This window comes from Ranitomeya variabilis, chromosome 1 (genome assembly GCF_051348905.1).
Source record: "Ranitomeya variabilis isolate aRanVar5 chromosome 1, aRanVar5.hap1, whole genome shotgun sequence".
Classification (NCBI taxonomy): Eukaryota; Metazoa; Chordata; class Amphibia; order Anura; family Dendrobatidae; genus Ranitomeya; species Ranitomeya variabilis.
The window spans coordinates 610,913,600-610,985,688 of NC_135232.1; the positions used below are offsets into that span (position 1 = coordinate 610,913,600).

Sequence of the window (72,089 nt, forward strand, 5' to 3'; positions counted from 1 at the left end):
ACTGCTCAGAAAAATAAATATATATACAATATATAAAATACACAGTTATGATGGAAAGTGTAAGTGCCCAAGAGACTATTGCAGAAAATTATTGCACTTACACATGTTTATTTCCTTTGTATGTGTCGGAACAACACAAATTAACAGAGATAAAAAGGCAAATTGGATGTAATTTCACACATAACCCCCAAAATGGGCTCGACAAATTGTTGGCACCCTCACCTTAATATTTGATTGCACACCTTTTGGAGTAAATAACGGCAATTAATCGCTTCCTATAACCATCAACAAGCTTCTTACATCTCTCAGCTGAAATTTTGGACCACTCTTCTTTTACTAACTGCTCCAGGTCTCTCATATGTAAAGGCGCTTTCTCCCAACAGCAATTTCAAGATCTCTCCACAGGTGTTCAATGGGATTTAGATCCGGACTCATTGCTGCCCACTTCTGAACTCTCCAGCGCTTTGTTTCCATTCATTTCTGAATGCTTCTTGAAATATGTTTTAGACCATTGTCCTGCTGGAAGACCCATGACCTATGGCGTAAACCCAACTTTTTGATACTGGGCACTACATTGTCACCCAAAATCCTTTGGTAATATTCAGATTGACTTCGTGCAAAACATCATAAAAAGCATTCAGTGCCATAGGCAGCAAAACGACTACAAAACATCTTTGAACCTCCACCATATTTGACTGTAGGTACTGTGTACTTTTCTTTGTAGGCCTCATTCTGTTTTCAGTAAACAGTAGAATGATGTGCTTGGTCAAAAAGCTCTATCTTGGTCTAATTTGTCCACAAGACACTTTCCCATTAGGATTTTAGTAGTGATGAGCGAATATACTCGTTACTCGAGATTTCCCGAGCATGCTCGGGTGTCCTCTGAGTATTTTTTAGTGCTCGGAAATTTAGTTTTTATTGCCACAGCTGAATGATTTACATCTGTTAGGCAGCATAAGTACATGTGGGGATTCCCTAGCAAGCAGGCAACCTCCACATGTACTTATGCTGGCTAACAGATGTAAATCATTCAGCTGTGGCAATAACAACTAAATTTCCGAACACTAAAAAGTACGCAGAGGACACCCGAGCGTGCTCGGGAAATCTCAAGTAACGAGTATATTCGCTCATCACTAGATTTTAGCTTACTCACAGACATTTTGGCAAGCTGCAGTCTAGCTTTTTTACGCCTCTGTGTCTGCAGTGGGGTCCTCCTGAGTGTGCTGCCATAGGGTTTTATTTAAATGTTGACAAATCTATATCGCGCTGACACTGATGCACCATGAGGCTGCAGGATAGCTTGAATTTATTTTGAATTTGATTGGTGCTGCCTTTCCACACTATTTGTATTCTTGAAATTGTTGATAATGTCAACAATTTTGGTTCTCAAGTCCTCAGACAGTTCTCTTCTTCTCTTCCAGTTCTCCATGCTTAGTGTGCCTCAAACACACACACACAATACAAGGATTGAGTCAACTTCTCCCCTCTTTATCTGGTTTTAGATGTGATTTTCATATTGCCCACACCTGTTACTTGCCACAGGCGAATTTGCACAAGCATCACATGCTTTAAACAAAGTTGTTTACCCCCAATTTTGGAAAGATGCCAACAATTTTGTATTGCTTATTTTTAGTGTTTTGTGTGAAACTGTGTCCAATTTGTCATTTTTTCCTCTGTTTCTTTTGGGTTGTTCCAGTATACAAATATGTATTTTCTTTGTATATAACAAAACACGTGTAATTGCAATAATTCCTGGGAGAAATGCCTCATTTTCTGGACCAACTTCAATGGTGCCATCACTTTTGGCCATGACTGTATGTCAAGGGTATTCATTAGTTTCTGTTTATATGATCTCATTCGATTTTATAGACTGATTTTATTTTGGGCTAGTGATATGCCATCACTTTACAAGATGTAAATGCATTTTTATTGAGCGGTGGTTGTGATTATGTCATAATTTAACATTTTGTTTCTGGTCATTTACATACAGGGATTATATAAAACCAAGTAGGTTGTGTTGGAAGATTTTAGAAAATATTTGTCCATGGTTGAGTTATCGGGCATCACCACTAGAGGGAGTCAGAGGTCAGTACATCCTTTATTTCTATGCTGTAAAAGATGGAAATAAAACATTATTAGCGCTTTTTTATGTAGCTGAGAAATAGGGGCAATCAAGGTAGAGATGAGCCACTTCTGTGGCCCGCCTCCTTGGCACCTCTGGGGCTTACATGTGAAACTTCATGTCATCACAGGTCTTTGTAAGTGTCAAAGGTGCCAAGGAAGAACAGATTGCTCATCTCTACAGATATATACATTATTTTCTGACTCCAAGAAATTTATGTTGGTGCAAAAATAGCACTGAGTGTCCTGTAAGAACCCTGAGACGCCAATCGAGGCAGTTCTATACCACAGATACAACGCGTTTCAGGACCAGTTTCTTGTAATTTTTATATGAAGGGTGTAAAACATATCAGATGTGATAGCACGGCGTCATATCTCCCCTCTAGATAAGTTTCATTGTGAATTTGTTGTCTTCGGGCGATGAAGGTCCTCGGGAAGTCCTGGGAATATAGTCTATGTTGGCCGTGTGTTTGATATTCCCGCGTCCTCGGCTCCATAGAAAGATGAAGATGAAACAGAGCGTTACTGAGCTAATGAAGGGCAGGATGCCCCCAGCGGTAATGACAGCCAGCAGATGGGTATGGACCATGGAAAGTGGGGGGAGGAGGGTGCTGTCATTCAAAGATGTCACTTCCAGGTGAATCCAGGCAGAGTCATTACCTGCGACATTACTGGCGAGACAGAGGTAGGCGCCATTGTCCTGTGCTAGTACTGGGAAAAACTGCAGGGAGCCCCCTGGTAGGACAGATATCCTGCTCTCTGCTTTCTCCACAGGCTCCTTCATCAGTGGCATGTGTATTGCCCTCCATACTGACTTAGTCACCTCTTCTGCCGGGGATGTGTGAAGAGGTATCTCTGTGGTTACAGCCGCTTCTGCAGATGCCGTATCAGCCATTTGTGGCAGTACCCAGTGCATGGACGGCTCTGGCACTCCATGGCTCTGGCAGGTGACAGTCAGTCGGTCGCCTTCTTTGACCTTTAACTTTCGTAGGCCTTGTACCACTATTTTAGGAGGCTGGCAGGTAAAAAGTTCTGGGCATAGCATCTCAGAATGGTCCGGGATAATAGTGCCTTGTAATAAAGCAGGAGCAGCACAGACAGGTGGGTTCCCCCCTAAATTAATTTTCTGAAGCAAGAGCCAGCAAAGACGACAGTCGCAGGAAAGGTTCGTACTAGAGAGGAGTAAAGTTTCTAGATTTCCAGGAGGGGGGAGAGCATCTTTGGCTACCCATTGAAGTGGGTTATGAGAAAGGTCTAGAAGACGTAGACGGTCAAGACCATGGAAAGTACCTGAAGGTACTGAGTACAGTCTTCCCCCGGAAAGCCGAAGCTCCTCCAGACTTGTAAGAGAACTGAAGCATCGTTCTTGAAGGATGGCAATTGGGTTGTTAGAGAGATCCAGTCTTCGAAGGTGGATTTGAGAAACCAGTGCTTCTGTCGGTACTGAGGTTAGGACACCCTGGGTCAGCGAGAGGGAAGAAAGGTTGAGTCCAGACAGACTCAGCGGGCCAAGTATTTTTAGGGATGGCCAGTGATCCATATCCAGTACTCTCAGGAGTGGCATCCCTGTAAATGAGAGATCGTGTAGCACCGTACAGGTGATGCCTCCTAATCTGAGTTCTGAGAGTCGTGGGAGAGTAGTGAGAGCATGCGTCGGCACCATGCTTAGTTTGATTTTCTCAAGCCCCAGTCTCTGCAGCATTGGCATTCCCCAGAAAGCTCCCGGAGATATGAAGAGAAGGGGGTTGTCGCTGACCTCCAGATGTCGGAGTTCCCTCAGTCCACGGAACGTCTGATCCAGCAGAATGACCAGTTGGTTGGCTCTCACATCCAGCCAGGTCAGATCTGGCATGCCGGTAAAGACCCCGGGAGGCAGAAGCTTCAGCTGGTTATGATGGACTAGTAAGATGCGGATGTTTGGCAAGCCACTGAAGGCTCCTGGCTCCATTCGTGATAGCTGGTTGTAGCTCAGGTCTAGCTCCTGTAGGTACTGCAGATGGGAAAAGGCTCCGTGTTGTACTGACCGGATCCGGTTATAACTAAGATCCAGGAAATGGGAAGTTAGAGGGATTTCTACCGGGACTAGGCTCAGAAGACTGTGTTTGCACAAGGTGGCATTGTCATGGGTAGGACAGACACAAGGGGCAGGACAACATGTGCACAAAACCCGAAGTAGGATCACAAGTGACAGGAGGAGGATGGGTGGATGCAGACCCTGCGCGCCCCTCCCGATATCCATTTTCACTGGCAGGACAGAAAAGTAGTATTTCCTACGATGGTCATCCTGCTGACTGATCTTGTATGCTCTTCTCCTGACCTGTGGGTTTAATCAAAGCATAGAGTTAGTTTCACATCTGTTACATCACCTAAAGCTAAATAAAGTCTACAAAAGTCATGTTAGGAGCATGTAAATGTACTATAATCTGAGAGCAGCATAATACAGGGCAAGAGAGCCTGATTCCAATTATATGTCACTTACTGGGCTGCTTTTTTGATACAATCCCTGTTTTGTTTTCTCTGCTGTAGTTGTAGCAGTAGAACACTGAGCTGTGTTTCACCCCGCCTATACCACTGTGCCATGTAAGCTTCCAATAAAAAGTGGGGTAGGGCTAAAAAGATTAGCTGGACTGTCTGGCATATGACACCTAGTCATGTAGTGATAATCTGCTGCTGATAAAACACTAATTGTTTTGAAACTTCAGCACACAGCCTAATAAACGACACATCTTTGAAATCAGGATATTTTGCTCTATATTGTGCTATATCAAATACCTATATCAAAAACCTAATGCAAGATTCCATTTAAGGAGATCGTGTATGTAACACCCCAGGTAACCGGTTGTTACAGTGATGGTGCCTTCCTTTCGGGGAGGGCGATATCATGCTTGGAGGCAAGGAGGATTCCCTTTACCAGGTAACGCACCTACATACAACACATTTTGAATCCAGGCCAGAAGGGGGAGCTCTGAACCCGGATTCAGGGGAGTTTCCCCAGCTTTAAGTGTTCTTGTCTGGAGGAGGAGTTAGTTAGTTGGTCCAGGGAGACCAAGGAAGACAGTAGTTTAGTCTGGAGCAGACAGTGAAGGGAGAGGAGTGAAGAGCAGACTGCAGAGCCGTGCAGCTGGGACTGAGCTGCAGCTCCAGGAAAGGAAGTGAACCCGAGGGGTTGAATGTAGTGAAGCAAAGCCAACCCAGAGGATAGAGGACCATTAAGATCAGGAACTATTGTCATCTTTAAATTGGACAGAGGATGGGGATTTATTGAAGAACATGGTGGAACAACTGAACTATTTGTTAACCGTAGAGATGTTGAGTCACATCTCTTAAGAGGACACCCTGACCATGACCTGTACTGTTGATTTATGTTTTGTTGATGTTTTCTTACAGTTTAAAGGACAGTAGGGTATGGACAGTGCTTACCTGAGAATGTTCACTTGTAAATAGTTGGCACCTCTTTAGGTGCCCCTTATTGGTTTTACCACGCGCCGGCAGCGTGTGTAGGACCTTGTTTATCTTGTTTGCTTTAACAGACCTGAAGCAAAACTGTATGGCGTGGTGGAGACCAGAACTGTTTAACACGCCTTGTAGCCTGCCCAAGGACAACGTTGGGGGTTGAGGACTGATTCTGGCAAATCATTGCTGTTATTGGTGCACAAGGACTTCCTAATATTACAATGTTTGCACTTGATTTGTAAAATGTTTGCACTTTTTACCTGTGTGCACTTATGTAAATATGTTATGTAACGTTCAAGAAACCGTACCTCCCACAAAAACATGTTAACCTGTTGACCTGCATGTCTAAAAATGTTGCATCTTTAACCTGTACTATTGGTTTTCTTTTCCAAGTCCGGGAGTACTGGAGTAAACAGGGGGGAGTGTAACACCTCAGGTAACCGGTTGTTACAGTGATGCTGCCTTCCTTTCGGGGAGGGCAATATCATGCTTGGAGGCAAGGAGGCTTCCCTTTACCAGGTAATGCACCTACATACAAAACATTTCGAATCAAGGCCAGAAGAGGGAGCTCTGAACCTGGATTCACAGGAGCTCCCCCAGCTTTAAGTGTTTTTGTCTGGAGGAGGAGTAAGATAGTTGGTCCAGGGAGACCAAGGAAGACAGTAGTTTAGTCTGGAGCAGACAGTGAAGGGAGAGGAGTGGAGAGCAGACAGCGGAGCCGTGCAGCCAGGACTGAGCTGCAGCTCCCGGAAAGGAAGTGAACCCGAGGGGTTGAATGTAGTAAAGCATCAGAGGAAAGAGGTCGAGACGAAGGAAAGGGGCTCAGAGAGGAACTGTGACCGGGCACCCTCAGAGCCGAAGCGCAAGAACCGGGCACTGGAAGGCCGAGGCTGTGTAGTACTCCAGGTCACACGGCAGAACCAGAGGGTATAGGACTTTATGTAACTTTCCCGAACCCACACTTGAAGGTGCAGCAATACACTAAGAGCCCGGGTCGTGATAGAGACCCTATAAAAAGGCTCACACTGCCCACCATACGGGTAACTGTCCCAGGACAAGAGAGAGAGGACTTTGTACGGAAGCCACAGACAGCAAGGACCTCGCATAGGAGCGCGAGTAGGAAGGCTTACGGACCTCACCTGGGAGAGGGATCTACCTTTGCCTCCAGGCTGGCCGGACCACATCACCACCTGTTCTTGGTACAATGGACTGTGGACTGCTACCATCAGTAAAACAGGTAAAGACGTTACAACTCTGTGTCCTCCATTTATTTGCCGGCATTCACCATCTCTGCCCAGCACACGGGAGCCCTGGGGACCCCGCTTTACCTGTGGGAAGCGTCACCATCTATGCTGCAGCAACATTACCCCAGAGGACCCCTTTAAGCAGCATCGTGTTCCCTACTGACCGAGAACCACAGGTGGTATCACGAACACAAACTTTAATACAAATCCCCTTAAAATACCTTTCCCCTTTTAATTGGGCGCCCAGGGCCATGGACCAGGTCGCAGCCACCGTGACATGCCCTTTACGTGCGACTGAACCCGGTACCGAGTATCCCCATTGCCCTGGTGGGCGATTCATGTAAGGAGTTTTTACCTTTCTAAAGTGCCCGTCATTGTTTCTGATTTTGGTGTTCAGCTTTCTAAAGGTGTCTTTATATCTTTCAAACCAGATGGAGCATGTACAGTACTTCTATTCTTACTGGTTATGTTCCTTCTAATCTCATATATGTTGCAGTCTCTATGATTTGCACCGTTAACTTGGCAAACAAAGGTTAATAGGTTGTCTCAGTTCTTCCTGGCAAACGATCCCTTTTGTGTCACAGAATTAGCAGAGAAAGTCCCAGCGTTCCTCTTGTTAACGGAGTTTCTGATGGCATCCATATGAAATCTTAGCGCCCGTGCTGCTTAATATTTAATCTGCTAATTTTGTGTTATCCTGGCTGGTGGCTTGAGACGACCTGCGACATGAGAGGATTGAACCCAGGAATATATGAAAAGAGAAGATGCGGTTTCCTCCGGCATGCTTGTATGAAAGGTGAGCAAAGATCAGCCGACCATATGTCTTGAGCATCAGACCTCCCACAATCAAGTATACCAAAGCCGCATCCTTTTGGGGAGAAGACATAGGTCATCTAAAGACAATTAATAACTGTGAAGCAAAGTATGTAACTCAGAGAACAAGCTGAAGAAAAACATCCCGACAAAAGAGTAAACTGCACATGGTCAACATGAAACACTCAAAAACAAATATTAGTAAAGTCTGGAATAATGACTTACATGGTTCCAATTACCGTAATAAATGTCTCTTATTTGGTAAGATTTTTTAGAAAGAGGTCACAGGCAACTATGGGGTACTGCTGAACACTATAGCACGGCTAGGACTGTGTCTGTAGTTAGTGAGAGTTTAATTCGGAGTCCAGTTTGCAGGCCACTGCTTGCCTAGAAAGCAGATTTTTGCCGGGATAGGAGACATAGTCAGGCAGAGGTCTGTCGTATCATTTCAACTTTCAGCACAAGGAGATTCCAGAGTGTTGTGTGTTTCATTCAACACCACAGGAACACGGTTTTGTTGTATGAACAGCTGTGATCACCGAGAAGTCTCTGTAGAATGACTTAGTGATGTGTTTTATGACACACTGTGCCCTTGTGTCAGAGTCGTGTTCATGCATCTGAGTCGAGTATGTGTACATGTGCCTGAGTCATGTATGTGTATGCGTCTGAGTCGTATGTATGTGTTCATGTGTCCTAGTCGTGTTTGTCAGTGTGGCTGAGTCGTGCACTACACAAAATCCAGCAGATGGACACACAACCAGGAGTATTCACATTTCCAAAAAGTATTGACAGACACCACAAAAGTGGCATCAATTTCACCACAGTATAGATAGTATAATAGGGATCAACAGGTCTTCCACTACCCCCAATCCAGCAGATGGACACCCAACCAGGAGTGTTCACATTTCCAAAATTACTGGCAGACACCACCAAAGCGGCATCAATTTCATCACAGTAGAAATAGTATAATAGGGACTGACAGGTCTTCCACTACGCACAATCCAGCAGATGGACACCCAACCAGGAGTGTTCACATTTTAAAAAATAAGGGCCTTACACATTAGGGCATTACACCAGAATAGTGGCACAAAAGTGGCATCAGTTTCACCACAGTAGAAATAGTATAGTAGGGACCGACAGGTCTTCCACTACGCCCAATCCAACAGCTGGACACAGAACCATGAGTGTTCACATTTCCAAAAATTATTGGCAAACAATACCAAAGTGGCATTAATTTTACCACAGTATAGATAGTATAATTGGAACCGACATGTCTTCCACTACAGCTAACCCAGCAGATGCAGGCCAACCATGACTGTTCACATTTCCACAAATTTGTGTTAACTTCATCATCAGCAGCAGCAGCTACAGCAGGCACAGAAGCCACACTAAAGATATCACATAGTGCAGTTATGTGACATTAATGGATCACATTAAAAAATGCAATATCACCTAGTCTGTACAGTCTGCGATTGGGGTGCAAAAGTCCTTGGAGATCCATGACTTGTTCATCTTGATGAAAGTTAGGTGGTCAACACTTTCAGGGAACAGCCAGCTGTGCTTTTCTGTCAGGACACCACCAGCAGCGCTGAAGACACTTTCTGAGAGAACGCTGGCTGCCGCGCACGATAAAACCTACAAGGCGTGTGAGGCCAGCTCAGGTCACTCATCCATTTTGGAAGACCAAAATGTGAAAGGGTCGAAACCCTCCCTGATGGTATTGATATTCAGCTCTAGATACTCCTGCACCATCCTCTCCAATCGTTCACCATGTGTAAGATTTGGACTCTGTTGTGCTGGTGCACAAGCTGGTCTAAAAAAAAGTGTCAAAGGACTCACAGAAATTGCTTCTTCCACTTACACCACTGCTGTTGCTAATGTTTTGGCATTGATAAGTTGACGTGCCGGAGGTTGGAAGTAAAGAGTTGCGATGCAAACTGTGTGCTTCACTTCTGTCTTGGGGAAAAGCTCTCTTAAGGTTGTGTAAAAGTGTGTTTCGATGCTGCAGCATTCGCAGGTCCCTTTTCAGGGCAGGTGTCAGGAATCAAACCTAGCAGCTCCTGTGCACCAGTCGGCAGCTCTTCCTTCTGAGCTATTCAGCTCGCTGGACAGTTCTGTGCTTATCCAAATACTTCAACCTATGTTGGTGCTGATGTCTCCTCCCTGAGTTCCCTGTTGGTTACCACCCTGAGTTCCTGATTGCTCATTCTGATTGCACACCCTATTTAAACCTGACCTTGCTCTCAGTTCCTTACGTGATTATTGAGCTACCTGCCTTTAGTCAAGCTTCCTTCCACCTGCTATTCCTTCAAACGACATTGCTGCTCCTGGTAAACGACCTCTGGCTTTCTTGACTACGATTCTTGCTTATTCCTTTAAATGATACTGCTGCTTCTGGTAAACGACCCCTGGCTTCCTTGACTACGACTCCTGCTTATTCCTTCAAATGACACTGCTGCTTCTGGTAAACGACCCCTGGCTTCCTTGACTATGATTCCTGCTTATTCCTTCAAAATACATTTCTGTTCCTGTGTATCGACTCCTTGGCTACTCCAGACTATGCTACCTGCCCAATGCTGCCCCTAGTGGTTGCAATATGACTACTCCAACCAGGTCAGTCTGAAACAGCGGGAGGCATCTGACAAAATTTGGTTTTATAACGTGGATCTAACAGAGTGGCAAAGTCAGCAGTACTCCTAATCATACCTATACGGGGATCATGTCGCAGTGGAGCAAGAAGCCACTCATATGTCGGGCTCTACCATGAGGTCTAAGCCCATGCTGTGTTGGTGTCTGGGTATGACCGCCTCCCTCCCGCCAATCACAAACAACAGAGAGGGGAGGATTATCCTTTTAATCTGACAGTTGCTCGCCCATCACCTCTTCCTCCTCCATTTGTTCCTCGGATCTTGCACCTTCGATAATAGTTTGTCTGTTATCACCAGCCCCCCTCGATTGCAGTAATCCACGCTACCTTGGCACCCACCTGTGTGACACCAGTCTGGAACTTGGAGACAATGTTATCCCTTCCGCATCCTCCTCTGCTTCCTGCTCCTCTTCTTCTGGGACCACCATCTCCTCCCACAGGCTATTAAATGTCTGCTCCAGCAAAGAGATGACCGGAATAGTGATGCTGATGATGTTGTCATCAGCGCTAATCATCTTAGTAGCCATTTCGAAACAGTGCAGAAGGATGCAGAGGTCCTTAATCTGTACCCACTCTGTAAACGTGTTATGCGCCACATCTGTACTGCGTTGGCCCAGGCTATATGACATGACATACTGCGTCAGGGCTCATTGCTGCTGCCAAAGTCGCTGCAACATGTGTAGAGTGGAATTCCACCGTGTCAGCATATCGCATGTCAACCTGTTAACCGGCATGAAAAAAGACCTCTGTATTGATGCAAGTCGATGACCTGAGGGATGTGAACGGCGGAAATGAGCACTCAGCTTATGTGCTTTTTGGAGCAGCTTGCCCAGGCCAGGATAGTGGCGGAAAAAATGCTGTGAGCCATGCAAGGCACGTGTGTGTGAGCTTGCCTCACTGTAGGGCCGCCACCAGGTTCGCATTGTTATCGGACACAGCCTTCCCTGGATGCAGGTTCAGCGGAGACAGCCATTGATCAAACTCAGCCTGGAGAGCTGTCCATAAATCATCTGCGATCTCCAAGGCATATCAATTTAACCCCTTAGTGATGGAGCCAAATTTTAAAAATCTGACTAGTGTCACTTTATGTGGTAATAATAATACTAATCTTTTATAATAATCTTTATTTTTATATAGCGCTAACATATTCAGCAGGACTTTACAGTTTTGCACACATTATCATCACTGTTCCCGATGGGGCTCACAATATAAATTCCCTATCAGTATGTCTTTGGAATGTGGGAGGAAACCGGAGTGCCCGGAGGAAACCCACGCAAACACGGGGAGAACATACCATCTCCTTGCAGATGTTGTCCAAGGTGGGATTAGAACCCAGGACTCCAGCGCTGCAATGCTATCCACTGAGCCACCGTGCTGCCCCAGAATGCTTCAACAAATCCCAGTGATTTAGATATTGTTTTTTTTGTGACACATTACACTTTATGATAATGGTAAATTTAGGCAATATGTTTTGTGCTTATAAAAAAAATCAGAAATTTGAGAAAAATGTTAAAAAATTATCAATTTTCAAACTTTGAATGATTATCCCTTTAACCCCTTCATGACCCAGCCTATTTTGACCTTAATGACCTGGCCGTTTTTTGCAATTCTGACCAGTGTCCCTTTATGAGGTAATAACTCAGGAATGCTTCAACGGATCCTAGCGGTTCTGAGATTGTTTTTTTGTGACATATTGGGCTTCATGTTAGTGGTAAATTTAGGTCGATAATTTCTGAGTTTATTTGTGAAAAAAATAGAAATTTGGCGAAAATTTTGAAATTTTTGCAATTTTCACATTTTGAATTTTTATTCTGTTAAACCAGAGAGTTATGTGACACAAAATAGTTAATAAATAACATTTCCCACATGTCTACTTTACATCAGCACAATTTTGGAAACAAAATTTTTTTTTGCTAGGAAGTTGTAAGGGTTAAAATTTGACCAGTGATTTCTCATTTTTACAACAAAATTTGCAAAACCATTTTTTTTAGGGACCACCTCACATTTGAAGTCAGTTTGAGGGTTCTATATGGCTGAAAATACCCAAAAGTGACACCATTCTAAAAACTCCACCGCTCAAGGTGCTCAAAACAACATTCAAGAAGTTTATTAACCGTTCAGGTGTTTCACAGCAGCAGAAGCAACATGGAAGGAAAAAATGAACATTTAACTTTTTAGTCAGAAAAATGATCTTTTAGCAACAATTTTTTTATTTTCCCAAGAATAAAAGGAGAAACTGGACCACGAAAGTTGTTGTCCAATTTGTCCTGAGTACTCTGATACCTCATATGTGGGGGTAAACCACTGTTTGGGCGCACGGCAGGGCTCGGAAGGGAAGGAGCGCCATTTGACTTTTTGAATGAAAAATTGGCTCCAATCTTTAGCGGACACCGGTCGCGTTTGGAGAGCCCCCGTGTGCCTAAACATTGGAGCTCCCCCACAAGTGACCCCATTTTGGAAACTAGACCCCCCAAGGAACTTATCTAGAAGCATAGTTAGCACTTTAAACCCCCAGGTGCTTCACAAATTGATCCGTAAAAATGAAAAAGTACTTTTTTTTCCACAAAAAAATTATTTTAGCCTCAATTTTTTCATTTTCACATGGGCAACAGGATAAAATGGATCTTAAAATATGTTGGGCAATTTCTCCTGAGTACACCAATACCTCACATGTGGGGTAAACCACTGTTTGGGCACATGGTAAGGCTCGGAAGGGAAGGAGCGCCATTTGACTTTTTGAATGAAAAATTATCTCCATCGTTAGCGGACACCATGTCGCATTTGGAAAGCCCCTGTGTGCCTAAACATTGGAGCTCCCCCACAAGTGACCCCATTTTGGAAACTAGACCCCCCAAGGAACTTATCTAGAAGCATAGTGAGCACTTTAAACCCTCAGGTGGTTCACAAATTGATCCGTAAAAATGAAAAAGTACTTTTTTTCACATAAAATTTATTTTAGCCTCAATGTTTTCATTTTCACATGGGCAACAGGATAAAATGGATCCTAAAATTTGTTGGGCAATTTCTCCTGAGTAATTTTTTATTTTCCCAAGGGTAACAGGAGAAATTTGACCCCAAGAGTTGTTGTCCAGTTTCTCCTGAGTACGCTGATACCCCATATGTGGGGGTAAACCACTGTTTGGGCACATGCCGGGGCTCGGAAGGGAAGTAGTGACGTTTTGGAATGCAGACTTTGATGGAATGGTCTGCGGGCATCATGTTACGTTTGCAGAGCCCCTGATGTGCCTAAACAGTAGAAACCCCCCACAAGTGACCCCATTTTGGAAACTAGACCCCCCAAGGAACATATCTAGATGTGTGGTGAGCACTTTGAACCCCCAAGTGCTTCACAGAAGTTTACAACGCAGAGCCGTGAAAATAAAAAATCATTTTTCTTTCCTCAAAAATGATGTTTTAGCAAGCAATTTTTTATTTTCACAAGGGTAACAGGAGAAATTAGACCCCAATAGTTGTTGCCCAGTTTGTCCTGAGTACACTGATACCCCATATGTGGGGGTAAACCACTGTTTGGGCACAAGTCGGGGCTCGGAAGGGAAGTAGTGACGTTTTGAAATGCAGACTTTGATGGAGTGGTCTGCGGGCGTCACATTCCATTTGCAGAGCCCCTGATGTGCCTAAACAGTAGAAACCCCCACAAGTGACCCCATTTTGGAAACTAGACCCCCCAAGGAACTTATCTAGATGTGTAGTGAGCACTTAGAACCCCCAAGTGCTTCATAGAAGTTTACGACAAAGAGCCGTGAAAATAAAAAATAATTTTTCATTCCTCAAAAATTATGTAGTGTAGATGGTGATGGTGTAAGGCCCGGTGAATAACGAGGACACAAGGTTGCAGTCTCTTTACCTTTTACTGAAGGCTTCAGTGTCCACAGTCCTGGGCGCCGGATCACGGGGTAGGCAGAGTCCGGCCAATCTGAAGGCAAATCCAGAGTCTCCTTATCCAGGTGGAATGCAATAGCCTTCCTATGCGCACAGTAACACAGTAGGTCCTCACTTGCTTAAACTCTAATTATTATTATTATTGTAATACATTTTTATAGCGCCATTTATTCCATGGCGCTTTACATGTGAAATACGGGGCATATATAGACAAATACATTAAACATGAGCAAAAACAGGGCACACAGGTACATAAGGAGGGAGGACCCTGCCCGCGAGGGCTCACAGTCTGCAGGGGATGGGTGATATAATACACTAGGAGAGGGTAGAGCTGGTTCTGCAGCGGTTCAGTAGGTTCAGGATCACTGCAGGCTGTAGGCTTGTCGGAAGAGGTGAGTCTTCAGGTTCTTTTTGAAAGTTTCTATGGTAGGCGAGAGTCTGATGTGCTGGGGTAGAGAGTTCCAGAGTATGGGGGAAGCACGGGAGAAGTCTTGGATGCGGTTGTGGGAAGAGGAGATGAGAGGGGAGTAGAGAAGGAGGTCTTGAGAGGATCGGAGGTTGCGTGTTGGTAGGTACCGGGAGATCATGTCACAGATGTATGGAGGAGATAGGTTGTGGATTGCTTTGTAGGTCATTGTGAGGGTTTTGAACTGGAGTCTCTGGGCGATAGGAAGCCAGTGAAGGGCTTGGCATAGGGAAGAGGCTGGGGAATAGTGGGGAGACAGGTAGATTAGTCGGGCAGCAGAGTGTAGGATGGATTGGAGTGGTGCCAGAGTGTTAGAGGGGAGTCCAGAGAGTAGGAGGTTGCAGTAGTCGAGGCGGGAGATGATAAGGGCATGCACTAGTGTTTTTGCGGTGTCGCGATCAAGGAATGCGCGGAACTGGGAAATGTTTTTGAGTTTGAGGCGGCAGGAGGCAAGGGCTTGGATATGTGGCTTGAAAGAGAGGGCAGAGTCGAGGATCACCCCGAGGCACCGGGCGTGTGGGACTGGGGAAAGTGAGCAGCCATTGACATTGATGGATAGGTCTGGTGGAGGGGTAGAGTGAGATGGGGGAAAGATGATGAATTCTGTTTTGTCCATGTTCAGTTGTAGAAAGCGAGCAGAAAAGAAGGCTGAAATAGCAGACAGACAGTGCGGGATTTTTGTAAGTAAGGAGGTGAGGTCAGGTCCGGATAGGTAGATCTGCGTGTCGTCAGCATAGAGATGGTACTGCATACCGTGGGATTCTATGAGCTGTCCCAGACTGAAGGTGTAGATGGAGAAGAGTAGGGGTCCTAGAACAGAGCCTTGAGGAACACCGACTGACAAGGGGCGAGGTGAGGAGGTGGTGTGGGGGAGGGAGACACTGAATGTCCGATCTGTCAGATATGACGAGATCCAGGAAAGGGCCAAGTCTGTGATGCCAAGAGATGAGAGGATTTGTAGCAGAAGGGAGTGGTCCACAGTGTCAAAGGCAGAAGACAGGTCCAGGAGAAGAAGAACAGAGTAGTGACGCTTGCTCCTGGCAGTTAGTAGATCATTGGTGACTTTAGTTAGGGCAGTTTCAGTTGAGTGATGGGAACGGAAGCCAGATTGTAACTGATCAAAGAGGGAGCAGGAGGAGAGGTGGGAGGACAGTTCAAGATGGACGTGTTGCTCCAGCAATTTGGAGGCATAAGGAAGAAGAGATATCGGGCGATAGCTAGACACAGAGGATGGGTCGAGGGAGGGCTTTTTGAGGATGGGTGTGATCTTGGCATGCTTGAAGGATGAGGGGAAGACACCTGTTGTGATTGAGAGGTTGAAGAGGTGCGTTAGGGTTGGGATGAAGACCGTGGAAAGGTTAGGGATGAGGTGGGACGGGAGCGGGTCGAGCGTGCAGGGGGTGAGCTGTGATCTTGACAGGAGGGTGGAGAGCTGATCTTCTGTCATGGTGGAGAAGCTGGTTTTGGAGGAGCAGGGGTGAGCAGCTAAGAGGGGCAGTGGGCGCTGTGGGCCAAAGCTTTTTCTGATCGTATCGATCTTCTGTTTAAAGAAAGAGGCAAAGTCTTCAGCAGAAATGAGAGGGGAGGGAGGGGGTGCAGGGGGACGGAGTAGAGAATTGAAAGTGTTGAAAAGCTGTTTAGGGTTGTGAGACAGGGAGGATATGAGAGATGAGAAGTAAGTTTGTTTTGCGGCAGTGAGCGCAGACTTGAAGCTGGCGAGGGACTGCTTGTATGCAGTGAAGTGGTCAGCAGAGCGGGATTGCTTCCATCTCCGCTCAGCGATCCTGGAAGCCCGTCTCAGTTCTTTAGTCAGGCTGGTCAGCCAAGGCTGCCTGTTGATTGTACGAGTTTTGCTATGCATAAGCGGGGCGGCCGAATTGAGTGTTGCTGTTATTGTGGTGTTATAAAAAGCAGCAGCAGCATCGGTGTCATGAAGGGAGGCTAGAGGGAGAAGGGACTCAGAGAGTGATTGTAAGTTGAGATGTTTGAGATTTCTGCGAGGGAGTTTGTGGAGTGGGTGTTGCACACTAGGAGAGGAGAGGGAAGAGAATGTCAGTAGGTTGTGGTCAGACAGGGGGAGGGGTGTGTTAGTGAGATTAGTAAGGGAGCAGAGGCGGGTGAAGATGAGGTCCAGCGTGTGGCCATCTTTGTGAGTGGCCTCAGAGGACCATTGAGTGAGGCCAAAGGAGGCAGTCAGTGATAAAAGTTTAGAGGCAGCTGAGGTGGAAGTGTAAATCGGGATGTTGAAATCACCCATGATGATAGTGGGGATATCAACAGAGAGGAAATGAAGTAGCCATGTGGTGAAGTGGTCGAGAAAGGTGGAGATGGCTAGTTCTGGGGGGCGGTAGTGTTATGATTTTCCCAATGGCAGGGAAATCAAAATAACAACGGACTAGCTCTCGGGTGATGGGAACTAAAGTGACCGTGACCTGAACCTGACACGACACTGGAAGTAGCCGGGGAGTGTTTCCTACGATGCCCTAGACACCACGCGCCAGCCGGAGATCTAACTACCCCTATCAGAGGAATATACAGGCCTGCCTTACCTCCAGAGATGGACCCCAAAAGGAGATAGCAGCCCCCCACAGATATTGACGGTGAGTCAAGAGGAAAAGACATACGTAGGATGAACAGCAGATTTAGCACAGTGAGGTCCGCTTACTAGATAGCAGAAGTACAGGAAAGAGTTACTTCACGGTCAACTTCAAAACACTACTCAAAAACACCATCCTGAAATTACTTTAAAACTCCAGTGACAACTCATGCCACTGGAGTGGCAATTACAGTCCACGAGAGCTTCCAGCTACAGAGAGTCACATTGCAAATAGCTGGACAAAAATAGCATAAACTAGAAACAAAATTCAACTTAGCTGAACAGGATCTTGAGGCAGGAGAATGCAACAGAATGCTACTGATACATTGTTGGCCGGCATCAGACCAGCAGCCAAGCAGCCTTAAATAGGAAACTCCCCTAATGGGTGTCAACAGGTGATCAAGGATAGAAGAAGGCAAATAAGTGGCACTACCATAAAACACCACCGGGGGAGCCCACAAACAGAATTCACAACAGTACCCCCCCCCTTAAGGAGGGGGCACCGAACCCTCACCAGAACCACCAGGGCGATCTGGATGAGCACTATGAAATGCACGAACCAAATCAGGAGCATGAACATCAGATGCTGTCACCCAAGAATTATCCTCCTGACCATAGCCTTTCCACTTAACCAGATACTGAAGTTTCCGTCTGGAAACACGGGAGTCCAAGATCTTTTCCACCACATACTCCAACTCACCCTCAACCAGCACAGGAGCAGGAGGATCAGCAGACGGAACAACCGGCACCTCATACCTCCACAACAATGACCGATGAAAAACATTATGAATAGTAAAAGATTGAGAACCTCCAGAATCCTATAAGGGCCGATAAACCGAGGCTTAAACTTAGGAGACGAGACCTTCATAGGAACAAATCGAGAAGACAACCAAACCAGGTCCCCAACACAAAGACGAGGACCGACACGCCGATGACGATTAGTGAACTGTTGAGTCTTCTCCTGGGACAACTTCAGATTGTCCACAACCTGTCCCCAAATCTGATGCATTCTATCAACCACAGCATCTACTCCAGGACAATCCGAAGACTCCAATTGACCGGACGAAAAGCGAGGGTGAAACCCTGAATTACAAAAAAATGGAGAAACCAAAGTGGCAGAACTGGCCCGATTGTTAAGGGCAAACTCTGCCAATGGCAAAAAATCAAGCCAATCGTCCTGATCAGCGGACACAAAACACCTCAAGTAAGTCTCCAAGGTCTGATTAGTACGCTCAGTCTGGCCATTAGTCTGAGGATGGAATGCAGACGAAAAAGACAAGTCGATGCCCATCCTGGCACAGAACGCCCGCCAAAATCTAGACACAAACTGAGTACCCCTGTCAGACACTATATTCTCAGGAATACCATGCAAACGCACAACATTCTGAAAAAATAGAGGGACCAGCTCAGAGGAGGAGGGCAATTTGGGCAAAGGTACCAAGTGAACCATCTTGGAAAAACGGTCACACACCACCCAGATGACGGACATCCTACGAGAAACAGGAAGGTCAGAAATAAAGTCCATAGAGATGTGCGTCCAAGGCCTCTTAGGAATAGGCAAGGGCAACAACAACCCGCTGGCCCGGGAACAGCAGGGCTTAGCCCGAGCACAAACATCACAAGACTGCACAAAAATACGTACATCTCGAGACAAGGAAGGCCACCAGAAGGACCTAGACACCAGATCCCTGGTGCCAAAAATTCCAGGATGACCTGCCAACGCGGAAGAGTGAACCTCCGAAATAACTCTACTGGTCCAGTCATCAGGGACAAACAGTCTACCAGGCGGACAGCGATCAGGCCTATCCACCTGAAACTCCTGCAAAGAGCGCCGCAGGTCTGGGGAGACAGCTGACAATATCACCCCATCCTTCAGGATGCCAGTAGGTTCAGAATCACCAGGCGAGTCAGGCTCAAAACTCCTAGAGAGGGCATCCGCCCTCACATTCTTAGACCCAGGCAGGTATGAAACCACAAAGTTAAATCGAGAGAAAAACAACGACCAGCGCGCCTGTCTAGGATTCAGACGCCTGGCTGACTCAAGATAAATTAGATTTTTGTGGTCAGTCAAGACCACCACCTGGTGTCTAGCACCCTCAAGCCAATGACGCCACTCCTCAAATGCCCACTTCATGGCCAAGAGCTCCCGATTTCCAACATCATAATTTCGCTCAGCGGGCGAAAACTTTCGAGAGAAAAACGCACATGGTCTCATCACTGAGCAGTCAGGACTTTTCTGCGACAAAACTGCACCTGCTCCGATCTCGGAAGCATCTACTTCAACCTGGAACGGGAGCGAAACATCAGGCTGGCGCAACACAGGAGCAGAAGAAAAGCGGCGCTTAAGCTCCCGAAAGGCCTCCACAGCCGCAGAGGACCAATTAGCAACATCAGCACCCTTCTTGGTCAAATCAGTCAAAGGTTTAGCAATGGCAGAAAAACCCGCTATGAATCGGCGATAGAAATTAGCAAATCCCAAGAATTTCTGAAGACTCTTTAGAGAAGTAGGTTGTACCCAATCACAAATAGCCTGAACCTTAACAGGGTCCATCTCCATAGATGAAGGGGAAAAAATATATCCCAAAAAGGAAATCCTCTGAACCCCAAAAATACACTTTGAGCCCTTCACAAATAGAGAATTAGCTCGTAAAACCTGAAAAACTCTCCTGACCTGTTGAACATGAGATTCCCAGTCCTCCGAAAAAATCAAAATATCATCCAAATACACAATCATAAATTTATCCAGATATTCATGGAAAATATCGTGCATAAAGGACTGAAAAACGGAAGGGGCATTCGCGAGACCGAAAGGCATTACCAAATACTCAAAATGGCCTTCAGGCGTATTAAATGCGGTCTTCCACTCATCCCCCTGCTTAATCCGCACCAAATTATACGCACCACGTAGATCGATCTTAGTGAACCACTTCGCCCCCTTTATGCGAGCAAAAAGATCAGTCAGTAAAGGTAACGGGTACTGGTATTTAACTGTAATCTTATTCAGAAGTCGATAGTCGATACAAGGTCTCAATGAACCATCCTTTTTACCCACAAAGAAAAACCCTGCCCCCAGTGGAGACAAAGAGGGACGAATATGACCCTTTTCCAAAGATTCTCTGATATACTCCCGCATAGCAGTATGTTCAGGTACAGACAAATTAAACAAGCGACCCTTAGGAAATTTACTACCGGGAATCAACTCAATAGCGCAGTCACACTCTCTGTGAGGGGGGAGAGAATCAGTTTTAGGCTCCTGAAAGACATCATAAAAATCTGACAGAAATGCTGGGATCTCAGAGGGAGTAGATGAAGAAATGGGAACCAAAGGTGCATCCCCATGAATCCCCTGACATCCCCAGCTCAGCACAGACATTGATCTCCAGTCCAAGACTGGATTATGAATTTGTAACCATGGTAATCCAAGTACTAATACGTCATGTAGATTATATAACACAAGGAAACGAATAATCTCCTGATGGTCTGGGGAAAGATGCATAGTCACTTGTGTCCAATATTGTGGTTTATTGCTAGCCAAAGGTGTAGAATCAATACCCTTTAAGGGAATAGAAACCTCCAGAGGCTCTAAATCAAACCCACAACGCTTGGCAAAGGACCAATCCATGAGACTCAGAGCGGCGCCAGAATCCACATAAGCATCCACAGTAACAGATGATAAAGTACAAATCAATGTCACGGACAAAAGAAACTTAGACTGCAAGGTACCCATAGAAAAAGATTTATCAACCTTTTTATCAACCTTCTTTATGCGTTTAGAGCATGCTGATATAACATGAGCTGGATCTCCACAATAGAAGCACAACCCATTTTTGCGCCTGTAATTCTGTCGTTCGCCTCTAGACAATACACTATCGCATTGCATATGCTCTGGTGCCTTTTCAGAGGTCACCGCCAAATGATGCACAGGTTTTTGCTCAGAAGATACCGCCATATGGTGCACAGGTTTTTGCTCAGAAGATACCGCCATATGGTGCACAGGTTTTTGCTCAAAAGATACCGCCATATGGTGCACAGATCTTTGCTCAGAAGATACCGCCATATGGTGCACAGATTTGCGCTCCCGTAAACGCCGATCAATCTGGATAGCCAATTTCATGGCATCATTCAGACCTGTAGGCACAGGGAACCCCACCATGACATCCTTCACGGCATCAGAGAGACCTTCTCTGAAATTAGCTGCTAGAGCGCACTCATTCCATTTAGTAAGCACCGACCATTTACGAAATTTTTGGCAGTATATCTCAGCTTCATCTTGCCCTTGGGAAAGAGCTATCAAGGCTTTCTCAGCCAAAATCTCTAAATTAGGTTCTTCATAAAGCAACCCCAAAGCCAGAAAAAAACGCATCTACATTTAATAACGCAGGATCCCCAGGCGACAATGCAAATGCCCAACTTTGTGGGTCACCCCGCAATAGAGAAATAACAATTTTAACCTGTTGCGCAGGATCACCAGCAGAGTGAGATTTCAGAGACAAAAACAATTTACAATTCTCTCTGAAATTCAAAAAACGGGATCTGTCTCCGGTAAAAAATTCAGGCATAGGGATCTTAGGTTCAGACATTGGAGCACGTATAACAAAATCTTGTAAGTTCTGGACCTTTGTAGCCAGGTTATTCAGACCTGCAACCAAACTCTGTGGATCCATGATTCAAACAGGTGTAACCAAAGCCATTCAGAGATTAAGAGGAGAGGAGAAAAAAAAAAAAGGCTGAAGACTGCAGTTTAAGCAAGGAGTACAAATAAGCACTAAGGTGCACTTTCCAAACACAGAAGGAAAAAAAACCTTTTCATATCCTTTCCTGCTTTAGTGCATAGTTTTAACACATGTGGGCCGGCCAAACTGTTATGATTTTCCCAATGGCAGGGAAATCAAAATAACAACGGACTAGCTCTCGGGTGATGGGAACTAAAGTGACCGTGACCTGAACCTGACACGACACTGGAAGTAGCCGGGGAGTGTTTCCTACGATGCCCTAGACACCACGCGCCAGCCGGAGATCTAACTACCCCTATCAGAGGAATATACAGGCCTGCCTTACCTCCAGAGATGGACCCCAAAAGGAGATAGCAGCCCCCCACAGATATTGACGGTGAGTCAAGAGGAAAAGACATACGTAGGATGAACAGCAGATTTAGCACAGTGAGGTCCGCTTACTAGATAGCAGAAGTACAGGAAAGAGTTACTTCACGGTCAACTTCAAAACACTACTCAAAAACACCATCCTGAAATTACTTTAAAACTCCAGTGACAACTCATGCCACTGGAGTGGCAATTACAGTCCACGAGAGCTTCCAGCTACAGAGAGTCACATTGCAAATAGCTGGACAAAAATAGCATAAACTAGAAACAAAATTCAACTTAGCTGAACAGGATCTTGAGGCAGGAGAATGCAACAGAATGCTACTGATACATTGTTGGCCGGCATCAGACCAGCAGCCAAGCAGCCTTAAATAGGAAACTCCCCTAATGGGTGTCAACAGGTGATCAAGGATAGAAGAAGGCAAATAAGTGGCACTACCATAAAACACCACCGGGGGAGCCCACAAACAGAATTCACAACACGGTAGATAACAGCCAGCTGGAGATTGGAGGGGGAATAGATGCAGATGGAGTGCACCTCAAATGAGGGAAGAGTAGCGGAGGGTGGTAGCGGGATTGGAGTGAAGGAGCAGGTGTCGGACAGGAGCAAGCCAACCCCTCCACCATGTTTGTTGGCGGAGCGAGAGGTGTGAGAGAGGTGGAGACCGCCATAGGAAAGCGCAGCTGGAGAGGCTGAGTCAGAGGGGGTGAGCCAGGTTTCCGTGATGCCAAGGAAGGAGAGTTTGTTGGTGATGAAGAGGTCATGGATAAATGGCAGTTTGTTGCAGACGGAGCGTGCGTTCCATAGTTGTCCAGGTAAGGGGACCGGGGGAGTGGGGGCTGGATGAATGGGTATGAGGTTGTCATGGTTGGGAAAACGTGCGGAGGATCGAGGTAGGGGGTTAGAAATGAGTGTGGGGATGTGTTGAGGAGGGCCGGGATTTGGGGATACATCACCGGTAATGAGGAGTAGCAGACAGAGCGTTAGAAGGTGGAAGCAGGATACGACATGATGCGGCCGTGTGTGTCTGGAGAAAAAGGATTGTATGTGGAGGAACAGTTCTGAGGAGAAGGTGAGATGGTTGGGGAGGATGGAGGAAGAAATTACTAGTTCCTTACTAGGTGGAGGGATTGCAGGAGATTGTAAGAAGGAAAGTAGTATGGGGGTGAAAGAGCAAAGAAACCGAAATATTGTAGTGGTTGGTACTCTGTTACCTTCCAGTCAATTCCAGTCCAATTCAGTCTAATTCAAATTCATAATTAAAAAGATGTAATTTAAAAGATGGAAGTTAAAAGATGAAATGCAGCAGACTGCGTCTGTAGCAGACGCCTGCATGTGAATATATCCCCAGTTAAGGGCAATCAGGTGTGAATGAGGAGGTGGCTGGGTATGGGAGACCAGATGCACAGAGTTAGGCAGAGGTCATAAAGAGAGGGAGGGGTTGGAGTGACCACTCAAAGATATGCCAGGATAGCACAATGAGAGACATGAAAACAGGTAATAGAAACAAGCTAATAGGTAAGAAAGCATACTAAAAAAGGATTATGGATAACACAGTAGGTCCTCACTTGCTTAAGCTCTAATGAAGTCCTCACTGTTATTACTCTTCTCTCTCTGTTCCCCGTGGTCGGATAGAACAAAACCCGTATGACTGATGGCCTGAGGCTTGTTTATAGGGACCCTAGAGACGCCCCGACCCCCACAAGTTGCCACCTGTCTTCTTAGGTATTTTAAGTCGGGCAGCCAACTTGGAATTGACTGTCCTGCCAGTCTCTGAAGCAATGGCGTAGAGCACTTTACTCCCTCGGTATTCTGGCTACCGGAAAGCGCACCAGAAGTATGCAGCTCCTCTCGTCTACTATCCTCTCTGGTATCCACTTGTTGCTATGCCTTTGTTTCTCACTCACTAGAACACGCTTCCTTTCAATGTCTCTTTCTTAGGATGCTGCCACATGGGGTGCAGGCGCAGCTCCGTGGACCCTCGTCCTCCTCAGACCGTAGTCTGGATCTGCTGGAGATCACTCCAGACAGCTCGGCCTGGAGACCTTTTTCTCTCAGTCTCCAGCCAGGAACTCCCTAACTTTCTAACCAACCCACCAGTTTTACCTATCTGTGAGGAGTGGCCTAGTGGATAGAACCTTTGCTCCCCCTAGTGGACTGGAGTGTGAAGTGTGTGGTGTGTTTGTGATACCTGGACAGGAGATCTCCTTTATTGCCTCCAGACGTAATATCACTCCCCCTGGTGGAGGAATAATACTACTGCAGCAACCAGGACTCTGGGGCTCTGCATCTAACTTTTTGCAACTGAAAAATTATATATTTTTTTAATGTGCCTTAGGTCTGCAGACAGTTTCATATCACCACAGCACTAAATGACAAGGTGGGATACAGGAGGTTGTTTCACATTTATCTAGTGAAAAAATATTACTTAGAATGCTATACTCGTGCATGGAGCACAATAGAAGCAGTGCACAACACACTTGTAGTACATGTGCCCTGCTGGCTTTGTCTGTGGACGTTTACTAATTGCAAAAAAAAAATGTTGGAAGGTAAATTTAACAGCCACACTGGACACTAGCTAGCTACACTATCTGACTGATATACAACCGCCTAGCTAACTAGCTATAATCTTGCTGCTAACAGTGCCAGAGTCAGGAGCAGCCTCCCTGCACTTTTACAGTGTAAAAATGGCGCTAAAACAAGATGTACGCTCTTTATATGGAGTGGGACATGTAATTTCAGCAGTCAATAACATAAGCCATTGTGTCAGGACATGGTGGGTGTTTCCTTCACCCTGATTGGCTATCTGCAGTGTGCACACATAAAGTTAGGAAGAAAAAAAAATGCTGTTTACAAGAATACCGCGCCTCTGAGCTCTGCAAACCCCCTCCCCTCATTAAACACATGCCAAACGCCCATAATACACCACCATTATCATTGCTAATGTGCTGAAAATACTTTTATGGCAACGTAAATATTTTCCCACACTGTTTACCAAATGTTACCAATTTTTTCCAATTTTATAAAATTTTGCTCATGTTTCTGATCACGAATCTGAATGTGCCTGTCACAGGTTCCTTCTCCGGTACCACACAATCAACAGAGCCAGCGAAGAGTGAACAATCCCAAGACCTTTATTTAGGCAAAAGTATGAAAGGTCCATATACGATCCACCACACAAAGGATACAAATATTCCAGAACACAAATGCCGTTCAGTTACAGGATAAGCGTCCAACAATCCAGCACAGAGGATAACAGTCCATATTCCCTTCTTTCTCTCTCTGATGTGCTGTGTTCACTTCATAGTTCCAAACAAGACTGATCTGTGTCTCACCTCCCCATTCACAGGTTAGGGGGGGTGGGTCACAGGGGCTCATTGTTTCAACAAGCTAGGTCAACATGTCATTAGCATTTAGCAAACAATATTATTCACTGACCCTGTGGAGAGACAACAACACAGAACTGTGGGGAGAACACCAGATGGCAAATAACTCAACACCATGAAAATAAGTAAAATAGAAATACACACAAAATGATACCCACATAGCATATCACACTGTCACCTCTCCCCCCTCATAATAAGTGAGCACGCCATTAGGTCTACACAGACCACTGGCCTGCTCACTTTACTCCTCCACTTTGCTCCACTGTTTATAGTTCCTTGTACAGTGGCAGGGGTTGCAATAATCATAAGCACTTGTCCATAAATTCCCAGGTCCTGGCTTTATGGTCCTACCAGGCTTTTTGATTGGACTGGGCCATTCGCTGATGTTCATTAGCCAAGGTAGCTAGCTGGGCGAGACAGTCTCTGAACTCTAGAACGTAGGGAATGATGGGCGTTACGGTATCTGCGATATCTCCCTCCAATTGTTCTTTCAGAAGAAGGAGAGGCCCACGGACCTTCTGCTCCCACAAAATGACTGTGCAACTCCCCAATGTCATTTCCAAGGAGGATATCTGCAGGAAGCCCTCCCATAACGCCAATCCAACACAGTTTTTCTCCAAAACCGAAATCCAAACGTACCAAAGCACTCTGTATATATGTGCGGACACGCCCCGCCAGGACAATGGGAATTCCCGGGCCCTGGTGAATTGCCTCGGGTCGAACCACACGGGGGTCAGCGATAGTCAGGAATGCCCCTGTGTCTCTAAATCCCAACACTTTGTATCCATCAACTAAGACATCCTGCAGGTGGCAATGCCGTTGCTGTGTATTTCTGATGGACAAAGGCCGGAGTCCGTATACTCCAGGAGGAGTATCTATGGTGCCGTGGTCAGTGGTCCACTCTGGTGGGGGTGGTGGTTGCTCTTCCTCAGGCGGGATGGCGTGCACAAGATGCACTGGACAAGATGGGGCTGCGTGGGGCTCCCTCCGAATCCTTGAGGGACAGCCAGACTGCAAATGTCCAGGTTGCCCACACCCGTAACATCTCCTCTCTGTGATACCCCCAGGTCGTGGTCGGAACTGTTGGGGCCCAGGATTGTGAGCTGTGATTGTCATCGGCCTGCGGCTGGGTGGAGGGGCAGATATAATCGGAGGGGGATGGGGAGCGGGCGAAGGCCGTGGTTCATTGTCCAGAAGCCTCCTCCATTGCGGTCGGATAGTAAGGGCTTCATCGGCCAGGGCTGCAGCTCTATCCACGGTGCACGGCGTGCGCTCCTGGACCCGCTCCCGGACCCATTCCCGTACCTCTGCGGGGCACTTGGCAAGAAATTGTTCTATAAGGAACACCTGTATAACATCTTCCACAGTAAAGGCATTTTCTGCTTCCAGCCATCTCCGACATGCCTGGGACATCTTATGTGCATACATCCTAAACAATCCCCCCGTAGTGCATGGGAGGTCTCGGAACTTGGCCCTATATGAATCTGGGGTGATAACATGGTAATCCAGAATAGTCTGCTTTACAATGTTATAATCCCGGTTCTGCTGTGAGTCAATGGTTCGGTAAGCCTCCGCCAGGCTACCGTTCAGGAGTCCCACTAACAAACGCATCCAGCCAGAGTGGGGCACCTCCATCACAGCACACTGCTGCTCAAAGTCCTTGGAGAACCCCTCCACATCTCCTGAAGCCTCATCAAATGGCTTAAACTTTGTCCGGGTGATCCGTACAGGCTCCCGGATCGTTGGGTTTACATTCCACATTGTGTTACTCCCTCTTTCCAGCTCCATTGCTTCTTGTCTCCGCTGTGCCTGGTGGGCAGCCTCCTCCTTGTACTCCTTAGAGATGCCTGGGCCCAGGGTGGGGGTCCTCTTCTCCAGTGCTCGTCCTTCAGACATGGAGGTTGTGGCCGGGCTGGCACCCACCAGTAGGTCAATTAAGGCCTCTTTAGTCAGTCCCTGGTAGTTCAGGCCCAAGTCTCTGGCTCTCTCCTGTAAACTGGATACAGTTCAATTTCTGTACTCACTCTGTGTGTGGTTCTCCATTAGGTTACGCTCTGTTGATCCCACTGCTGCCACCAGTTGTCACAGGTTCCTTCTCCGGTACCACACAATCAACAGAGCCAGCGAAGAGTGAACAATCCCAAGACCTTTATTTAGGCAAAAGTACGAAAGGTCCATATACGATCCACCACACAAAGGATACAAATATTCTAGAACACAAATGCAGTTCAGTTACAGGATAAACGTCCAACAATCCAGCACAGAGGATAACAGTCCATATTCCCTTCTTTCTATCTCTAATGTGCTGGGTTCACTTCATAGTTCCAAACAAGACTGATCTGTGTCTCACCCACCCATTCACAGGTTAGGGGGGTGGGTCACAGGGGCTCATTGTTTCAACAAGCTAGGTCAACATATCATTAGCATATTAGCAAACAACATTATTCACTGACCCTGTTGAGAGACAACAACACAGAACTGTGGGGAGAACACCAGATGACAAATAACAACACAACACCATGATAATAAGTAAAATAGAAATACACACAAAATGATGCCCACATAGCATATCACACCATCAAAGTGCCATATTTGTGTTGAATTTATTTTTGGCGATCATTTTCTGAACAAATTCACTAATCACTAATGGCAAGCGCTGCTTCAAGTGGCCTCTCCTTCTCTTCCTCCACCTAAACATCACATACAGTACAATCCTGAGAGGTGGCACCCCAATTACCCTTGTTTCCCAGTGCATCACTACTCTTCAACCAGCCAACTGACTGTGGGGAACCACAGATGGGCGAGTCTGCAGAGCTTTTCACACATTCTATTCCATGGGCATCAGAGGTCTGTTCCAAAGATTTACAGAATCCAAAGGAGGAAAGCATCTGCACCTATGCCCAAAGTTTTTTCCTGTTGGATCTGAGGACGGGCGAAGTATGGGCAAAGCAGAATCCAGATCCTCGTCACAAGACGTTAACTCCTGGGGGTGGAGGTGATCCAGATACTTGAGGCGCACGTGGACTGTACTGTGCTGTCAAAGAGGAGGGGAAGGGTGACTCTCAGGGCAAGGAATATGAGAACAGAGAGTATGATGATGAGTTTGTAAATCCCACTTGGTGTGAACCAAGAGGCATGCAGCTGACTAGCTCAGCAGAAGAGGAGGAGGAGGAGGAAAATGAGGAGTTTACATTGTGGCTTGCCGCACAGACACAGTGATGCATTCATGACAAGAACTGCATCCTCAGCCAAAACTCTTGCTTTGGCCAGCAGCAAATGTGAGTCTGCAGTTCACAGAGGCGGCAAGGGTTTCCTAGCCTGGGCCTTTTTTGACACCACAAAGGATGACTCAGCGCACATTATCTGCCAACTTTGCAAAAGACGACTCAGTAGAGGCAAAAATTGCAATAATTTCACTACTACATGCACGATATTATCACAATGCTCGTTACAATTGATGGAGCTTATTACCAAGTATGAGGAGCATGACATGACTTTGGTTAAGGAGGATATTACTAATATCCAGACTACTCTGAACAAATACAATAATCTGGAAGAGTTCACCAAATTAAATCAGAAAGTGGAAAAAAATCTACAAAAATTAGAGGAAAATATTGCTGATATTAACCCCTTCCCGACCTGTGACACAGCGTATGCGTCATGAAAGTCGGTGCCAATCCGACCTGTGACGCATATGCTGCGTCACAGAATGATCGCGCTCCTGCAGATCTGGTGAAAGGGTTAACTCAATTTTCACTGCACCTGCAGGGACAGGGGGAGTGGTACTTGAGCTCAGGGGGGTGGCTTCACCCCCCTGTGGCTACGATTGCTCTGATTGACTGTTGAAAGTGACTGTTTCACTTTCAATTTCAATCAGAGCAATCGTAATATTTCACCAATGAAAATTGGTGAAATATTACAATCCAGCCAGGGCCGATGCTTCAATATCATCGGCCATGGCTGGAGACCGTGATCTGCCACCGCCACCGATCTCCTCCCAACTGTCCTCTGTCCTGTCCTCTGCTGTCCTCTGCTCCCCTCTGTCCTCCCATCAGCTCCCCCCGCAGTCCGACCTCACCCCCCGTGGCCCGATCTCACTCCCCCTTACCTACCAAGCTCTGGTGTCCATCCGTCTTCTCCATGGGTGCCGCCATCTTCCAAAATGGTGGGCGCATTCGCAGTGCGCCCGCAGAATCTGCTGGCAGGCAGATTCATTCCAGGTACATTTTGATCACTGTGATAGAACCTATCACACTGATCAAAATAAAAAAAATAGTAAATAAACCCCCCCTTTATCACCCCCATAGGTAGGGAAAATAATGAAATAAAGAAAATATATTTACTTTTATTTTTCCACTAGGGTTAGGGCTAGAACTAGGGTTAGGGTTGCAATTAGGGTTAGGGTTGCAATTAGGGTTAGAATTAGGGTTAGGGTTGCAATTAGGATTAGAATTAGGGTTAGGGTTGCAATTAAGGTTAGGGTTAGAATTAGGGTTAGAATTAGGCTATGTGCACACGGTGCGGATTTGGCTGCGGATCCGCAGCGGATTGGCTGCTGCGGATTCGTAGCAGTTTTCCATCACGTTTACAGTACCATGTAAACCTATGGAAAACCAAATCCACTGTGTCCATGGTGCGGAAAATACCGTGCGGAAACGCTGCATTGTATTTTCCGCAGCATGTCAATTCTTTGTGCGGATTCCGCACCGTTTTACACCTGTTCATCAATAGGAATCCGCAGGTGAAATCCGCTCAAAAAACACTGGAAATCCGCAGTAAATCCGCAGGTAAAACGCAGTGCGTTTTATCTGCGGATTTTTCAAAAATGGTGCGGAAAAATCCTCACACCAATCCGCAACGTGGGCACATAGCCTTAGGGTTAGGGTTGGAATTAGAGTTAGGGTTGGAATTAGGGTTAGGGTTGGAAATAGGGTTAAGATTAGGGTTAGGGGTGTGTTGGGGTTAGGGTTAGGCTTGTGGTTAGAGTTATGGTTAGGGTTGGGATTAGGGTTAGGGGTGTGTTGTGGTTAGGGTTAGGGTTGAGATTAGGGTTAGGGGTGTGTTGGGGTTAGGGTTGTTGTTAGGGGTGTGTTGGGGTTAGGGTTGTGATTAGGGTTATGGCTAGAGTTGGGATTAGGGTTAGGGGTGTGTTGGGGTTAGTGTTGGAGTTAGAATTGAGGGGTTTCCACTGATTAGGCACATCAGGGGTCTCCAAACGTGACATGGCGCCCCATTGATTCCAGCCAATCTTGCGTTCAAAAAGTCAAATGGTGCTCCCTCCTTTCCGAGCCCCGACGCGCACCCAAACAGTGGTTTACCCAAACATATGGGGCATAAGCGTACTCAGGAAAAAATGCACACCACCTTTGGGGGTCTAATTTCTCCTGATACCCTTGGGAAAATAAAAAAATGGGTCTAAAAACTTATTTTTGTGGGAAAAAATTTTTATTTTATTTTCACGGCTCTGCGTTATAAACTTCTGCGAAGCACTTGGGGGTTCAAAGTGCTCACCACACATCTAGATAAGTTCCTTGGGGGGTCTAGTTTCCAAAATGGGGTCACTTGTGGGGGGTTTCTACTGTTTAGGCACATCAGGGGCTTTGCAAACGTAACATGACGCCCGCAGACCATTCCATCAAAGCCTGCATTCCAAACCGTCACTACTTCCCTTCCGAGCCCTAATGTTTGCCCAAACAGTGGTTCCCCCCCACATATGGGGTATCAGCGTACTCAGGACAAACAACTTCTGGGGTCCAATTTCTCCTTTCTTTCTTGCGGGCTAAAAAATAATTTTTGAGGAAAGAAAAATTATTTTTTACTTTCACGGCTCTGCGTTATTAACTTCTGTGAAGCACTTGGGGCTTCAAAGTGCTCACCGCACATCTAGATTAGTTCCTTGGGAGGTCTAGTTTCCAAAAATGGGGTCACTTGTGGAGGCGCTCCAATCTTTAGGCACACAGAGGCTCTCCAAACGCAACATGGTGTCCGCTAAAGATTGGAGCCAATTTTTCATTCAAAAAGTCAAATGGTGCTCCTTACCTTCCGAGCCCTGTCGTGCGCCCAAACAGTGGCTCCCCCACACATATGGGGTATGAGTGTACTCAGGACAAATTGTACAATCACTTTCCGGGTCCAGTTTCTCCTCTTACCCTTGGGAAAATAAAAAAAATTGTTGCTAAAAAATCATTTTTGTGACTAAAAAGTAAAATGTTCATTTTTTCCTTCCATGTTGCTTCTGCTGCTGTGAAGCACCTGAAGGGTTAATAAACTTCTTGAATGTGGTTTTGAGCACCTTGAGGGGTGCAGTTTTTAGAATGGTGTCACTTTTAGGTATTTTCTGCCATATAAACTGACTTCAAATGTGAGGTGGTCCCTAAAAAAATGGTTTTGTAAATTTTGTTGTAAAAATGAGAAATCGCTGGCCAAATTTTAACCCTTATAACTTCCTAGCAAAAAAAAAATTTTGTTTCCAAAATTGTGCTGATGTTAAGTATACATGTGGGTAATGTTATTTATTAACTATTTTGTGTCACATAACTCTCTAGTTTAACAGAATAAAAATTCAAAATTTTAAAATTGCGACATTTTTTAAATTTTTGCCAAATTTCCATTTTTTGCACAAATAAACGCAAAAAATATCGATCTAAATTTACCACTAACATGAAGCCCAATATGTCACCAAAAAACATTCTCAGAACCGCTAGGATCCGTTGAAGCGTTCCTGAGTTATTACCTCATAAAGGGACACTGGTCAGAATTGCAAAAAATGGCCAGGTCATTAAGGTCAAAATAGGCTGGGTCATGAAGGGGTTAAACATGTCAAATTTGAGAGATACAGACGTGACTATGAACTGAAACAGGTCTACACTTGAAAAAACGTCTGTACATGGAACTCTGACAAAAGACACAGCGAAGGTACTCCAATAATTATCAAAAAGGGCGGAGGGTCAGTTTCACCAAGTCTCATGAATCCACGTGCTCTTCTAATTCCAATTTCAACACATCGGAGAATTTTTTAGATACTTCTTCTAGCTCAGGCAGCCATAACAGCTCACATATTGATAGACCTGGACCCAACAACAGTAACCAGACAAAAAACGATGGAGGAGAGCGGGGAGGAAACACAAGCATAAGAGGATACTGGAGCGCCCCACACTGCCGCAGGGCCGAGGGGTACCCGGTACCGGGCCTCTGAGTCTCTGCTCTGGGGTTGTCACGGTGGCTAGGCCCAGTCCGTGACCCTGCCGAGGGGCGCACAGTGAATCATGTGACGGGTGTAGATGGTACGGTGCAGTAAATAACGAGGACACCAGGTTGGAGTCTCTTTACCTCTTTACTGAAGGTTTTAGAGACCTCAGTCCAGAGCGCTGTCCGCCGGGTTGTCAGAGACCGGCCGGTCCAAAGGCATATCAGGAGTTCTCTTTACAGGTGGGAATCAGTGTCTACCTTCTAGCGCTGGGTGTTGTAGTCCTTCCCTGCTGAGCTCCCGGGATAGTCCTCACAACTGAATCTGTCTGTCTCTGATGTTCGTTCTCTCCATCCCCCAGGTGTTATGGTAGGACGCACCCGTATGACGGGGTAGGCCTGGAGTTCTTCCGGGACCCTAGAGTCGCCCCTCTCCCACAGCTGCCTCCGTTGTCTGCTTAGGTGTTAAGTGAGACAGCCAACCTTTAATTGGCTGCCCTGCCGTGGTTTGCAGTAGTACTTAAAGTCTCTTACTTGCTCGGCGTTCCGGCCACCGACTGTTTGCGCCTCAGAAGGATGTTGCCTCGGTCTAACAGCACGACTGCTTCTAGTCCTAATTCCTCTTTACTGTATTCCCATTGTGCACTGGTTAGTTCTGCTCTGAGGAGTCTGCCAGGATCCCATCCCTGACAGGTCCTCTCACTAGCTCTTCCCAGCTACTTCTCTCTGTCTTCCTGTCCAACCCCCAGTTTTACCAGAGTGTGAAAAGTGGCCTACTAGATAGGACCACCCCCCCTGGTGGCCGGAGTGTGAAGTGTAGTGAGGTGTTACCTGGTCAGAGAAACTCCTTTAGTGCAATCAGACGTACCATAGCTCCCCATAGTGGCGGAGCCACAGTACTGCAACGACCAGGACTCTGGGGCGCTGCACTCCCCCCCGGTTAAATCCAGTACTCCGGGACTGGGAAAACAAGAACAACAATACATGTTAGCAGGAAACACACAAAATTTTGAAATAGCATAAACAAGTAAACATAACAGTGCTTCCCTTTATGGGAGGTGAGGACTCTTGAACGTTGCGAAAGTTAGGTCATGCACAGTTTATGACTCTCAGTTCAGTGGTTGAAACAGCGGGGACCCCGGGTAAACAAAGAGGCCCCCTTGTGAAAGTTTTTGAGCAATTCACTGTCTATTACTCTATTGTCCATTTTAAAACCTGTAACAAAAAGATATACACACAAACATTTTCAACTGAATAGCAGCCCCCGCTAATACCTCCAAGTTTTGTAGCGGAGAGGAGTTTGATTTTGAGTGCTGCGTGTGGACCGTCGCAGCGCAGGGGTTGCTATTGGCCTAACAGGGCCCGCTATGCTTGCTACCGCTGGTGTAGTGTACTGTCTTCTAGCTACACTTCTAGTGAGTCTGGGTAGCACTGGCAGGCTGGAGCTCTCTGAGCTGCTGCTATCAACAGTGGGTACAGCAGATTCACCAATAGCAGAGGGAGGATTTGCCGGTTCCACGGTTGGCATGGCATCTTCAGGTTGGGCTTGTTGAGGTTGCGGGGCCGGAAGATCTGGTACCACCATCGCTTCTGGTGGGTCCGGCTGTTCAAACGTTAGAACAAGTACCACGATGGCCTGATTTATCTGAGTCCAGGACTGGGGAAAGTCACCAAGGACGGTATGGATCATCTTCTCCTTTCCCACCGGCGGGGAGATTCTTGGGGCCGTGTCCCTCTCCCTCAACTTATCAGGGCAGACCTTAAGGTGATCCCTGGATACCGCTGTCGAGGTTTCCCCTCTGTCCTTGCTGATGAGACAGACCTTCGTGTTGTCGAAGTCGGATGGCAGGATGGTATACGGTTCCGCTTCCCATTGGTCATCGAGCTTGTGTAATCTCCTCTTTCGTTTAAGTACTTGCTCACCAGGTGACAGGGGAATCGCAGGAGCGTGTTGGTTGTAGTCCCTCTCTTGTTTCTGCCTAGCCTGGGCGAGACTTCTTTCTACACACTCCTGTACTTCGCGGTACCTTCGCTGCCTCTCTGCATCCCAATCTGCATCCGGCGAGGTATCTTCGGGTACTAGGACCCCCATGTCCAGATCAACGGGTAACCGACTAGATCTTCCTCGCATCAGGTACGCTGGAGTACAGTTGGTGGAACTTACTGGGATGTGATTGTACATATCCACCAAGTCAGGCAACTTTATTGGCCACAGGTTCCGTTCCTCCACAGGCAAGGTCTTCAATAAATCGATTACCACTTGGTTCATCTTCTCACACATCCCGTTGGTTTGAGGATGGTACGGTGTGGTTCTGATCTTCTTACACCCGTACAGTTGACAGAATTCTTGGAACAATTCCGCTTCGAATGCAGGTCCCTGATCAGTCAGTACCTTCTCTGGGTAGCCATGGGGCCTACAAAAGTGCTGCTGGAAGGCCCTGGCGGCAGTCCTGGCCGTTAGATCCTTGACAGGTACAACCACCAAAAACCTGGAGTAGTGGTCCACGATGGTAAGGGCGTAGATATAGCCCGACCGGCTAGGTGTCAGCTTCACATGATCCAACGCGACCAGTTCGAGCGGCCGTTTGGTGATGATAGGCCGCAGGGGAGCCCGTTGACTGTCACGGTCCTTCCTGCGCAGACCACATGGACCACACTCCCGACACCACTTCTCAATGGTTCTCTTCATGCCAATCCAATAGAACCTCCCTCGGAGGAGCCTTTCCAGCTTCCTCCATCCGAAGTGTCCGGCTCCATCATGGTAGGCTCCCAGAACCATGGGCGCATCTCGCCTTGGCACCACTATCTGCCACACCAATTCATGAGTACGTGGGTCGATGCTCCTCCTGCACAGCTTGCCATCGTGGATAAACAGTTTGCTTCTCCCCTTCCACAGCTGTTGGGTCTCTTGTGGGTCATCTGGGCCAGGGTGCGACCCTGCCTGCGTCAAGAGCTCTTTCACCCGACGGACCGCGGGGTCACCATCCTGGGTTTCCGCCCACCCGTGATGGGGCAGGGGATTCAGCGTGTCATCCGGTTGGTTCTTGTGCCTGTTCTTCACATGATGAGAGCTCTGAGTGGCTTTGGGGCGATGGAATGCAGGCAGCTCCACCTCTTCAAGTGCCTCCGGGTCTTCTCCCGCTTCTGGCAAATTGGGCATTCGGGACAAGGCATCGGCATTGGCATTCTCGTGTCCTGCCCGGTACTTGATGGTGTAATCGTAGTTGGACAGCCGGGCCATCCATCGCTGTTCCAAAGCCCCGAGTTTGGCAGTATCCAGATGCGTTAGCGGATTGTTGTCCGTGAAGATGGTGAATTTCGCGGAGGCCAGGTAGTGTTTAAACCTCTCTGTCACTGCCCAGACAACGGCAAGGAATTCCAGCTTAAAGGAACTGTAGTTGTCAGGGTTCCTTTCCGTGGGACGGAGTTTCCTGCTGGCGTAAGCGATCACCCTTTCTTTGCCTTTCTGGACCTGAGACAGCACGGCTCCTAATCCCACATTACTGGCATCTGTGTACAGCACAAACGGTTGGTCGTATTCGGGGTAAGCCAGTACCTCTTCTCCCGTCAGTGCCGACTTCAAACAGGTGAAGGATTCCTCCAGCTCCTTGTTCCAATCAAAGGGGGTGTTTCTCCCCTTGGTCTTCCTTGGTTGGCCCACCAACAGGTTTTGCAAGGGTGCGGCCTTCTTGGTGAAGTCCTTAATGAACCTTCGGAAATAGCCTACCAGCCCGAGGAACTGCCGGACTTCGTGGAGGTCACTGGGCTTTGGCCAGTCCTTGATCACTGTGACCTTGTCGGGGTCTGGGGCCACTCCTTCAGCGCTCACCACATGGCCCAGGTACTGCACTTTAGGTTTCAGCAGATGACACTTGGACGGCTTCACCTTTAAGCCGAATTTGGACAGGGCTTCAAACACCTCGGCCAGGTGCTTCAGATGGTCTTTGTAGGTCTTAGAGAAGACAATGACATCATCCAAATACAGCAGCACAGTTTCAAAGTTCATGTGTCCTAGGCAGCACTCCATCATCCTCTGGAACGTCCCGGGAGCATTGCACAATCCGAAGGGCATGTAGTTGAACTCGCAGAGACCCATTGGTGTCGTGAAGGCCGTCTTCTCTTTGTCCGCCTCTGCCACAGGAACCTGCCAGTACCCACTGGTGAGATCTAAGGTAGAGAAGTAGTTAGCAGATTTTAAGGCAGCCAGAGACTCCTCTATCCTGGGCAGTGGGTATGCGTCCTTATGTGTAATGCGATTCAACTGCCTGTAATCAACACACATCCTCATGGTACCATCTTTCTTTTTAACAAGGACTAACGGAGCTGCCCAGGGGCTACAGCTGTCTCTCACCACCCCAGCCTCCTTCATTTCCCACAGCATGTCCTTGGCACACTGGTAATGAGCTGGGGGTACAGGGCGATATCTCTCTTTTATGGGTCGGTGATCTCCCGTGGGGATGTGATGTTGGATCCCTTTCACCTGCCCAAAATCTAAGGGGTGTTTGCTGAATACCTGCTCGTACTCGTGTACCACCCTGTAGGCCCCCTGTTTTTGATGGGATGGGGTAGAGTCAGTGCCCACATGCAATTCCCGACACCAGTCTTTCGAGTGCTCTGCAGAACCTTTGTTCTCCGCCACGCTTGACGGGACCAAGGGTTCAGGTGTCTGTATCACACTATTATTGACAGTGAACAGTTTGGCGAGCGTGGTATACTTGGTGAGGTGAATCTCTTCCTCCCCACAATTGAGGACACGTACGGGCACTCTCCTCTGGCGGACGTCGACCACCCCCGGGCTGTCAGAACAGTAGGCCTATTGTCTGAATATACGGGTTCTACCAAGGCCTGGTAGTCCTTACCCCTGAGGCCTATGGCTGCCCGACACCATATTAACATCTCACTCCTGGGGGGTATCGCGATGGGATTTGAATCACTCACAGTGACACGACCAATCTCACCACCAGTCAGCTCTACCTGCTGTCTCTGCATCAGAGCTCTGATTTCCTTCTGCAGGGCCCGTTGCTTGCTGTGGCCAGCGGTTTCTGCCACCTGTTGCAACAAAACAATAACTTCTGCAAGACAATTTTCTATAACATTAGTACCAAGAGTCATCATGGGATTACATTCTCGACGATCAATATCAACAATCACAATCCCTTGGGCTTTCAATTCCACCCGCCCCACCTTGATGGTGACCTCCTTATACCCCACTTGTGGTAACGGCTGACCATTACTGGCTATTATGGTGAAATCATCGTCAGGGCCACGAGTAATATCAGTATCCTCCCAATACCGTTTATAAAGCACGTAAGGTATAGTTGTCACCTGAGAACCGGTGTCCAGCAAAGCGTTCAAGGGGATTCCATCAACCACTACAGGGAGAACTGGTCGTCCTCCAATATACTTGGTTCTCCAATGCTGCGGGCCTGACCGTCCTACTCCTGGGGGTTGGCCCTTTGCCCCAGGGGTTGCTCGTTTAAAGGACAGTACCTTGCAAGGTGGCCCACCTGGTGACAGCGGCGGCAGATGGGTTGTCCGTCCTGATGGAAGCGATCGCTGTCCCGGCCTCTGGTCGGTGGGGTCCTCTTCTGGTCTGGAGGCTAGCTGGATCTTTTCCTTGGGGGCCTCCTGTAGGGACTGCACCGTCCGGGCTAGGGCAGCAACGCTCTTGGTCAGCTCCTGCATCTGAAGACGGAGTCCTGCAGGGGAGTCGTCCTCGAAGCTCTGGGCGTCGGCCTCCGCGGCAACTGGGGTATCCGATGCCACCTCCTGGTGGTATGTGAGAGCGGGGCGCCTGGGTGGTACTGCGCGGCTGGGCTGTCGCTCCTGCAATGCCTGGATAGCTTTATCTTTGAATTGCGCAAAAGTCAAGTCTGGATTTTGCATGGCCAGGAAGTGCAATTGGCCCTGCTGGTGACTGCACAGGAGCCCCTCAATGAACCGCTCCTTCAGAAGTTTATCCTCATCCTGCATGCTGCCGGGGTCACTCTGCTTAATGGCCCGCATTGCCTCCTGGAGATTAAGGGCATAGTCCCGTAAGCTATCCTGCGGTCTCTGTTTGCATCCATAGAAAGTCAGTTTAATTTCTGTAGCAGTGCGAGTATCGAAGGTAGCTTTAAGCTTTGCAAAAATCTGCTGTGCAGTTCCCTTATCCTCGGTGGGCCAGGACTTCAATTCTCTCAGAGCCGCCCCAAAGAGTTGGCCAGTTATCATATGAACCTTCTGCGGCTCTGTCAGGGGATAGAACTCGAGCAGGCTGCAGAGCCCTTCCTTAAAGTCAGTGAATGTATGCGACTCCCCAGAGTATCGTGGGAGCCAGGCCGCTCCGGGCAGGTACGGCATAGAGAAGGGCATTATGGCTTTTGTGTTAGCGGCAGCGTCCGACTGGCTGAGGGGAACAGCGGGTTCTGCGGCAACCGGTGGTGGTATTAGGGCCGCGGCTTCGCCCGCTGCGGGGACCGGAGCTGCCCCTGCGTCCGCGGCTGCGGCCGCCACCTCCTCTCCTCCCGACTCGGACATGGCTGTCCCTTCCTCCCACTAACCTGCTGGAGGTCGGAGTTCCTCTTCCGGGATTGGCGCCTTACCGCGCTTTCCGTTCCGCGCTTCTTTTGGCCGGTTCCGCCCACGAAGCTGAGGCTCCTCCCTCCGTGCGCGGCAATGGCGAATTTTGGCGGCAAACGGCAATACACAGTCCAAGCACAATAAATCACAGTTCCAAAGCACACATGACCTGATTCTTCAGGCTTAAGTAGATCCTGTTCGTGACGCCAAGTTGGAGCGCCCCACACTGCCGCAGGGCCGAGGGGTACCCGGTACCGGGCCTCTGAGTCTCTGCTCTGGGGTTGTCACGGTGGCTAGGCCCAGTCCGTGACCCTGCCGAGGGGCGCACAGTGAATCATGTGACGGGTGTAGATGGTACGGTGCAGTAAATAACGAGGACACCAGGTTGGAGTCTCTTTACCTCTTTACTGAAGGTTTTAGAGACCTCAGTCCAGAGCGCTGTCCGCCGGGTTGTCAGAGACCGGCCGGTCCAAAGGCATATCAGGAGTTCTCTTTACAGGTGGGAATCAGTGTCTACCTTCTAGCGCTGGGTGTTGTAGTCCTTCCCTGCTGAGCTCCCGGGATAGTCCTCACAACTGAATCTGTCTGTCTCTGATGTTCGTTCTCTCCGTCCCCCAGGTGTTATGGTAGGACGCACCCGTATGACGGGGTAGGCCTGGAGTTCTTCCGGGACCCTAGAGTCGCCCCTCTCCCACAGCTGTCTCCGTTGTCTGCTTAGGTGTTAAGTGAGACAGACAACCTTTAATTGGCTGCCCTGCCGTGGTTTGCAGTAGTACTTAAAGTCTCTTACTTGCTCGGCGTTCCGGCCACCGACTGTTTGCGCCTCAGAAGGATGTTGCCTCGGTCTAACAGCACGACTCCTTCTGGTCCTAATTCCTCTTTACTGTATTCCCGTTGTGCACTGGTTAGTTCTGCTCTGAGGAGTCTGCCAGGATCCCATCCCTGACAGGTCCTCTCACTAGCTCTTCCCAGCTACATCTCTCTGTCTTCCTGTCCAACCCCCAGTTTTACCAGAGTGTGAGGAGTGGCCTACTAGATAGGACCACCCCCCCTGGTGGCCGGAGTGTGAAGTGTAGTGAGGTGTTACCTGGTCAGAGAAACTCCTTTAGTGCAATCAGATGTACCATAGCTCCCCATAGTGGCGGAGCCACAGTACTGCAACGACCAGGACTCTGGGGCGCTGCAATACCATCTCAGGAACAAAAAAAAAAGATATTGAAGTGCCCAGTTTGGAACCTTTCTAGCTATATTCTGACAGAAGCTCAGATTACATTACTGGGAAAAGGTCTAGGATTTTTTCCAGTAAAGACGTTTCATGTCTTTAAAACCCTGCTGGACGTTAATAAAGTGGCTAGGAATCTAACTTTAAAATACCAATTTAATCATGGTGATGACTCCTCTGAAGACTATACTCGGACTATGGATTATAACAACTTTTCCACCCAGACTGCGGTGCCTTACGGTAACCTCTCCTTTCAGGACTTGTTGCATTATACCACTTTAAGGGATCTAGTATGCCATTCTCTGACTAAAGATTGCATTTTGAATGACAATTTTAACATTTCTAATCCTCTTTTTTATCTGATACAGTCCAGACCTTCAATCCTGGATACTTTCCAGGAATTGAGTGAAAATGACCTGGTAAAATTGGATAGAGAATCGTCTAACAAATTTGATAATCTGAATATTCAGGAGAGACAGGCTATAAAGGATTTAACTATTAACAAAGGGGGAGGGGTGGTTACTCTCAATGCTGGGCTTTATCATCTGGAAAATCTCAGAATTCTTAATAACTTTACTATATATAGAAAAATGTCCCGTGATCCAACAGCAGAATATCAAAAAGAACTGATCAGATTATTGGAAGAGGGTTTGGCTACGGGTGCGATTTCTCAAAGAATTTTTGACTATATCTGTGTTAAAGATCAGATGACTCCAATTTGCCATGCCCTCCCCAAAATACACAAAAACATTTTCCTCCATTTAGAGCAATCGTTTCTGGCATAGGATTCCTCAATGAGAACTTAGGTGAATGGGTGGACCACTATTTACAACCATTGGTGGTAAACCTCCCTGGTTACATCAGGGACACCAAAATGGTAATTTCTGCCCTGGACTGTTACGAATGGTCTCCTGAGTTCACTTGGGTAACTTGTGATGTGGTGTGTCTGTATCCATCTATTCCTCACCATACCATTATCAGCAGTCTTTCTTATTTTCTACACAGATATAGCACTTATAAGGAAGAAATACAGTCATTCATTGTGGATGCGGTTTTTCTTTTGCTCACCCATAATTATTTATCTTTTGATGGACTTTTTTTTGCAGAAATGGGGTCAGTATGGGTGGAAAATGTTCCCCCTCATTAGCTAACATTACAGTAGCAGTATGGGAGGAAAGACATATTTTCAACTATGGTTATTAGTGATGGGCGAGTATGCTCGTTACTCGAGTTTTCCCCAGTATGCTTGGGTGTTCTCTGAGTCTTTGGGCATTCTAGTAAATTTAGTTTGTGTCACCGCAGCTGCATGATTTGCGGCTGCTAGACAGCCTGAATACATGCAGGGATTGTCTGTTTGTTAGGAAATCCCCACATGTATTCAGGCTGTCTAGCAGCCGCAAATCATGTAGCTGTAGGAACACAAACTAAATCTCAGATTGCTCAGGAGATCTCGAGTAATGAACATACTCGCCCATCACTAGTGGTAATCCTTTTATCAGTAAAATACAATATTTTAGTCGCTATACAGATGACCTGGTTATTATTTGGAAAGGTACAGTTGGAGAAATTATGGACTTTTTTAATTACATTAATGATAACGACTTCAATTTAAGTTTAACATTCACTATGCCAAATTCTGCTATTAATTATCTTGACATTACATTGACTGCTGATTCTATTACAAGCAGAGTGACAATTTCCCCTTACAGAAAACCTATGGATAGTAACTCTATCTTGGAAGCTCACTTCTGCCACCCCAAGCATGTTACAACTAATATTCCAGTAGGCGAATTCATAAAATTGAAAAGGAACTGCACATTAGCCAGCACTTTTGAAAGAGTGAGAGACATAGCTACATGCAGACTCAGAGACAGAGGTTGCCCTAATTGGAAACTGACAAGAGCAAGTAATATAGTGAGCAAAATAGACAGGAATGCAATACACTATTGGATAGTGACAAAAATAACCCTGAGCTCCTTTCAACAGTGTCTCACAGAAAACATACTACTAAAAAAACTCCAAACAAAAATCATGCTTTGTTCTCAATCAATTTTACCACTGAATTCAGTCCACAATACAATGACATTATTAACATTATTAAAAAATACATTCCTATTCTGCATAGAGATACCAAACTTGCACTAGTACTAAAAGATGCCAATTTACGGTTTGTGGCCAAACGGGCTCCTTCTTTGGGAAACATTTTATCCCCCAGTTTACTTTTGAGCAATAGAAGAGGTATTAAAAATAAAACTTAGTTAACTTATAAAGGTTTCTAGAAATGTGGACATCACCCCTGTAAAATGTGCAATTATGTGCAAATAGCAGATACATTTTCATCAAGGGTGACTGGGATATCTTATCCTATAAAATCCTTTATAAATTGTAACTCAGAGGGTGTGATTTACCTCATAGAGTGTAATGTATGTGGTTTACAATATGTGGGGTGTACTATTGGACCATTATCAGGGACCCAATTCTGCGATCCCACTTATATGTCAGGGATTTACTTTCTTATCCCACTTTCCAGTTCCGGTTAGGAACTTGAAGCTCCCTGGCGCCTCCCTTATCCTTCGGTCAGTCGGGGAACTACACCTAGGATAAGTAGTTGTCAGAAAGGCGGCCTTGCCGTGGCTATTGGGCACTCTGCAGTGAGGGTGGTATGTATATCCCCTGACTCAGGCAGGAAATACACACATAAACCTCCGTTCCATCACTGCCAGGGTCTCCCAAATACCCCAGAACACTTTGCTGCCACCAGTTCCTCATTGGATATGAAAAACAATATCAGGTCAGGAGCCAACCTACAAGGTAGCGTAATTTAGCGCGGAGGTCATGGCGGTTCATTCAAGAAAATGGAACAAGTAAATTTTATAGATTTACTCAAAAACTATAGGCAGTGTTTACAAAAGTACAAAAAATGTTAAAAAAAAAGACAAAATACAGTATACAGTATACAGTGGGGAAAAAAGTATTTGGTCAGCCACCAATTGTGCAAGTTCTCCCACTTAGAAACATGAGAGAGACCTGTAATTGACATTATAGGTAGACCACAACTATGAGAGTCAAAATTGAGAAAACAAATCCAGAAAATCACCTTGTCTGATTTGGCAAGATTTATTTTGCAAATTATGGTGGAAAATAAGTATATGGTCACCTAAAAACATGCAAGATTTCTGGCTCTCACAGACCTATAATTTCTTCTTTAAGAAAGGCTCCTCTGTCCTCCACTCATTACCTGTGGTAATGGCACCTGCTTGAACTTGTTATCAGTATAAAAGACACCTGTCCACAACCTTCAACAGTCACACTCCAAACTCCACTATGGTGAAGACCAAAGAGCTGTCGAAGGACACAAGAAACAAAATTGTAGCCCTGCACCTGGCTGAGAAGACTGAATCTGCAATATGCAAGCAGCTTGGTGTGATGTGGGAGCAATAATAAGAAAATGGAAGACATAGAAGACTACTGATAATCTCCCTCGATTTGGGGCTCCATGCAAGATCTCACCTCGTGGGATCAAAATTATCACAAGAACAGTGAGCAAAAATTCCAGAACCACACGGGGGGACCTAGTGAATGACCTTCATAGAGCTGGGACCACCATAACAAAGGCTACCATCAGTAACTACGCCACCAGGGACTCAGATCCTGCAGTGCCAGACTTGTCCCCCTGCTTAAGCCAGTACATGTCTTGGCCCGTTTGAAGTTTGCTAGAGAGCATTTGGATTATCCAGAAGAGTATTGGGAGAATATCATATGGTCTGATGAAACCAAAGTAGAACTGTTTGGTAGAAACAAAAACTTTTGGAGGAGACAGAATGCTGAGTTACATCCAAAGAACACCATACCTACTGTGAAGCATGGGGGTGGCAACATCATGCTTTGGGGCTGTTTCTCTGCAAAGTGACCAGGACAACTGATCTGTGTACATGAAAGAATGAATGGGGCCATGTATCATGGGATTTTGAGTGCAAACCTCCTTCCATCAGCAAGGGCATTGAAGATGAAATGTGGATGGGTCTTTCAGCATGATAATGATCCCAAGCCCACTACCAGGGCAAAGGAGTGGCTTTGTAAGAAGCATTTGAAGATCCTGGAGTGGCCTAGCCAGTCTCCAGATCTCAACCCCATAGAAAATCTTTGGAGGGAGTTGAAAGTCTGTGTTGCCCAGCGACAGGCCCAAAACATCACTGCTCTAGAGGAGATCTGCATGGAGGTATCAGCCAAGATACCACCAACAGTGTGTGCCAACTTTGTGAAGACTTACAGAAAACGTTTGACCTCTATCATTGCCAACAAAGGATATATAACAAAATATTGAGATGAACTTTTGTTAATGACCAAATATTTATTTTCCACCATAATTTGCAAAATAAATCTTGCAAAATCTTACAAGGTGATTTTCTGGATTTGTTTTCTCAATTTTGACTCTCATAGTTGTGGTCTACCTATGATATCAATTACAGGCCTCTCTCATCTTTTTAAGTGAGATAACTTTGCACAATTGGTGGCTGACTAAATACTTTTTTTCCTCACTGTACAGACAATTACAAAATAAAGTGGATTAAAATAAGAACTTTCACTTATCATTTCATGGCACGCTGTGTGGATTAGGGGGAGGGACACCTTCCCCAAGGGAAAATGGTCTATCAGCACAGCTTCCTAGCTGGCACTCCTGGCAAATCTAGGTTATATACCCCCTTTTTAACAGTTATCAAAACTTCTATGTGCTATAACTCTGGGTGGAAACCTCAAAATGAGACGGCAGGGGTATCTTTCTTCTTATTATGAAATTACCTTTCTTTTGATACCAAACATCATATATCTAGGTGTTACTGTGAAGCACATACCCTTTACTTGATTTCTGGTGGGCGCAGAAACCGTAAAACCCACATGTGGATTGCTCTAACCATGCAGTTTCCAAAAATATAAGTTTCCTGCCTCTATGAATGTTCTGTGTTATTATATTCGAGTTTGAATAAATAATGGAGAGTTTAAATCCATGTGCTAGAAGAACTGCCCTTAATCAGTTAGGCTACTTTCACACAAGCGTCGGTACGGGGCTGTCGCACTGCGGCAGCCCGACGTACCGACGCAAACTGTGAAGAAAATGCCCGATGTTGGCAGCGGAAGCTGTCTTAAGATGCTTCCACTGCTTCATTGTTAGGTCCGGGGAGGAGGGGGCGGAGTTTCGGCCGCGCATGCGCGGTCAAAAATGGCAGTCCCGACGCACAAAAAAAAGTTACATGTAACTTTTTTTGTGGCGGCGGTGCGCCAAAACACGACGCAACCGTCGCACGACGGTTGCAACGTGTGGCACTGCGTCGCAATGCGTCGGTAATGTTAGTCTATGGGGAAAAAACGCATCCTGCAGACAACTTTACAGGATGCGTTTTTTCTCCACATCGACGCATTGCGACGTGCAGTGCACGACGCTAGTGTGAAAGTAGCCTTAGGCTACTTTCACACTAGCGTCATACGACGCACATCGCAATGCGTCGTTTTGGAGACAAAACGCATCCTGCAAAATTGCTTGCAGGATGCGTTTTTTCTCCATAGACTAACTTTAGCAACGCATTGCCACACGTCGCAACCGTCGTGCGATGGTTGTTTCGTGTTGCGTCAGACCGTCGGCACAAAAAAGTTGCATGTAACTTTTTTGGTGCGTCGTGTCCAGCATTTCCGACCGCGCATGCGCGGCCGGAACTCCGTCCCCTCCTCCCCAGAGCTCACAATGGGGCAGCGGATGCATTGAAAAACTGCATCCGCTGCCCCCGTTGTGCGGCGCTTTCACAGTATGCATCGGTACGTCGCCATGTCGCATTGCGACGCGTGTCGTACGACGCTAGTGTGAAAGTAGCCTTAGGGTCATAAACGGATCCTGTGTTGCTGGACATACTATGGTCTCACATTACACCAGCTTGTATAGCAGGAGGGAGGGGCGAGTGGACATCCCCAGATGGAGAAAAGGGGGGGGGGAAGAATGCAGCTGCAAGGGGGGGGCAGCATGAGGAGTTCAGTGTTAGGCTACTTTCACACTAGTGTCGTGCACTGCACGTCGCTATGCGTCGTTTTGGAGAAAAAACGCATCCTGCAAAAGTGCTTACAGGATACGTTTTTTCTCCATAGACTTTTATTAACGACGCAGTGCGATGCATTGCCACACGTCGCAACCGTCGTGCGACGGTTGCGTCGTGTTGCGTCGGACCGTCGGCACAAAAAACGTTGCTTGTAACGTTTTTTGGTGCGTCGTCCCCGTCTTTTTCGACCGCGCATGCACGGCCGGAACTCCGCCCCCGCCTCCCCGCACCTCACAATGGGGCAGCTGATGCGTTGAAAAACAGCATCCGCTGCCCCCGTTGTGCGGCGCTTCCACAGCTAGCGTCGGTGCGCCGCAACGTCGCATAGCGACGTGCAGCGCACGGTGCTAGTGTGAAAGTAGCCTTAACTGCACAAACCTAATTGGGGAGGGGCAGCATGTCATTCAAAAACCAAGGAGTTGCAGCCTATAGCTCTGTATGTGCAATCAAAACCATGGAAAATGAGTCATATTTTCCTGACAACCATTAAAAAGGAGGATCAGAAAACATCTCTCTGAAGCGGCTAATTGGGCTACCCACGGTATTTAAGCAGTGTCCAACCACTGCAGATCAGTGCATGCAGATAATACTAACACCCTAAGGGTATGTGCACACGTTGCGGATTTTGCTGCAGATCCACAGCAGTTTTGATGCTGCGGATCTGCAGCTGTTTTCCATGAGTTTACAGTACCATGTAAACCTATGGAAAACAAAATCCGCAGTGCACATGCTGCGGAAAAAAACACGCGGAAACACTGCGTTGTTTATTCCGCAGCATGTTCATTCTTTGTGCGGATTCCGCAGCGGTTTACACCTGCTCCATAATAGGAATCCGCAGGTGTAAAACCGCAGGTGGAATCCGCACAAAAACAGTGTTAATTCCGCAGTAAATCTGCAGGTAATCCGCAGTGCGGTTTACCTGCGGATTTACAAAAACAGGTGCGGCGAAATCCGCAGACATCCCACCTACTTGTGCACATACCCTAAAGGTCATTGCCATAGAAAAAGTATTTAGATTGCACAGAGGGGGAGATGTTAGACGTAAAGTTCTTAATCGTGAGTCTTTCTGGATCTTCAAACTGCAAACCACGACACCGCTAGGCTTAAATAAGCGGTTGTATTTACTACTACAGTATGACTGATTTTCTATATGGTATTAAATGTGTGAGTATAATTTTCACTTTAGTAATTAAATAGTCCTAATTAATTTCTAAGTTTTTAACAAGTTTTCTAATTGATTTTACTATCACATTTTTTGTTGCATTCAGGTATATCATCATGACAAGTAGCTTTATATTGCAATTTAGTTTTCAGTGTGTTTTTTTTTTTTTTTGTCATTTGTGTGATATCACTTTGTGCTGTCTTTACAAGGGTTAACAGGGCAGGGAGTTTTACCAGTCTGTTTAATGATATTAACGATTGCACCTGTCACTTCTTTGTTGATCTGTATATAACTATCATCATGAGGGACCGAATTCTTACCATGAGTAAGGCATCTTTCACACTAGCGTCGGCACGGGGCCATCGCTATGTGTCGGCCTGACGTGCCGACGCGCGTTGTGAAAGTAATGCCCGACGTGGTCAGCGGAAGCAGTCTTACGACGCTTCCGCTGCCCCATTGTGATGTCCGGGGAGGAGGGGGCGGAGTTTCGGCCGCGCATGCGCGGTCGAAAATGGCGGATACGATGCGCAAAAAAGTTACATGTAACTTTTTTGTGTCGACGGTCCGCCAAAACACGACGCAACCATCTCACGACGGTTGCGACGTGTGGCCATACGTCGCAATGCGTCGCTAATGAAAGTCTATGGGTAAAAAACGCATCCTGCAGACAACTTTGCAGGATGCGTTTTTTCTCATAAACGACTCATTGCGACGTATTACAAATGACGCTAGTGTGAAAGTAGCCTAAGACCTCATAGGTCAAAACGCGTCGGTAGTTTACCAGGGACCCTACAACTTGTACAAGCCTGAGACCATGTTTTTAAGAAAGTTCTAAATAAAAGTGAAGTTTTACGCATATGAATTTCTACGCTGGAGACAGCCCTTTTTTTCGCTTGCAATTTGACTATGCCTTTGATCAGGGTGGCTCCGTGCATGGATGGACCTTGGAATCTAATGAAGATTGGCAAGCTGACTTTATCCATCTCCCTCTTACCTTACTAATTGATACATGCATGAAATGGCACATGCACAATCAACTTGCGTTATTCTGGGAATCTCACTGTGGAGAAATGCAGACTAGCGGGCCTCTCCAACCACTGACCATCCCATCAACCACAGCAGCTGATTTTTCTTTCTTCTCCATCACCATGGCAACTATTCTCACACAGGTCTCCAGTCACAGAACCTTCACTTGTTTACCCCCTACATTCGGGATGAGTGAGCCCGCCAGCTCTTACGGAAGTTAAAATGCTTGCTGTTTTTGTTTCACTGAGCACACCACATCTTTCTCAATCTACCATAACATGTTCGCCTGCATCGCTCTCACAGACCAGCAGTTTGTCATGTCCACCCTCTCTTAGCACAGCAACCAGCCCTCCGTCCTGCAGTTGTGGTAAAGTAAAAGAATGTTTCCTCCTACACATGCCAAACATGCTAAGAGCTTGTGTGGCGCCCCAGGGTCCTGGTCATCACAGTAGCATTGCTTTCCTCATGGGGAGAGTGATGTTACGTTTGGAAATCGATGAAGGATATCTTTTGTCAGGTAACCACCATGCATACAACATGTTCACACTCCAGGCCAGAAGGGGGAGCTCTAAGCCTAGTTTAGGGCGAACTCCCCTATAAATACATTCTGATCTGGAGGGAAAGGAAGTCAGCTCCTGTTGGAGACAGAGGGAAAGGAAGCAGAGGGGCCGTGCAGCCACGAGAAAGTGCTGCAGCTTCTGGATAGAGATACAGAAGGAAAGGACATCATTCAGTGAGCGTGCAGGAAAGCGAAGCACAGGAGTGTAACATCAGGGGAGACCAGCTAAGAGCAGGCTGCCCCCCTCTGAGGTGCAGATAACTGGTAGCCGGACCACCGAGGTTGTAAGGGACTCTACGACTTACAGCAGAGACCGGCATGACAGCTGAACTGCAACTTACCTGTCCGCCACACACACCTGAGACACAGTAACACATAGAGCCCGGGGTCTGCTAGAGTCCCTGTAAAAAGGTTCGAGTTACCTGTCATGTAGGTATTGTCCTATCCTATAAGGGGGACAGAGAGAAGAACAGTGAGGACCTTATCTGAAGCCATAGGCAGTAAGGGACTACAACACCACCACGCTAGAGGAAGGCTTTTAACTCCACCTGGTAAAGGGGACTCTGGATTCGCATCCAAGACGGACGGACCCTGCCTGCCCTGTGATCTGGTACCCTGGACTGTGGCTGCCTGAAGTCTTCAGTAAACCAGGTAAAGAGATTGCAAACCTGTGTCCTTGTTCTTTACTGCACCATTCACCATCTTCCATCTACACACCGGAAGCCCTGGGGATATACTTCACCTGTGGGAAGTTATACCATCTAGCTGCCATAACATCACCCCAGAGGACCCCTTAAAGCAGCGTCAGTCCCTACTGACCGAATACCACAGGTGGTGTCACGAACAAATTCTATTCCTACAACCCCTTTAAAGACTTCCCCTTTTACTTGGGCGCCCAGGGCCACGGACTGGGTCGCCACCTTGACATCCCACTGTGAACACTGGACACGGTACCGGGTAACCCACGGCCCTGGCGGGCGACTCACTTGAACTCCACCATTTCCAATTTGTTGGCCACGGAAACGCTGCCTTTCTGCCTGGTTGATACAGATGGTTTCTGAAAGCTGATGGCCGTCGCAGTCCTCCAGTACCAGTTTCCCAGTCACCATTACTTCTCTAAGAAAGCTGTACCTGCTGTTGTGAACTCTGTTTTTGGGCTCCCTCTTGTGGTCACAACTGGTACTGTGTAGTGCTGTCTTTGGGCTCCCTCTGGTGGTTCTTTGTGTCATTCTGCAGGTCTGAGGCTGATCAGCTGTCTCATTATCTGTTAGCTGGTTTCCTATTTAGTTCACCTGGACTCTCAGTTGTTGCCTGCTGTCAATTTCTTCAGTGCTATTTTGGAGCTCTCCTGCAGTCCTTCGTTATCAGTCTCTTCAAGAGAAGCTAAGTTTTGCTTGATTCATTTTTTGACCATCAGTGGTCATATGTTTCTTGGTTTATTTTTGTTTTCTTGTCCAGCTTGCTAATATGTGATTTCCTGCTTGCTGGTAGCTCTAGGGGGCTGAGTTTCTCCCCTCACACCGTTAGTTGGTGTGGGGGTTCTTGTATTCTCAGCGTGGATATTTTGCATAGGGTTTTTTACTGACCGCACAGTTCACTATCTGTCTTCTGCTATCTAGTATTAGCGGGCCTCATTTGCTGAATCTGTTTTCATTTCTACGTTTGTGTTTTCCCCTTACCTCACCGTTATTATTTGTTGGGGGCTTCCTATATCTTTGGGGTGATTTCTCTTGAGGCAAGTGAGGTCTTACTTTCCCTCCAGGAGTAGATAGTTTCTCAGGCTGCGTCGAGACGTCCAGGATTTTAGGCACGTTCACCAGCTACCTTTAGTGTGTTGGTTAGGATCAGGTTTGCGGTCAGTTCAGTTACCACCTCCCTAGAGCTCGTGTCTATGTTCATAAACTTAGCTAGTCCGTTTTGTGATCCTCAGCCACTAGGATCATAACAGTACAGCAGGCCAACAAGTGTTTAATGCATCGCAGAAGTGGGATAAGAGAAGCCCTGAGTACAATTTTTTTTTTTCCTCTCTATCTTTGCTGCAGTCTGTCCAGCTTCTCTTATCCCCTTAATCTCTGGGTGGTTTTGTGTTCAGCTGCAGACATGGATATTCAGAGTCTGACTTATAGTGTGGTTCATCTTGCTGCAAGGGTGCAAAGCATTCAGGATTTTGTTGTTCATAGCCCTATGTCAGAGCCAAAAATACCTATTCCTGAGTTGTTTTCTGGAGATAGATCTAGGTTTCTGAATTTTAAGAATAATTGTAAATTATTTCTATCTTTGAGACCTCGTTCCTCTGGTGATTCCGCTCAGCAAGTTAGAATTGTTATTTCCTTGTTACGAGGCGACCGTCAAGATTGGGCTTTCTCCCTGGCGCCAGGAGATCCTGCATTGCTGAATGTGGATGCGTTTTTTCTGGCGCTTGGACTGCTTTATGAGGAACCTAATCTTGAGAACCAGGCAGAAAAGGCCTTGCTGGCTCTTTCTCAGGGCCAGGATGAAGCTGAGGTGTATTGTCAAAAATTTCGGAAATGGTCGGTGCTTACTCAATGGAATGAGTGTGCCCTGGCTGCAAATTTCAGAGAAGGTCTTTCTGAAGCCATTAAGAATGTTATGGTGGGGTTCCCCACGCCTGCAAGTCTGAATGACTCAATGGCTTTGGCCATTCAGATTGATCGGCGTTTGCGGGAGCGCAAATCTGCGCACCATCTGGCGGTGTTTTCTGAACAGAGACCTGAGTCTATGCAATGTGACCGAGTTCTGACCAGAATTGAGCGGCAAAATCATAGACGTCAAAATGGGTTGTGCTTTTACTGTGGTGATTCAACTCATGTTATCTCAGCATGCTCTAAGCGCGTTAAAAAAATCGCTAAACCTGTCACCATTGGTACTATACAGCCTAAATTCATTTTGTCTGTTACTTTAATTTGTTCTTTGTCATCCTACTCGGTTATGGCTTTTGTGGATTCAGGTGCTGCCCTGAATCTGATGGATTTGTCGTTTGCCAGGCGCTGTGGTTTTGTCCTGGAGCCTTTGGAATTCCCTATTCCACTGAGGGGAATTGATGCTACACCATTCGCTGAGAATAAGCCTCAATATTGGACTCAAGTGACCATGTGTGTTGTGTATCCGCTTTTTGGGCTCCCCTGGTGGTTGCTGGTGGTACTGGTGACTTGTTTGCACTTTGCTTCTTCTGTTCACCTGCTTCCATCAGTGTTTGGGAGTTTCCTATTTAGCCTTGCTCTCCAGTCATTTCCTTGCCGGTCATCATTGTAACCAGAGCCTTCGGTTGCATGTTCCTGCTACTAGTCTGCTGATCAGCTAAGTGGACTTTGTCCTTTTGTTTTGTACCTTTTGTCCAGTTTGCAGTTTTTGTAATTCTCTGTAGCTGGAAGCTCTTGCGATCTGAAATTGCCACTCCTGGGTCAAGAGTTGACACAGGAGTCTTAAAGTAATTTCAGGATGGTTTTTGAAAGGGTTTTCAGTTGACCGTGAAGTCCTCTTTTGTATCCTTCTGCTATCTAGTAAGTGGACCTCTCTTTGCTAAATCTACTTTCATACTGTGTATGTCTTTTCCTCTTAATTCACCGTTATTACATGTGGGGGGCTGCTATCATCTTTTGGGGTATTTCCCTAGAGGTAAGCCAGGTCTGTTTCTTCCTCTACCAGGCGTAGTTAGTCCTCCGGCTGGCGCGTGGCATATAGGAAGCCGTAGGTATGCTCCCTGGCTACTGTTAGTTGTGTGGTAGATTTAGCTCACGGTCAACTCGAGTTTCCATCACCCGAGAGCTCGTTCGTTACTTATGTGTTTTTTACGTTCCCTTGCCATTGGGAACCATGACAGTATGACCGGCCTACAAAGTGTTAATTGTTTGGGCTGAAGCAGGAGAAAAAGAAGTGTTGAAAGGAAATTTTTTTTTTTTTCTTTCCCTCAGAGTTTTGCTGCCTAGCCCTTAATTGCTGTCTAGCTGCTTCTTACCTCCTCTTAACCCTTGAATGGCTCTGACCTTAGCTGTTTAACATGGATGTCCAGAGTTTGGCTGCAGGTTTAAATAATCTTGCTACGAAGGTTCAAAATTTATAAGATTTTGTTATACATGCTCCTATTTCTGAACCTAAAATCCCTACACCAGAGGTGTTTTCCGGAGATAGATCTCGGTTTTTGAATTTCAAATATAATTGTAAATTATTCCTTTCTCTCAGACCTCACTCCTCAGGAGATCCTGTCCAGCAGGTTAAGATTGTAATCTCTTTGCTGCAAGGTGACCCTCAAAATTGGGCATTTTCATTGGCACCAGGGGATCCTGCGTTGCTCAATGTGGATGCGTTTTTCCTGGCTTTAGGGTTGCTTTATGAGGAACCTAATTTGGAGATTCAAGCTGAAAAAGCTTTGATAGCCCTATCTCAAGGGCAAGATGAAGCGGAGATATACTGCCAAAAATTTCGTAGGTGGTCTGTGCTTACTCAGTGGAATGAGTGCGCCTTAGCGGCAAATTTCAGAGAGGGCCTTTCTGATGCCGTTAAAGATGTTATGGTCGGGTTCCCTGCACCTACAGGTCTGAATGAGTCCATGACAATGGCAATTCAGATTGATCGGCGTTTGCGGGAGCGCAAACCCGTGCACCATTTGGCGGTATCTTCTGAAGAGACGCCAGAGAAAATGCAATGTGACAGAGTTATGTCCAGAAGCGAGCGGCAGAATTATAGGCGTAAAAATGGGTTATGCTTCTATTGTGGTGATTCTGCTCATGTTATATCGGCATGCTCTAAGCGTACTAGGAAGGTTGACAAGTCCATTTCAATTGGCACTTTACAGTCCAAATTTATTTTGTCTGTAACCTTGATTTGTTCATTATCAGTTATTACCGTGGATGCCTATGTGGACTCGGGCGCCGCTCTGAGTCTTATGGACTGGTCCTTTGCCAGGCGCTGTGGGTTTGATTTAGAGCCTCTGGAAGTCCCTATACCTCTGAAGGGTATTGATTCTACACCTTTGGCTTGTAATAAACCACAGTTCTGGACGCAAGTGACTATGCGTATGACTCCAGACCATCAGGAGGTGATTCGCTTCCTTGTGTTGTACAATTTACATGATGTTTTGGTGCTTGGATTACCATGGTTACAGTCTCATAACCCAGTCCTTGACTGGAAGGCTATGTCTGTGTTAAGCTGGGGATGTCGGGGGGCTCATGGGGACACTCCTATGGTGTCCATTTCGTCATCTATTCCATCTGAGATTCCGGCATTTTTGTCTGATTATCGTGATATTTTTGAAGAGCCTAAGATTGGTTCACTCCCTCCTCACAGGGATTATGATTGCGCCATAGATCTGATTCCTGGCAGTAAATTTCCAAAGGGTCGTTTGTTTAACCTATCTGTACCTGAACATGCTGCTATGCGCGAGTATATTAAGGAGTCCCTGGAAAAGGGACATATTCGTCCTTCTTCATCACCTTTAGGAGCCGGTTTTTTCTTTGTCTCTAAAAAGGATGGCTCTCTGAGGCCTTGTATTGATTATCGTCTCCTGAATAAAATTACAGTCAAATATCAGTATCCGTTGCCTTTGCTGACTGATTTGTTTGCTCGCATAAGGGGGGCTAAGTGGTTCTCTAAGATTGATCTTCGTGGGGCGTATAATTTGGTGCGAATTAAGCAGGGGGATGAGTGGAAGACCGCATTTAATATGCCTGAGGGCCATTTTGAGTATTTGGTAATGCCTTTCGGCCTTTCTAATGCACCTTCTGTCTTTCAGTCCTTAATGCATGATATTTTCCGGGAATATTTGGATAAATTTATGATTGTGTACTTGGATGATATTTTGATTTTTTCTGATGACTGGGAGTCTCATGTTCAGCAGGTCAGGAGGGTTTTTCAGGTTTTGCGGGAGAATTCTTTGTGTGTAAAGGGTTCAAAGTGTGTTTTTGGGGTTCAAAAAATTTCATTTTTGGGGTATATTTTTTCCCCTTCTTCTATTGAGATGGACCCTGTCAAGGTTCGGGCTATTTACGACTGGACGCAGCCTACTTCTCTGAAGAGTCTCCAGAAATTCTTGGGCTTTGCTAATTTTTATCGTCGATTTATAGCTGGTTTTTCTGGCGTTGCTAAACCTCTGACGGATTTGACTAAAAAGGGTGCTGATGTTGCCAATTGGTCCCCTGCTGCCGTGGAGGCCTTTCGGGAGCTTAAGCGCCGCTTTTTGTCTGCCCCTGTGTTGCGCCAGCCTGATGTTTCTCTTCCCTTTCAGGTTGAGGTCGATGCTTCCGAGATCGGAGCGGGGGCGGTTTTGTCGCAGAAAAGTTCCGACTGCTCAGTGATGAGACCTTGTGCGTTCTTTTCGCGAAAATTTTCGGCCGCCGAGCGAAACTATGATGTTGGTAATCGGGAGCTTTTGGCCATGAAGTGGGCATTTGAGGAGTGGCGTCATTGGCTTGAGGGTGCCAGACATCAGGTGGTAGTTTTGACTGATCACAAGAATTTAATTTATTTGGAGTCTGCCAGGCGCCTGAATCCTAGACAGGCACGTTGGTCGTTGTTCTTTTCCCGGTTTAATTTTGTGGTCTCGTACTTACCGGGTTCTAGGAATGTGAAAGCAGATGCTCTTTCTAGGAGTTTTGAGCCTGACTTTCCTGGGAATTCTGAACCTGCTGGTGTCCTTAAGGATGGAGTGGTTTTGTCTGCTGTCTCTCCAGATTTGCGACGTGCTTTGCAAGAATTTCAGGCGGATAGACCTGATCGTTGTCCGTCTGGTAGACTGTTTGTTCCTGACGAGTGGACCACTAGAGTCATCTTGGAAGTTCATTCTTCTACTCTGGCAGGTCATCCGGGAATTTTTGGCACCAGAGATTTGGTGGCTAGATCCTTCTGGTGGCCTTCCCTGTCTCAAGATGTGCGTGTTTTTGTGCAGTCTTGCGATGTGTGTGCTCGGGCCAAGCCTTGTTGTTCTAGGGCTAGTGGGTTGTTGTTGCCCTTGCCTATTCCAAAGAGGCCTTGGACGCACATCTCTATGGACTTTATCTCGGATCTCCCTGTTTCTCAGAAGATGTCTGTCATCTGGGTGGTGTGTGACCGTTTTTCTAAAATGGTTCATTTGGTGCCATTGCCTAAGTTGCCTTCCTCATCTGAGTTGGTCCCTCTGTTTTTTCAAAATGTGGTTCGCTTGCATGGTATTCCGGAAAACATCGTTTCTGACAGGGGTACCCAGTTCGTGTCTAGATTTTGGCGGGCAGTCTGTGCCAGGTTGGGCATTGATTTGTCCTTTTCGTCTGCATTCCATCCTCAGACCAATGGCCAGACGGAGCGAACTAATCAAACTTTGGAGACTTATTTGAGGTGTTTTGTGTCTGCGGATCAGGATGATTGGGTTGCCTTTCTGCCGTTGGCGGAGTTTGCTCTTAATAATCGGGCTAGTTCTGCCACTTTGGTTTCTCCTTTCTTTTGCAATTCAGGGTTTCATCCGCGTTTTTCATCTGGTCAGGTTGAATCTTCGGATTGTCCTGGAGTGGATGCGGTGGTGGATCGGTTGCATCGGATTTGGGGACAAGTGGTGGATAATTTGGAATTGTCCCAGGAGAGGACTCAGCAGTTTGCTAACCGTCGTCGTCGTGTTGGTCCCCACCTTCGCGTTGGGGACTTGGTGTGGTTGTCTTCCCGTTTTGTCCCTATGAGGGTTTCTTCTCCCAAATTTAAGCCTCGGTTCATCGGTCCTTATAGGATTTTGGAGATTCTTAACCCTGTTTCCTTTCGTTTGGACCTCCCGGCATCTTTCGCTATCCATAATGTGTTCCATCGGTCGTTGTTGCGGAGATATGAGGTACCGGTGGTTCCTTCTACTGAACCTCCTGCTCCTGTGCTGGTGGAGGGTGAATTGGAGTACGTCGTGGAGAAGATATTGGACTCCCGTATTTCCAGACGGAGACTTCAATATCTGGTTAAATGGAAAGGCTATGGTCAGGAAGATAATTCTTGGGTAACTGCCTCTGATGTTCATGCCTCGGATTTGGTTCGTGCCTTTCATAGGGCTCATCCAGATCGCCCTGGCGGTTCTTGTGAGGGTTCGGTGCCCCCTCCTTAAGGGGAGGGTACTGTTGTGTATCCGCTTTTTGGGCTCCCCTGGTGGTTGCTGGTGGTACTGGTGACTTGTTTGCACTTTGCTTCTTCTGTTCACCTGCTTCCATCAGTGTTTGGGAGTTTCCTATTTAGCCTTGCTCTCCAGTCATTTCCTTGCCGGTCATCATTGTAACCAGAGCCTTCGGTTGCATGTTCCTGCTACTAGTCTGCTGATCAGCTAAGTGGACTTTGTCCTTTTGTTTTGTACCTTTTGTCCAGTTTGCAGTTTTTGTAATTCTCTGTAGCTGGAAGCTCTTGCGATCTGAAATTGCCACTCCTGGGTCATGAGTTGACACAGGAGTCTTAAAGTAATTTCAGGATGGTTTTTGAAAGGGTTTTCAGTTGACCGTGAAGTCCTCTTTTGTATCCTTCTGCTATCTAGTAAGTGGACCTCTCTTTGCTAAATCTACTTTCATACTGTGTATGTCTTTTCCTCTTAATTCACCGTTATTACATGTGGGGGGCTGCTATCATCTTTTGGGGTATTTCCCTAGAGGTAAGCCAGGTCTGTTTCTTCCTCTACCAGGCGTAGTTAGTCCTCCGGCTGGCGCGTGGCATATAGGAAGCCGTAGGTATGCTCCCTGGCTACTGTTAGTTGTGTGGTAGATTTAGCTCACGGTCAACTCGAGTTTCCATCACCCGAGAGCTCGTTCGTTACTTATGTGTTTTTTACGTTCCCTTGCCATTGGGAACCATGACACATGTGCATGACTCCTGTGCATCAGGAGGTGATTCGCTTTCTTGTGCTGCATAATTTGCATGATGTTGTCGTGTTGGGTCTGCCATGGCTGCAGGCCCATAATCCAGTTCTGGATTGGAAAGCTATGTCTGTGTCAAGTTGGGGTTGCCAGGGGATTCATGGCGATGCTCCTTTGGTATCAATTGCTTCTTCCACTCCTTCTGAGGTCCCTGAGTTTTTGTCAGACTACCAGGATGTGTTGTGAATTTGGATTTTGGGCTCCCCCGGTGGCCACTGGTGGAATTGAACTTGTGTCATCATCTTTCCTGTTCACCTGTTCTCATCAGATCTGGGTGTCGCTATATAATCTGGCTTCTCTGTTAGTTGCTTGCCGGTCAACAATGTTATCAGAAGCCTCTCTGTGCTTGTTCCTGCTCCCAGACATCTACTAGATAAGTTGGACTTTCGTCCATGTTTGTTTTTGCTTTTTGGTTCCAGTTCACAGCTGCAGTTTCGTTACTGTGTCTGGAAAGCTCTTGTTGATCAGGAATTGCCACTCTGGTATTATGAGTTAATGCCAGAGTCCTAAAGTAATTTCTGGATGGTGTTTTGTTAGGGTTTTCTGCTGACCATGAAAGTGTTCTTTCTGTCTTCTGCTATCTAGAAAGCGGACCTCAAATTTGCTAAAACTATTTTCCTGCTGTGTTTGTTATTTCATCTAAAATCACCGCCAATATATGTGGGGGGCCTCTGTCTCCTTTTTGGGCATTTCTCTAGAGGTGAGCCAGGTCTTATATTTCCCTCTGCTAGCATTATTTAGTTCTCCGGCCGGCGCTGGGCATATAGGGATAAAAAGTAGGACATGCTACCTGGCTACTTCTAGTTGTGCGGTAGGTTTAGTTCATGGTCAGTACAGTTCCCATCTTCCAAGAGCTTGTTCCTATATAGGCTTATGCTATGTTCTCTAGCCATGGAGATCATGACAGTTTTGACCGGCCCACTAAAGGGTTAATTCCTTGGCTGAGAAAGGAGTGAAATAAGAAGTCTGCTGAGAGTTTTTTTTTTTTTTTTTTTTTTTGTGCTCTTAATTGGATCATTTGCCAGTCTGTCTATGCTGTAGTCTTTCTTTTTTTTCTCTCTCCTTCTAATCTTTGAATGGCTCTGTGTTCACCTGTTTATTATGGATCTTCAGAGTGTAACTGCAGGTTTGAATAATCTCACCACGAAAGTACAAAATTTGCAAGATTTTGTTGTTCATGCTCCGGTATCTGAACCGAGAATTCCTTGGCCGGAATTTTTCTCGGGGAATAGATCTGGTTTTCAGAATTTTAGAAATAATTGCAAGTTATTTTTGTCCCTGAAATCTCGTTCTGCCGGGGACCCTGCACAGCAGGTTCGGATTGTGATTTCTCTGCTCCGTGGCGACCCTCAAGACTGGGCTTTTTCATTGGCACCAGGGGATCCTGCGTTGCGCAGTGTAGATGCGTTTTTTCTGGCCTTGGGGTTGCTTTATGACGAACCTCATTTGGAACTTCAGGCAGAAAAAACTTTGATGTCCCTATCTCAGGGGCAAGATGAAGCTGAAATTTACTGCCAGAGATTCCGTAAATGGTCTGTGCTTACTCAGTGGAATGAGTGTGCCTTGGCGGCTACTTTCAGAGAGGGTCTCTCTGATGCCATTAAGGATGTTATGGTGGGGTTCCCTGTGCCTGCGGGTCTGAATGAGTCCATGACAATAGCTATTCAGATCGATAGGCGTCTGCGGGAGCGCAAACCAGTGCACCATCTGGCGGTGTCCACTGAGAAGACGCCAGAAAGTATGCAGTGTGATAGAATTCTGTCCAGAAGCGAGCGGCAGAATTTTAGACGGAAAAATGGGTTGTGTTTCTATTGTGGGGATTCTACTCATGTTATATCAGCATGCTCTAAGCGTACTAAAAAGCTTGATAAGTCTGTTTCCATTGGCACTTTACAGTCTAAGTTTATTTTGTCTGTGACCCTGATTTGCTCTTTGTCATCTATTACCACGGACGCCTATATCGACTCTGGCGCCGCTTTGAGTCTTATGGATTGGTCCTTTGCCAATCGTTGTGGGTATGATTTAGAGCCTTTGGAGACTCTTATTCCTCTGAAGGGGATTGACTCCACCCCATTGGCTAATAATAAACCACAATACTGGACACAAGTAACTATGCGTATTAATCCGGATCACCAGGAGATTATTCGTTTTCTGGTGCTGTATAATCTACATGATGATTTGGTGCTAGGATTGCCATGGCTGCAGTCTCACAACCCAGTCCTTGACTGGAGAGCTATGTCTGTGTTGAGCTGGGGATGTAAGGGGACTCATGGGGACGTACCTTTGGTTTCCATTTCATCATCTATCCCCTCTGAAATCCCTGAGTTCCTGTCTGATTATCGTGACGTCTTTGAAGAACCCAAGCTGGGTTCACTACCTCCGCACCGTGAGTGCGATTGTGCTATAGATTTAATTCCGGGTAGTAAATACCCAAAGGGTCGTTTATTTAATCTGTCTGTGCCTGAACATGCTGCTATGCGAGAATATATAAAGGAGTCCTTGGAAAAGGGACATATTCGTCCATCGTCATCTCCCTTAGGAGCCGGCTTTTTCTTTGTGTCAAAAAAGGACGGCTCTTTGAGACCATGTATTGATTATCGGCTTTTGAATAAAATCACGGTTAAATATCAATACCCATTGCCGTTGCTGACTGATTTGTTTGCTCGCATAAAGGGGGCCAAGTGGTTCTCTAAGATTGATCTCCGTGGGGCGTATAATTTGGTGCGGATCAGGCAGGGGGATGAGTGGAAAACCGCATTTAATACGCCCGAGGGCCACTTTGAGTATTTGGTGATGCCTTTTGGTCTTTCTAATGCCCCTTCAGTCTTCCAGTCCTTTATGCATGATATTTTCCGCGATTTTTTGGATAAATTTATGATAGTGTATCTGGATGATATTCTGATTTTTTCGGATGACTGGGACTCTCATGTCCAGCAAGTTAAGAGGGTTTTTCAGGTTTTGCGGTCTAATTCTCTGTGTGTCAAGGGTTCTAAGTGCGTTTTTGGGGTTCAGAGAATTTCCTTTTTGGGATATATTTTTTCTCCCTCTTCCATTGAGATGGATCCTGTCAAGGTTCAAGCTATTTGTGATTGGACGCAGCCCTCTTCTCTTAAAAGTCTTCAGAAATTTTTGGGCTTTGCCAACTTTTATCGTCGATTTATTGCTGGTTTTTCGGATGTCGTTAAGCCATTGACCGATTTGACTAGACAGGGTGCTGATGTTGCTAATTGGTCCCCTGATGCTGTGGAGGCTTTTCAGGAGCTTAAGCGCCGTTTTTCTTCTGCCCCTGTGTTGCGTCAGCCTGATGTGGCTCTTCCTTTTCAGGTTGAGGTCGACGCTTCTGAGATCGGAGCTGGGGCAGTGTTGTCGCAGAAAAGTTCTGACTGCTCCGTGATGAGGCCTTGTGCCTTCTTTTCCCGTAAATTTTCGCCCGCTGAGCGGAATTATGATGTTGGGAATCGGGAGCTTTTGGCCATGAAGTGGGCGTTTGAGGAGTGGCGCCATTGGCTTGAGGGGTCCAGACATCAGGTGGTGGTATTGACTGACCACAAAAATTTGATTTATCTTGAGACCGCCAGGCGCCTGAATCCTAGACAGGCGCGCTGGTCATTATTTTTTTCTCGGTTTAATTTTGTGGTGTCATACCTACCGGGTTCTAAGAATGTTAAGGCGGATGCCCTTTCTAGGAGTTTTGAGCCTGATTCACCCGGCAACTCTGAGCCCACAGGTATCCTTAAGGATGGAGTTATTTTGTCAGCCGTTTCTCCAGACCTGCGGCGGGCCTTGCAGGAGTTTCAGGCGGATAGACCGGATCGTTGTCCGCCTGATAGGCTGTTTGTTCCTGATGATTGGACCAGTAGAGTCATCTCTGAGGTGCATTCTTCTGCATTGGCAGGTCATCCTGGAATTTTTGGTACCAGGGATTTGGTGGCAAGATCCTTCTGGTGGCCTTCCCTGTCACGAGATGTGCGAGGCTTTGTGCAGTCTTGTGACGTTTGTGCTCGGGCCAAGCCTTGTTGTTCTCGGGCTAGTGGATTATTGTTGCCCTTGCCTATTCCTAAGAGGCCTTGGACGCACATCTCGATGGATTTTATTTCAGATCTGCCTGTTTCCCAGAAAATGTCTGTCATCTGGGTGGTGTGTGACCGTTTTTCTAAGATGGTCCATTTGGTTCCCCTGCCCAAATTGCCTTCTTCTTCCGAGTTGGTTCCCCTGTTTTTTCAAAATGTTGTTCGTTTGCATGGTATTCCTGAGAATATCGTTTCTGACAGAGGAACCCAATTTGTGTCTAGATTTTGGCGGGCATTCTGTGCTAGGATGGGCATAGATTTGTCTTTTTCGTCTGCTTTTCACCCTCAGACTAATGGCCAGACCGAGCGGACTAATCAGACCCTGGAGACATATCTGAGGTGTTTTGTGTCTGCTGACCAGGATGATTGGGTTGCTTTTTTGCCATTTGCGGAGTTCGCCCTCAATAATCGGGCCAGCTCTGCCACCTTGGTGTCCCCGTTTTTCTGTAATTCGGGGTTCCATCCTCGATTTTCCTCCGGTCAGGTGGAGTCCTCGGATTGTCCTGGAGTGGATGCGGTGGTGGAGAGATTGCATCATATTTGGGGGCAGGTGATGGACAATTTGAAGTTGTCCCAGGAGAAGACTCAGCTTTTTGCCAACCGTTACCGTCGTGTTGGTCCTCGGCTTTGTGTTGGAGATTTGGTGTGGTTGTCTTCTCGTTTTGTCCCTATGAGGGTCTCTTCTCCTAAGTTTAAGCCTCGGTTCATCGGTCCGTATAAAATATTGGAGATTCTTAACCCTGTTTCCTTCCGTTTAGACCTCCCTGCATCCTTTTCCATTCATAACGTTTTTCATCAGTCGTTATTGCGCAGGTATGAGGTACCTGTTGTGCCTTCCGTTGAGCCTCCTGCTCCGGTGTTGGTTGAGGGTGAGTTGGAGTACGTTGTGGAGAAAATTCTAGACTCCCGTGTTTCCAGACGGAGACTCCAGTATCTGGTCAAGTGGAAGGGATACGGCCAGGAGGATAATTCTTGGGTCACTGCATCTGATGTTCATGCCTCCGATCTGGTTCGTGCCTTTCATAGGGCCCATCCTGATCGCCCTGGTGGTTCTGGTGAGGGTTCGGTGCCCCCTCCTTGAGGGGGGGGTACTGTTGTGAATTTGGATTTTGGGCTCCCCCGGTGGCCACTGGTGGAATTGAACTTGTGTCATCATCTTTCCTGTTCACCTGTTCTCATCAGATCTGGGTGTCGCTATATAATCTGGCTTCTCTGTTAGTTGCTTGCCGGTCAACAATGTTATCAGAAGCCTCTCTGTGCTTGTTCCTGCTCCCAGACATCTACTAGATAAGTTGGACTTTCGTCCATGTTTGTTTTTGCTTTTTGGTTCCAGTTCACAGCTGCAGTTTCGTTACTGTGTCTGGAAAGCTCTTGTTGATCAGGAATTGCCACTCTGGTATTATGAGTTAATGCCAGAGTCCTAAAGTAATTTCTGGATGGTGTTTTGTTAGGGTTTTCTGCTGACCATGAAAGTGTTCTTTCTGTCTTCTGCTATCTAGAAAGCGGACCTCAAATTTGCTAAAACTATTTTCCTGCTGTGTTTGTTATTTCATCTAAAATCACCGCCAATATATGTGGGGGGCCTCTGTCTCCTTTTTGGGCATTTCTCTAGAGGTGAGCCAGGTCTTATATTTCCCTCTGCTAGCATTATTTAGTTCTCCGGCCGGCGCTGGGCATATAGGGATAAAAAGTAGGACATGCTACCTGGCTACTTCTAGTTGTGCGGTAGGTTTAGTTCATGGTCAGTACAGTTCCCATCTTCCAAGAGCTTGTTCCTATATAGGCTTATGCTATGTTCTCTAGCCATGGAGATCATGACAAGGATGTATTTGATGAGCCCAGATCCAGTGCCCTGCCTCCTCACAGGGATTGTGATTGTGCTATAAATTTGATTCCTGGTAGTAAGTTCCCTAAGGGACGACTTTTTAATTTGTCTGTACCAGAACATGCCGCAATGCGGAGCTATATAAAGGAGTCTTTAGAGAAGGGACATATTCGCCCGTCCTCCTCCCCTCTTGGTGCAGGATTCTTTTTTGTGGCCAAGAAGGATGGTTCTCTGAGACCTTGTATAGATTATCGTCTTCTAAATAAAATCACGGTCAAGTTTCAGTATCCTTTGCCATTGTTGTCTGATCTGTTTGCTCGGATTAAGGGGTCCAGTTGGTTCACCAAGATAGATCTTCGTGGTGCGTATAACCTTGTGTGCATTAAGCAGGGGGATGAATGGAAAACAGCATTTAATACGCCCGAAGGTCATTTTGAGTACTTGGTGATGCCTTTTGGACTCTCTAATGCTCCTTCTGTGTTCCAGTCCTTCATGCATGACATCTTCCGAGAATATCTGGATAAATTTATGATTGTGTATCTGGATGACATTTTGGTCTTTTCTGAGGACTGGGAGTCCCATGTGAAGCAGGTCAGGATGGTATTTCAGGTCCTGCGTGCTAATGCCTTATTTGTGAAGGGCTCAAAATGTCTCTTCGGAGTACAGAAGGTTTCCTTTTTGGGTTTTATTTTTTTCTCCTTCTACTATTGAGATGGACCCAGTCAAGGTCCAGGCTATTCATGACTGGACTCAGCCTACATCTGTTAAGAGTCTTCAGAAGTTCTTGGGTTTTGCTAATTTTTACCGTCGCTTCATTGCTAATTTTTCTGGCGTGGTTAAACCCTTGACGGATTTGACCAAGAAGGGTTCTGATGTGACTAATTGGTCTCCTGTGGCCGTGGAAGCCTTTCGGGAGCTGAAGCGCCGGTTTTCTTCGGCTCCAGTTTTGTGTCAGCCTGATGTCTCTCTTCCTTTTCAGGTCGAGGTTGATGCTTCTGAGATTGGAGCAGGGGCTGTTTTGTCGCAGAGAAGCTTTGATTGCTCTGTGATGAAGCCTTGTGCTTTCTTTTCAAGAAAGTTTTCGCCTGTCGAGCGGAATTATGATGTTGGTAATCGGGAATTGTTGGCTATGAAGTGGGCATTTGAGGAGTGGCGACATTGGCTCGAGGGAGCTAAGCATCGTGTAGTGGTCTTAACTGATCACAAAAATCTGATTTATCTCGAGTCTGCCAAGTGGCTGAATCCTAGACAGGCTCGTTGGTCGTTGTTTTTCTCTCGTTTCGATTTCGTGGTCTCGTACCTGCCTGGTTCGAAGAACGTGAAGGCTGATGCTCTTTCTATGAGTTTTGTGCCTGACTCTCCGGGAGTTTCAGAGCCGGCTGGTATCCTCAGAGAGGGAGTGATTTTGTCTGCTATTTCCCCAGATTTGCGACGAGTGCAAACAAAAATTTCAGGTGGATAGACCTGACCGTTGCCCACCAGAGAGACTGTTTGTCCCAGATAGATGGACCAGCAGAGTTATTTCCGAGGTTCATTCTTCGGTGTTGGCAGGCCATCCTGGGATTTTTGGTACCAGAGATTTGGTGGTTAGGTCCTTCTGGTGGCCTTCCTTGTCGCGGGATGTGCGTTCCTTTGTGCAGTCCTGTGGGATTTGTGCTCGGGCTAAGCCTTGCTGTTCTCGTGCCAGCGGATTGCTTTTGCCTTTGCCTGTCCCGAAGAGGCCTTGGACGCACATTTCCATGGATTTCATTTCGGATCTTCCAGTCTCTCAGAGAATGTCTGTCATCTGGGTGGTGTGTGATCGTTTTTCCAAAATGGTCCATTTGGTGCCCTTGCCTAAGTTGCCTTCCTCCTCCGATTTGGTTCCTCTATTTTTTCAGAATGTGGTTCGCTTGCACGGCATCCCTGAGAATATTGTGTCTGACAGAGGATCCCAGTTTGTGTCCAGATTTTGGCGGATCTTTTGTGCTAAGATGGGCATTGATTTGTCTTTTTCGTCGGCCTTCCATCCTCAGACGAATGGCCAAACCGAGCGAACTAATCAGACCTTGGAAACTTATTTGAGATGTTTTGTTTCTGCTGATCAGGATGATTGGGTGACTTTTTTGCCATTGGCCGAGTTTGCCCTTAATAATCGGGCTAGTTCTGCTACTTTGGTTTCGCCTTTTTTCTGCATTTCTGGTTTTCATCCTCGTTTTTCCTCGGGTCAGGTTGAGCCTTCCAACTGTCCTGGGGTGGATTCTGTGGTGGATAGGTTGCAACAGATTTGGAACTATGTGGTGGACAATTTGAAGTTGTCACAGGAGAAGGCTCAGCGCTTTGCCAACCGCCGTCGCAGTGTGGGTCCCCGACTTTTTGTTGGGGATTTGGTGTGGCTGTCTTCTCGGTATGTTCCTATGAAGGTTTCCTCTCCTAAATTCAAGCCTCGCTTCATCGGTCCTTATAAGATTTTGGAAATCCTTAACCCGGTGTCATTTCGTTTGGACCTCCCAGCGTCGTTTGCCATTCATAACGTGTTCTATAGGGCTTTGTGTCATGATCTCAATGGCAAGAGATCATAGCATCAGCATATATAGGAACTAGCTCTTGGAAGATGGAAACTGAGCTGACCATGAACTAAACCTAACGCACAACTAGCAGTGGCCGGGTAGCATGCCTACGTTGATTCTAGATGCCCAGCACCAGCCGGAGGACTAAATAAAGCTAGCAGAGGAAAATATTAGTCCTAGCTCACCTCTAGAGAAATACCCCGAAAGGAGACAGAGGCCCCCCACATGTATTGGCGGTGAATCAAGATGAAATAACAAACGTAGTATGAAAATAGGTTTAGCAAATTTGAGGTCCACTTACTACATAGCAGAAGACAGAAAGGACACTTTCATGGTCAGCTAAAAACCCTATCAAAACACCATCCAGAAATTACTTTAAAACTCTGGCATTAACTCATAACACCAGAGTGGCAATTCCTGTTCACAAGAGCTTTCCAGACACAGTAACGAAACTACAGCTGTGAACTGGAACAAAAATGCAAAAACAAACATGGACAAGAGTCCAACTTATCTAGTAGTTGTCTAGGAGCAGGAACAAGCACAGAGAGGCTTCTGATAACATTGTTGACCGGCAAGCAACTAACAGAGCAGCAAGGTTATATAGCGACTCCCACATCTTGATGGGAACAGGTGAACAGAGAAGATGAAGACACCAGTTCAATTCCACCAGTAGCCACCGGGGGAGCCCAGAATCCAAATTCACAACAGTACCCCCCCCTCAAGGAGGGGGCACCGAACCCTCACCAGAACCACCAGGGCGATCAGGATGGGCCCTATGAAAGGCACGAACCAGATCAGAGGCATGAACATCAGATGCATTCACCCAAGAATTATCCTCCTGGCCGTATCCCTTCCACTTGACCAGATACTGGAGTCTCCGTCTGGAAACACGAGAGTCTAAGATTTTCTCCACAACGTACTCCAACTCACCCTCAACCAACACCGGAGCAGGAGGCTCAACGGAAGGCACAACCTGTACCTCATACCTGCGCAATAATGACCGATGAAAAACGTTATGAATAGAAAAGGATGCAGGGAGGTCCAAACGGAAGGAAACAGGGTTAAGAATCTCCAATATCTTATACGGGCCGATGAACCGAGGCTTAAACTTAGGAGAAGAGACCCTCATAGGGACAAAACGAGAAGACAACCACACCAAGTCCCCAACACGAAGACAAGGACCAACACGACGACGGCGGTTAGCAAAAAGCTGAGTCTTCTCCTGGGACAACCTCAAATTGTCCACCACCTGCCCCCAGATCTGATGCAATCTCTCCACCACAGCATCCACTCCAGGACAATCCGAAGATTCCACCTGACCAGAGGAAAATCGAGGATGAAACCCCGAATTACAGAAAAACGGGGACACCAAAGTGGCAGAGCTGGCCCGATTATTGAGAGCGAACTCCGCCAATGGCAAAAAAGCAACCCAATCATCCTGGTCAGCAGACACAAAACACCTCAGATATGTCTCCAGGGTCTGATTAATCCGCTCAGTCTGGCCATTCGTCTGAGGATGGAAAGCGGACGAAAAAGATAAATCTATGCCCATCCTAGCACAGAATGCCCGCCAAAATCTAGACACGAATTGGGTCCCTCTGTCAGAAACGATATTCTCAGGAATACCATGCAAACGAACAACATTTTGAAAAAACAGAGGAACCAACTCGGAAGAAGAAGGCAACTTGGGCAGAGGAACCAAATGGACCATCTTAGAGAAACGGTCACACACCACCCAGATGACAGACATCTTCTGAGAAACAGGCAGATCTGAAATAAAATCCATCGAGATGTGCGTCCAAGGCCTCTTAGGAATAGGCAAGGGCAACAACAATCCACTAGCCCGAGAACAACAAGGCTTGGCCCGAGCACAAACGTCACAAGACTGCACAAAGCCTCGCACATCTCGTGACAGGGAAGGCCACCAGAAGGACCTTGCCACCAAATCCCTGGTACCAAAAATGCCAGGATGACCTGCCAACGCAGAAGAATGAACCTCAGAGATGACTCTACTGGTCCAATCATCAGGAACAAACAGTTTATCAGGTGGGCAACGATCAGGTCTATCCGCCTGAAACTCCTGCAAGGCCCGCCGCAGGTCTGGAGAAACGGCTGACAATACCACTCCATCCTTAAGGATACCTGTGGGCTCAGAGTTACCAGGCGAGTCAGGCTCAAAACTCCTAGAAAGGGCATCCGCCTTAACATTCTTAGAACCCGGTAGGTATGACACCACAAAATTAAACCGAGAGAAAAATAATGACCAGCGCGCCTGTCTAGGATTCAGGCGCCTGGCGGTCTCAAGATAAATCAAATTTTTGTGGTCAGTCAATACCACCACCTGATGTCTGGCCCCCTCAAGCCAATGGCGCCACTCCTCAAAAGCCCACTTCATGGCCAAAAGCTCCCGATTCCCAACATCATAATTCCGCTCAGCGGGCGAAAATTTACGGGAAAAGAAGGCACAAGGCCTCATCACGGAGCAGTCAGAACTTTTCTGCGACAACACTGCCCCAGCTCCGATCTCAGAAGCGTCGACCTCAACCTGAAAAGGTAGAGCAACATCAGGCTGACGCAACACAGGGGCAGAGGAAAAACGGCGCTTAAGCTCCCGAAAGGCCTCCACAGCATCAGGGGACCAATCAGCAACATCAGCACCCTTCTTAGTCAAATCGGTCAATGGCTTAGCAATATCCGAAAAACCAGCAATAAATCGACGATAAAAGTTAGCAAAGCCCAAAAATTTCTGAAGACTCTTAAGAGAAGAGGGCTGCGTCCAATCACAAATAGCTTGAACCTTGACAGGATCCATTTCAATGGAAGAGGGGGAAAAAATATATCCCAAAAAGGAAATCCTCTGTACCCCAAAAACACACTTAGAACCCTTCACACACAAAGAATTAGACCGCAAAACCTGAAAAACCCTCCTGACTTGCTGGACATGAGAGTCCCAGTCATCCGAAAAAATCAGAATATCATCCAGATACACAATCATAAATTTATCCAAATAATCGCGAAAAATATCATGCATAAAGGACTGGAAAACTGACGGAGCATTTGAAAGACCAAAAGGCATCACTAAATACTCAAAGTGGCCCTCGGGCGTATTAAATGCGGTTTTCCACTCATCCCCCTGCCTGATTCGCACCAAATTATACGCCCCACGAAGGTCAATCTTAGAGAACCATTTGGCCCCCTTTATGCGAGCAAACAAATCAGTCAGCAACGGCAATGGGTATTGATATTTAACAGTGATTTTATTCAAAAGCCGATAATCGATACATGGTCTCAAAGAGCCGTCTTTTTTTGACACAAAGAAAAAACCGGCTCCTAAGGGAGATGACGATGGACGAATATGTCCCTTTTCCAAGGACTCCTTTATATATTCACGCATAGCAGCATGTTCAGGCACAGACAGATTAAATAAACGACCCTTTGGGTATTTACTACCCGGGATTAAATCTATGGCACAATCGCACTCTCGGTGCGGAGGTAACGAACCAAGCTTGGATTCTTCAAAGACGTCACGATAGTCAGACAGGAACTCAGGAATTTCAGAGGGAATAGATGATGAAATGGAAACCACAGGTACATCCCCATGAGCCCCCTTACATCCCCAGCTCAACACAGACATAGCTTTCCAGTCGAGGACTGGGTTGTGAGATTGCAGCCAAGGCAATCCTAGCACCAAATCATCATGTAGATTATACAGCACCAGAAAGCGAATAATCTCCTGGTGATCCGGATTAATACGCATAGTTACTTGTGTCCAGTATTGTGGTTTATTATTAGCCAATGGGGTGGAGTCAATCCCCTTCAGAGGAATAGGAGTCTCCAAAGGCTCTAAATCATACCCACAGCGTTTGGCAAAGGACCAATCCATAAGACTCAAAGCGGCGCCAGAGTCGACATAGGCGTCCGTGGTAATAGATGACAAAGAGCAAATCAGGGTCACAGATAGAATAAACTTAGACGGTAAGGTGCAAATGGAAACAGATTTACCAAGCTTTTTAGTGCGCTTAGAGCATGCTGATATAACATGAGTAGAATCACCACAATAGAAACACAACCCATTTTTCCGTCTAAAATTCTGCCGCTCGCTTCGGGACAGAATTCTATCACACTGCATACTCTCTGGCGATTTCTCAGTGGACACCGCCAGATGGTGCACTGGTTTACGCTCCCGCAAACGCCTATCGATCTGAATAGCCATTGTCATGGACTCATTCAGACCCGCAGGCACAGGGAACCCCACCATAACATCCTTAATGGCATCAGAGAGACCCTCTCTGAAAGTCGCCGCCAGGGCGCACTCATTCCACTGAGTAAGCACAGACCATTTACGGAATCTTTGGCAGTAAATTTCCGCTTCATCTTGCCCCTGAGATAGGGACATCAAAGTTTTTTCTGCCTGAAGCTCCAAATGAGGTTCGTCATAAAGCAACCCCAAGGCCAGAAAAAACGCATCCACATTGAGCAACGCAGGATCCCCTGGTGTCAATGAAAAAGCCCAGTCTTGAGGGTCGCCCCGGAGCAAGGAAATCACAATCCTGACCTGCTGTGCAGGATCTCCGGCAGAGCGAGATTTCAGGGACAAAAATAATTTGCAATTATTTCGAAAATTCTGAAACCCAGATCTATTCCCCGAGAAAAATTCCGGCAAAGGAATTCTCGGCTCAGATACAGGTGCATGACAAACAAAATCTTGCAAATTTTGTACCTTCGTGGCGAGATTATTCAAACCTGCAGTTACACTCTGAAGATCCATTGCAAACAGGTGAACACAGAGCCATTCAAAGGAGAGAAAAAAAAAAAAAAAAATTTCAGCAGACTACTTATTTCTCTCCTTTCTCAGCCAAGGATTTTAACCCTTTAGTGTGCCGGTCAAACTGTCATGATCTCAATGGCAAGAGATCATAGCATCAGCATATATAGGAACTAGCTCTTGGAAGATGGAAACTGAGCTGACCATGAACTAAACCTAACGCACAACTAGCAGTGGCCGGGTAGCATGCCTACGTTGATTCTAGATGCCCAGCACCAGCCGGAGGACTAAATAAAGCTAGCAGAGGAAAATATTAGTCCTAGCTCACCTCTAGAGAAATACCCCGAAAGGAGACAGAGGCCCCCCACATGTATTGGCGGTGAATCAAGATGAAATAACAAACGTAGTATGAAAATAGGTTTAGCAAATTTGAGGTCCACTTACTACATAGCAGAAGACAGAAAGGACACTTTCATGGTCAGCTAAAAACCCTAT

General features: G+C 46.6%; 1 protein-coding gene across 1 annotated transcript; it reads right to left on the reverse strand.

Moving 5' to 3' along the window:
- Positions 1-2,441: 2,441 nt before the first annotated feature.
- LOC143810033 (leucine-rich repeat and immunoglobulin-like domain containing-NOGO receptor-interacting protein 4) lies at positions 2,442-49,034 on the reverse strand. Its single transcript, XM_077292956.1, has 2 exons — positions 48,934-49,034; positions 2,442-4,438 (listed from the first exon to the last, which is right to left on the reverse strand). Exons 1-2 carry the CDS (start codon positions 48,964-48,966, stop codon positions 2,504-2,506), a joined length of 1,968 nt encoding a protein of 655 aa, XP_077149071.1. The 5' UTR covers positions 48,967-49,034; the 3' UTR covers positions 2,442-2,503.
- Positions 49,035-72,089: the final 23,055 nt, after the last annotated feature.

Coding starts and splice junctions, on each gene's coding strand:
- LOC143810033 (XM_077292956.1), bottom strand. CDS start 48,966: ATGTGCCATTTCATGCATGTATCAATTAGTAAG. Junction 4,439..48,933: donor TGCATGTATCAATTAGTAAG/GTAAGAGGGAGA, acceptor TTAAACCCACAG/GTCAGGAGAAGAGCATACAA.